This window comes from Cotesia glomerata, linkage group LG2 (assembly GCF_020080835.1).
Source record: "Cotesia glomerata isolate CgM1 linkage group LG2, MPM_Cglom_v2.3, whole genome shotgun sequence".
Taxonomy (NCBI): Eukaryota; Metazoa; Arthropoda; class Insecta; order Hymenoptera; family Braconidae; genus Cotesia; species Cotesia glomerata.
Window position 1 is genome coordinate 18543082 of NC_058159.1, and position 72089 is coordinate 18615170.

Consider the following 72089-nt stretch of genomic DNA (forward strand, 5'->3'; position numbering starts at 1 on the left):
ACGGAAAGTTAAAAATCAAAATAATCAATTTTAGCAGCAAGTTTTTCTGTCAGATACCATAAACGTCGCAAAAATGTTGATATAGTACCATTCGAAATTTTTTTATCTATCTATCTATATATATATAAGAGATTTCCACCTATATATTGACTCATCACGATATCTCTAAAACCATAAAGCGTAGAGACTTGAAATTTGGTAGGAATATTCCTTTCGCCGTGAAAAGGTCAGCTAAGAACGGATTTTACGAAATTCTACCTTCAAGGGGGGTTGCGGGGGCGTTGACAATGGAAAATTCCCATTTTTAAACTATAGCTCCTATTGACTCCAAATTTGGCAGGAATCTCCTATATGTGATGTAGAAATGATCTAAGAGCGGATTTTATGACAATCTACTCCCAATATGGATTGCGGGGGTGGGCGTTGACAATGAAAATTTAAAATTTCCGAGCTATAGCTCATAAAGAATCCGAATTTTGTATGAATTTTTTGTAAGTGATGTAAAAATAATTTATAAACGAATTTAACGATATCCTACTCCACAAGGGGTTGCGGGGGTGGGTGTTAATAATGAAAATTTTAAATTTCCGAGCTGTAGCTTCTATAGGCTCCAAATTTGGTAAGAATCTGCTCTATGTGATGTATAAATGATTCAAGAGTGGATTTAATGACAGCCTACTCCCAATACAGATTGTGGGGGTGGGTATAAACAATGACAATTTTTAATTTTCAAGCTATAGCTCCTACAGACTCCAATTAGGTAGGAATTTTCTCTAAGAGATGTAGAAATAATATACGAACGAATTTTAAGATACCTCACAGGAGTTTGCGGGGGTGGATGTTAACAATTAAAATTTTTAACTTCCAAGCTATAGCTCTTATAGACTTCAAATTTGGTAAAAATCTTCTATATGATGTAGAAATAATCTAAGAGCGGATTTTACGACGAATCACCCCCAATAAGGATTGCGGGGGTGGGTGTTGTCAAAAAAAAATCTTAATTTCCAAAATATAGCTTCTAAAAGGCGTAAATTTGGTAGGAATCTTTTATTTGTCATGTAGAGATCATCTCAAAACGGATTTCAATAAATTCTACTTCCGACAAGGATTGCGGGGGTGGGTGTTAGAATTTCAAATTTCCATTTCCAAACTGTAACTTCTACAAACTTGAAATTAGGTAGGAATCTTTCATTTGTCATGAGATCATCTCAAAACGGATCTCAAAAAATTTTACTTCCGATAGGGATTGCGGGGGTGGGTGTTAAAATCTAAAATTTTAATTTCCAAACTGTAACTCCTGCAGATTCTAAATTTGGTAGGAATCTTCGTGTACGATGTCAAGTTCAGCTAAGAATGGATTTTCTCGAATTCTAATCCCAAAAGGGATGGTGGGGGCGTTAACAATGAAAATTTCTCATTTCCAATCGATAGTTTTAATAGACTCGAAGTTTTGTTGAAATCTTTTATTTATAATGTAGAAATTATCTCGAATAGGATCTTACGAAATTCCTCCCCCACATAGAAGTGCGGGAGTAATAATTGTCAAAAAATTCATATTCTTTAAATACAGTTCCTACAAATATAAAATTTGATAGAATCTGAAGAGAAACAGGCAAATACCGGGATGGCCTCCAAGGTCAACGGATTTAAATATTCTTCTTTCTTAATAGTGATATTTTCTAACAACAATCGTCTCTTTGGCAGCGGCAAAAAAGTCGACTAAGAATTTTACATACATTTTTTTTTGCTGAAATGAATTAATATTCATTTTTGGAAGAAAGCCACGGAAATGTTATAGTGATTGCATATATTGATTGCACATTGAAAGTTACAATGAATTTTAGCTAGAATAATCATGTGGACAAAATATACAGACCAATTTGATGGAATTTGGAATCTGTGCAAGTCAAAACAATCTTCCAATTAAATTTCAAATCTAGATCTAAAAATACAATTCTATAAAGCGCCCAGCGGAGCGGGCGGGTAACAGCTAGTATATATATAAGAGATTTCCACGTCTATACTCACTCATCACGATATCTCTGGAACTATAAGACCTAAAGACTTGAAATTTGGTAGGAATATTACTTTTACTATGTAGAGGTCAGCTAAGAACGGATTTTAAGAAATTCCTCATCCAAAGGGGTTTGCGGGGGCGTTAACAATGAAAAATTCCCGTTTTTAAACTATAGCTCCTATCGACTCCAAATTTGGTAGGAATCTTCTGTAAGAGATGTAGAAATAATCTATGAACGAATTTTACGATATTTCACCCCTATAAATGGTTGCGGGGGTGGCTGTTAACAATGAAAATTTTTAATTTTCAAGCTATAGCTCCCATCGACTCCAAATTTGGTAGGAATTTTCTGTAAGTGATGTAAAAATAATTTATGAACGAATTCTACGATATCCCACCCCACAGGGGGTTGCGGGGGTGGGTATTAACAATAAAATTTTGAATTTCTAAGGTGTAGCTCCTGTATGCTCCAAATTTAGTAAGAATCTGCTATATGCGAGGTATCAATGATCTAAGAGCGGATTTTATGACAACCTATTCCCAATATGGATTTCGGGGGTGGGTGTTAACAATGAAAATTTTAAATTTCCAAGCTATAGGGCCTACATGCTCTAAATTTGGTACGAATCTTCTATATGTGATGTGGAAATAATTCATGAACGAATTTTACTATATCCCACCCTAAAAAAGATTATGAGGGCGTTTACAATAAAAAATTCCCGTTTGTAATACATACCTCTTATAGACTCCAAATTTGGTAGGAACCTTCTATATATGACATAGAAATAATCTACGAGCGGATTTTACGAGAAACCACCCCCAACAAGGACTGCGGGGATGAGTGTTAACAATAAAAAATCTTAAGTTCCAAAACATAGCTTCTAAAAGCTTTAAATTTAGTAGGAATCTTTTATTTGTCATGAGGAGATCATCTTAAAACGGATTTCAAAAAATTCTACTTTCGATAGGGATTGCGGGGGTGGATGTTAAAATCTAAAATTTTAATTTCCAAACTGTAATTTCTACAGACTCCAACTTTAGTAGGAATTTTCGTGTATAATGTCAAGTTCAGCTGAGAATGGAATTTATCGAATTCTAACCCCAAAAGGGATTGCGGGGGCGTGAACAATATAAATCTCTCATTTTCAAACAATAGTTTCTATGGACTCAACGTTTTGTTGGAACCGTTTATTTATAATGTAGAAATCATCTCAAATGGGATCTTACACAATTCCTCCCCAACATAGGAGTGCGGGAGTAATAGTTGTAAAAAAATTTACATTCTTCAAATACTGTTCCTACAGATATAAAATTTGATAGAATCATAGATAACAGCAAAATTCTTTGCACTTTAAGTTAGGCCGATTTCAACTTCACTTATGAGACCTGCGATCACTTTAACTGAAACTTTCAATGCTTATTTCAAATTTTTTTCTTTATGCTAATTATTATTCATTTTTGGAAGAAAGCCACGAGAATGTTATAGTGATTGCACATTGAAAGTTACAATCAGTATTAACTAGAATAATCACATGGATAAATGGTACGGGCCAATCCGATGGAATTTGGAATCTGTGCAAGTCAAAACAATATTCGAATTTAATTTCAAGTCTAGATCTAAAAATACAATTCTATTAAATTCTAAATACAATGCTCTAAGTGCCCAGTGGAGCGGGCGGGTAACTGCTAGTTAATCTATATGTATATATAGGAGCTGTTCTATAGATAGATTGACTCATCGCGATATCTCGACAACCATCGGACCTAGAAACTTGAAATTTTGTAGGAATATTACTTTTGCCATGTAGAGGTCAGCTAAGAACGGATTTTAAGAAATTCCACCCACAAAGGGATTTGCAGGGGCGTTAACAATGAAAAATTCCCGTTTTTAAACTATGGCTCCTATCGACTCCAAATTTGGTAGAAATTTTTTATAAGAGATGTAGAAATAATCTATGAATGAATTTTACAATATCTAACCCCTACAGGGGGTTGCGGGGGTGGGAATTAACAATGAAAATTTTTAATTTTCAAGATATAGCTCTTACAGACTCCAAATTTCGTAGGGATTTTCTATAAGTGAAGTAAAAATAATTTATGAACGAATTTCACGATATTCCACCATTCAGGGGGTTGCGGGGATAGGTATTAACAATGAAAACTTTCAATTTTCAAGCTATAGCTCCTATCGACTCCAAATTTGGTAGAAATCTTCTTTAAGTGATGTAAAAATAATTTATGAACAAATTTTACGATAGCTCACGCGGGGGTTGGTGTTAACAACGAAAATTTTAAATTTCTGAGGTGTAGCTCTTATATGCTCCAAATTTGGTAATAATCTGCTATATGTAAGGTAGAAATGATCTAAAAGTGGATTTTATGACAACCTATTCCCAATATGAATTGCGGAGGTGGGTGTTAACAATGAAAATTTTAAATTTCCAAGATATAGGTCCTACATGCTCTAAATGTGGTAGCTATCTTCTATATGTGATGTAGAAATAATTCATGAACGAATTTTACGATATCCCACCCCGAAAAAGATTGCGGGGGCGTTAATAATGAAAAATTCCCGATTTTAAACTATAGCTCTATAGGCTCCAAATTAGGTAGGAAATTTCTGAGAGAGATGTAAAAATAATATAAGAATGAATTTTACGATAGCTAACCTTACAGGGGTTTGCGGGGGTGGGTGTTAACTATTAAAATTTTTAATTTCTAAGCTATAGCTCCTATTGTCGCCAAATTTGGTAGGAGTTTTCTCTTTTCTATATGTGATACAGAAATGATCTAAGAGTGGATTTTACGACGAACCATCCCTAATAAGGATCGCGGCGGTGGGTTAACAATAAAAAATCTTAATTTCTGAAATATAGCTTCTAAAAGCTGTAAATTTGGTAGGAATTTTTTATTTTTTACGAGGAGATCATCTCAAAACGGATTTCAAAAAATTCTACTTCCTATAAGGATTGCGGGGGTAGGTGTGTTAAAATCTAAAATTTTAATTTCCAAACTGTAACTTCTACAGTCTCCAAATTTAGTAGGAATCTTTGTGGATAATGTGAAGTTCAGCTGAGAATAGACTTTCTTGAATTTTAACCCCAAAAGGGATTGCGGGGGCATTAACAATAAAAATCTCTCATTTTCGAACAATAGTTTCTATGGACTCGAAACAATAATAAAAATTATAATAATAATAATAATAATAATAATAATAATAATAAGCGGTGCTTGCTACGTGGCCTCCAAGCGGCGCATCGCGGGAAACGCAGACCATAACACCAGGTCTGTAGGCGAACGACGTAGCCGATGCAGTGGGCCAACTACCCACTGCATTGAAATACTGAGTTACAACAAGACGTAATCTCAGAAGTGCTCCCCACAACCGGTCCTTTTCGGATGAGGACCATTCATCAGGTGGGAGGAGCACGCCGGACCCGATGAACGATGACGACCCTGGCGCTTTAAGGACTTACTTTAAGTGGACGGAGGAACTACGAGTCGACCTCTTGGTGTGCTACCAACGTAGCGAGCCGGGGGTGAGCGGTTATATGGCCCGGATGCACACTCTTTGGAGTGATATGCATCCGGAGCTAGAGCATTTTACGCCTAAACACCTGCGTAATTATGCCGCTTATCTTCGGCGTAATAGAAGATCGCTTGTGCCGGATAGAAGGCAGTCTAATAGACTTTCCTTTCCGGCGCAATTACACCAAGAGCGACGCCGTTCCTCCTTGGATGACAACAATCCCTTTATAGGACGGCAAGTAAGTATATCTAAAAAGATAACTTACTCCCAACAACAGCTAGAAGCGGTAAATGAAGATCTCCGTGCAAACATCCTGGAGGATTCCACCCTGCTCACTGTGAGCCAGGTTGTGTATGGAGCAGCAGTTTCGGCTTTTCCGAGAGAGACATTGTCTCTCGATCGAGGCAAGGTTGAGACAGCGCATCTCACAACTTGGACTCAAAATTGACAGATCCCGGAAACAGGTCTCCCGCATTCAGTGTGTGATTGAGTTTGAAACAACTCAAAGAGCATACACGCCCCGAATTCGGCGCATTGCTGCTGAACTTCGGTGGCGTCATCACACACTGAATAAGAGTACTCTTCTTGTCATCAAGGAAGAGTCTCTCAATAAATTGCGGGCTCTAGTGACTGCCAAAAAGTCACTAGAGAAAAGGCTGAAGCGGTTGGTGGACAACTCGTTGTTTCGATCCAGCCCTTCACGCTTTCTGACACCAAAGACCGATGTTACCGGGAATTATCCAACACCTGAGCGGGTGGAAGCTTTTTGGACTGAGTTGTATGGAGATCAACCAAACGTGAACGCCAATACTCCAGCTCTGGACGACTTTAAAGCGTTCTGTCGGGAACACCGTAGACAGAATGCTGATGAAGAGAGCCCTGCAGTCAGTGTGAATGAAGTTCGTTCAGCTCTAAATGGCAGCAAAAATTGGGCTGCCCGGGACCAGATGGCATAAATGTCTTTTGGTGGAAGAAGTTTACTTCTACCCATCTCCATCTGGCCCGTATATTTACATCGTACATTAGAGCTGACGAACCGATTCCAGACTGGCTCGTGGAAGGGCGAACCGTACTGATACCAAAAAAAGGTGACTTGTCTGACCCAAAGAATTACAGGCCTATCACCTGCTTGAATGCGGTATATAAAATTTTTACAAAAATTTTAAACAACCGTATTTTGCAGGAGATAGAACCTGTATGGCAACAGATATATGAACAGCGTGGCAGCAAAAGAGGCCTGTCAGGTTGCAAAGAGAACTTGATAGTTGATCGATGTGTCACACATGATGCGATCTACTATCAACGCAACCTGTCAATGGCCTGGATCGACTATCGCAAGGCATTTGACTCAACTCCTCATGAGTTGATTTTATATCTCCTCAAATGCCTGGGGGTCAATCCTGAAATAGTGGAATGCATTCGGCGTACAATGCAGCTCTGGCGAACGCGTTTTCACATTGGAAGTGGAAACGCATTGCACATAACCGGAGTTGTAGAGTACAAACGAGGGGTCTTCCAAGGTGATTCCTTAAGCCCTCTGCTGTTTTGCATCTCACTGCTGCCTATATCTGTTGCTCTCCGTAAAACTCGTGGGTACTCTGTGGGGCCTCCGGGTGATCAAAAATACTCGATTACCCATCTGCTTTATATGGATGACCTGAAGCTGTATAGTGCTGATGAAGATCATCTACAGGCGGCTCTTAACATCGTAGCAGAGTACACGCGGGATGTCGGAATGTCTTTTGGGTTGGACAAGTGTGCGGTCGTACATTTGGCGAGGGGTAAGTGCTCTGTTACGGGTGATGATGTTGAGTTGGTAGATGGGAGCGTTTTAAGACAATTAGACGCCGGAGAGTTGTATAGATATCTAGGAATGGAAGAGCACCGCATGCATGCGGTCTCCGAAGTCCAAGCAACTCTCCGTAGCGAGTATGTTAGGAGACTCCGGAAAATTTGGTCCTCCGAACTTTCCGGTAAAAATAAAGTCTCCGCTACTAACACGCTCGCTGTCCCAGTCTTACTATACTCTTTCGGTGTCTTAAAATGGGCCCGAAAGGATCTGCGAGATCTCGACATCAGAACCCGTAAGACTATCAACATGAACCGGAGCATGCACCCCAATTCATCAGTCGCCAGATTATACCTCTCCCGGTCGATCGGTGGGAGAGGTTTGCAGAGCTTGGAGCGGCTTCACGATCGTTTAGTCCTGGGTTTAACACACGAAGTTGTCAATTTCACTGCAGATGAGGATGACTTTCTTATGCAAATTGTTCATAAACATGAGAATGCGCATAAGGGGTCGTTCTTATATAAGGCAGCAATATATGCGGCAAGAACCCTTGGTCTTGGAGAAATAAACGCTCTTATGGAACTCCGAAAGGAAGAATTTAAGAGCGTCATCAGGAACGCCGAGGAAAAACTACTCCTAGGCGAACTGATGGACAAGTCTATGCACAGCGTGTACTTCAAACACGTGCGTGATCATGGCTTGTCCACCCAGCTGACGTTTTCCTTCTTAAAGTCAGCTGGCCTGATGTCCGAGACTGAAGGGTTCATATTTGCCTGCCAAGATGGTGTCATTAACACTCTAGAATACCGTAGCAAGGTGCTCCAGGTGCAGCTCCCGGACACGACCTGCAGGATGTGTAAACAACACCCGGAGACGCTCATGCACATTTTGTCAGCATGTCCTGTGCTGGCGAGAGGTGCATACATCCAGCGTCACAATGCTGCCCTGAGAGTACTGTACTACTATCTTCGTCATTACTACGGTATTGATATGACACCAGTGCTGCCTTATCTGCCAGGAGATATTCCCCAGGTTGTTGAGAATGACAGTTGCAAAATTTATTGGAACATGCCGTTTGCAACAACTCGGCGGATAGATCACAACAAACCTGATATTGTGCTCTTCGACAAGGCTACTCGTGACATTTATGTCATTGAGTTCTCGGCCCCGGCTGAACACAACATCTCAGCCAAAGAAGAGCACAAAAGACAGATATATCAGGATCTCCTGTTTGAAATTGGCAAACTTTACCCAGGTTACCGTGTCAAGCTCGTCGTCCTGATTGTTGGCGTCCTCGGAGGGATGAAACAGTCTTTTGTATCCTCACTTGCCAGAGTTCCAGCTTGCTCATCAAAAGCTGAATTCTTGGCTGTCAGGATGCAGAAGGCTGTAATATTAGGTTCCCTCCGTCTACTTAGGGAAATGACTTTGGCCTGCTGTGATCACTAACCGCCTTGTTGTGCGGAGTGGTCCAGCAGTAATGGATGGAGCTCAGGCTGGGCCCTCGGAGAATCGGACTCCGGGGACAACCCCCCTGAGCATTTATTAACATAACAATAATAATAATAATAATTGTTACGTGGCCTCCACGTGGCGGGCTTGTTACGTGGCCTCCAAGTGGCGCACCGCGGGAGACGCAAACCAGAACACCAGGTCTGTAGGCAAACGACGTAACAGGTGCAGTGGGCCAACTACCCACTGCATTGAAACTCTGAGTTACAACAAGACATAATCTCAGAAGTGCTCCCCACAACCGGTCCTTTTCGGATGAGGACCATTTATCAGGTGGGAGGAGCACACCGGACCCGATAAATGATGATGACACTGGCGCTTTAAGGACTAACTTTAAGTGGACGGAGGAACTGCGAGTCGATCTCTTGGCGTGTTACCAGCGCAGCGAGCCGGGGATGATCGGTTACATAGCCCGGATGCACACTCTTTGGAGTGACATGCATCCAGAGCTAGCACATTTTACGCCGAAACACCTGCGTAACTATGCCGCTCATCTCCGGCGTAACAGACGATCGCTTGTGCCGGATAGAAGGCAGTCTAATAGACTTTCCTTTCCGGCGCAATTACACCAAGAGCGACGCCGTTCCTCCTTGGATAACAACAATCCCTTTATAGGACGGCAAGTAAGTATATCTAAAAAGATAACTTACTCCCAACAACAACTTGACACGGTCAATGAAGATCTCCTTACACAGATCCAGGAGGATTCCACTCTGCTCGCTGTGAACCAGGTTGTGTATGGTGCAGCAGTTTCGGTTTTTCCGAGAGAGAGACATCGTCTCTCAATCGAGGCAAGGTTGAGACAGCGCATCGCACAACTTGGCGACAAAATTGACAGATCCCGGAAACATGTCTCTCGCATCCAATGTGTGATTGAGCTCTAGTGACTGCCAAAAAGTCACTAGAGAAAAGGCTGAAACGGCTGGTCGACAATTCGTTGTTTCGATCTAGCCCTTCACGCTTTCTGACACCAAAGACTGTTGTTACCGGGAATTATCCAGCACCTGAGCGGGTGGAAGCCTTTTGGACAGAGTTGTATGGAAATCAACCAAACGTAAACGCCAACACTCCAGCTCTGCATGACTTCGAAGCATTTTGTCGGAAACACCGTCGACAGAATGCTGATGAAGAGAGCCCTGCAGTCAGTGTAAATGAAGTTCGTTTAGCTCTAGATGGCAGCAGAAATTGGGCTGCCCCGGGACCAGATGGCATTAATGTCTTCTGGTGGAAGAAGTTTCCATTTGGCCCGTATATTTACATCCTACATTAGAGCTGACGAACCGATTCCAGACTGGCTCGTAGAAGGGCGAACCGTACTGATACCCAAAAAAGGTGACTTGTCTGACCCAAAGAATTACAGGCCTATCACCTGCCTGAATGCGGTTTATAAAATTTTTACAAAAATTTTGAATAACCGTATCTTGCAGGAGATAGGACCTATATGGCAACAGATATATGAACAGCGTGGCAACAAAAGAGGCCTGTCAGGTTGCAAAGAGAACCTGATAGTTGATCGATGTGTCATACAAGATGCGATCTACTATCAACGCAACCTGTCAATGGCCTGGATTGACTATCGCAAGGCATTTGACTCAACTCCTCATGAGTTGATTTTATACCTCCTCAAATGCCTGGGGGTCAATCCCAAAACGGTGGAATGCATTCGGCGTACAATGCAGCTCTGGCGAACGCGTTTCCATATAGGAAATGGAAACGCATTGCACGTAACCGGAGTTGTAGAGTACAAACGAGGGGTCTTCCAAGGCGATTCCTTGAGCCCTCTGCTGTTTTGCATCTCACTGCTGCCTATATCTGTTGCTCTCCGTAAAACCCATGGGTACTCTGTGGGTCCTCCGGGTGATCGAAAATACTCGATCACCCATCTGCTCTACATGGATGATCTGAAGCTATATAGTGCTAATGAAGATCATCTACAGGCAGCCCTGAACATCGTAGCAGAGTACACACGAGATGTCGGAATGTCTTTTGGGTTGGACAAGTGTGCGGTCATACATCTGGCGAGGGGTAAGTGCTCTGATACGGGTGATGATGTCGAGTTAGTAGATGGGAGCATCTTAAGACAATTAGGCGCCGGAGAGTTGTATAGATACCTAGGAATGGAAGAGCACCGCATGCATGCGGTCTCTGAAGTCCGAGCAACTCTCCGTAGTGAGTATGTTAGGAGACTCCGGAAAATTTGGTCCTCCGAACTTTCCGGCAAAAATAAAGTCTCCGCCACTAACATGCTCGCTGTCCCAGTCTTACTATACTCTTTCGGTGTCCTGAAATGGGCCCGAAAGGATTTACGAGATCTCGACATCAAAACCCGTAAGGTTATCAATATGAATCGGAGCATGCACCCCAATTCGTCAGTCGCCAGATTATACTTCTCCCGGTCCATCGGTGGGAGAGGTCTGCAGAGTTTGGAGCGGCTGCATGATCGTTTGGTCCTGAGCTTAACATTCGAGGTTGTCAATTTCACTGCAGACGAGGATGACTTCCTTATGCAAATCGTACATAAACATGAAAATGCGCATAAGGGGTCATTCTTGTATAAGGCAGCTATATATGCAGCAAGAACCCTTGGTCTTGGAGAGATAAACGCTCTTATGGAACTCCGAAAGGAAGAATTTAAGAGCGTCATCAGGAACGCCGAGGAAAAACTACTCCTAGGCGAACTGATGGACAAGTCCATGCACAGCGTGTACTTCAAACACGTGCGTGATCATGGCTTGTCCACCCAGCTGACCTTTTCCTTCTTAAAGTCAGCTGGCCTGATGTCCGAGACTGAAGGGTTCATATTTGCCTGCCAAGATGGTGTCATTAACACTCTAGAATACCGTAGCAAGGTGCTCCAGGTGCAGCTTCTGGAAACGTCATGTAGGATGTGTAAACAACACCCGGAGACGCTCATACACCTTTTGTCGGCATGTCCTGTGCTGGCGAGAGGTGCATATATCCAGCGTCACAACGCTGCCCTGAGAGTACTGTACTACTATCTTCGTCATTACTACGGTATTGATATGACACCAGTGCTGCCTTATCTACCAGGAGATATTCCCCAGGTTGTTGAGAATGACAGTTGCAAAATTTACTGGAACATGCCATTTGCAACAACCCGGCGGATCGATCACAACAAACCCGATATTGTGCTCTTCGACAAGGCCACTCGTGACATTTATGTCATTGAGTTCTCGGCCCCGGCTGAACACAACATCTCAGCCAAAGAAGAGCACAAAAGAAAAATATATCAGGATCTCCTATTTGAAATTGGCAAACTTTACCCAGGTTACCGTGTCAAACTAGTCGTCCTAATCGTTGGCGTCCTTGGAGGGATGAAACAGTCTTTTGTATCCTCACTTGCCAAAGTTCCAGCTTGCACGTCAAAATCTGAGTTCTTGGCTGTCAGGATGCAGAAGGCTGTAATATTAGGTTCCCTCCGTCTACTTAGGGAAATGACTTTGGCCTGCTGTGGCCGCTAACCGCCTTGTTGTGCGGAGTGGTCCAGCAGTAATGGATGGAGCTCAGGCTGGGCCCTCGGAGAATCGGACTCCGGGGACAACCCCCCTGAGCATTTAATAACATAATAATAATAATAATAATAATAATAATATTTATAATTATAATTTCAGAAAAAAAAAAAATTACTCAGAATGAAAATAATTTTCATAAAAAAAAAAAAAAAAAATTTCCTCAACAAAATAAAAATCTGTTTAGCGTAGAACTTAAATATGTTCGAAACAATTTCGTTGGAACCTCTTATTTATAATGTAAAAATCATCTCGAATAGGATCTTACGAAATTCCTCCCTAACATAGGAGTGCGGTAGTGATAATTGTCAAAAAATTCATATTCTTCAAATACAGTTCCTACAGATATTTGATAGAATCTTAAGAGAAACGGGAAATTACAGGGAAGGCCTTCAGGTCAACCGATTTAAATATTTTTTTCTTCATGTCAATTATTATTCATTTTTGGATGATAGCCACGGGAATGTTGTAGTGATTTTACATTGAAAGTTACAATAAATATTAGCGAGAATAAGCACATGAATAAAAGGTACAGGCTAATCCGATAGAATTTGGAATCTGTGCAAGTCAAAAACATACTCCAATTAAATTTCGAGGCTAGATCTAAAAATACAATTCTAAATACAATTCTAAGTGCCCAGCGGAGCGGGTGGGTAACAGGTAATATACATATATAAAATATACATAAATATATGAAAAATTGATGAGCGTACTCAAATGAAAACTCTTGATGAGTGTAACATCAGGATGAGCTTATATCTTAAGAAACGTCATTAATTAAATAATGACCATGTATCTTGTGAACTATTGACATATTTTAAGATATAAGCTCATCCCGATGTTACACTCATCGATATCTTTCATTTGAGTACCCACATCAATTTTTCATATATTTATATATATTATTTATATGTATATATGAAAAATATATCAAAAATGCATGTGGGTACTCAAATGAAAGCTCTTGATGAGTGTAACATCGGGATGAGCTTATATCTTAAAAAATGTCAATAATTAAGAAATGACATTATATCTTGTGAAATATTAACATTTTTAAAGATATAAGCTTATCCCGATGTAACACTCATCGAGACCTTTCATTTAAATACCCACACGAATTTTTTTTATATTTTATATATATCACAAATATGAAAAATATCATATATATATATATATATATATATATATATATATATATATATATATATATATATATATATATATATAAAATCCTTTATTAAAAAGTTAAAAAGCTTCTATCGTTAAAAATATTATCAGTGGACAAAATACAACGTCATTTCCTAATTATTGAAATTTTTTAAGATATAAGCTCATCCTGACGTTACCCTCATTGAGACCTATCATTTGAGTACGCTTCTGACGAAATGTATATCATCGAAAATTTAATTAATCAATATTTTTACAAATTTTATTCATTATTATCTAACCGTTGCCATGGTAATTATTGCCAAAGTGGTTGCCATAGCAATGAAAAGCGACAACAATGAAAACGTTACATCAACTTTTTAATAAAGGATTGCCTGCCTCATGAAAATCATGTTACTGCCAGATGAAAATCATGTTGCTGTCACATGAAAATCATGTTGACATGTCATTTATGTTTTAGTTATAGGCCCCAAAAACTATTTTTTCGGTAAATGAAAATCGGTAGAGGTTACCGATTTGTCGGTAGAGGCTACCGATTAAAATCGGTAGCTGCTACCGAAAAACAATCGGTAACCTCTACCGATTACCAATCGGTAGCCTCTACCGATTATTTTTTTCAGTGATGTCACTACCCAGTAAACACGTTTACGTCAATGTGACGTCAAAATGACATTGGGCTATGTCAGGATTTACGTAAGATACAAGTCACGAATGAGTCATATATGACTCATTATTTCACACTTCTTGATGTAAGATTCTGACGTAAAAATATGACGTAGTCATGACGTCAGTATTATGTCTCAATGACATTTATGACGTCAATATGACATACCTGTGATGTCTATATCATGATAATGATGTCATTATGACGTAAAAGTGATGTAAGTGATGTAAGAATTGTACCTCAGAAAAAATATTAAAAAAAAAATTTCTTAAAAATAAAAAGATGGCAATTTTGAAATTAATTATAGTGTTGTGGACTTATTACAAAGTTTGAAACACTAGTTATATGTTGATACTTGATGAAAAAATCCTGAAATATGCTGGGCTCGAACTTGGGCCCTCGCGTATCGAAGTCTGGAATGCTGCTCACTTGTCCAAGTACCGGTTCATGTTACGAAGTAAATAACTTATGTGATAAGCTTTACATGACGAAAAATGCTTATTTCATAATTTGTTCTGAGATTAAATGGATTTTAAGAGCTGGAATTGTATAAAATTCAAGTCTAATAATTTATACAATTTTATAAAATTTCATTAAACTCATGAAATTTTATAAAGTTCTATAAAACTTTGTAAAAACTCTTATAAAAGGCTCTCTAGTGAAACTTGTGGTAATGAATAGGCAATTTATAAATTTTCATAAGAATTGATTGAATCTTACACTTTCAAAAATTTTCGTCTAAAAGCGGACACAGAGAACTTTAGACTCTCTGCGGACACAGAGAACTTTCACAGAGTGAAATTTTTTCAGAGTAAACAATGTATCCGTGTCATTTGAATATTTTTTAATACTTATTGATTTCTCAAGACTCGAATTTTTTTTTTTTAATTTTTTCCGAAAATTTAGTATTTTTCATTTGGATTTTTCTTCTTCAAAATTTCAATTTACAAAATTTAGATTTTTTTTTTTTAATTTCAACTCTTTTAAGTATACCATTTTTTTAATCTATATTTTTTAATTTCAATTTTTCGAAATTTGAATTTCTTTAATTTAACATACTAACAACATTATGAAATCTTGATGTACACAGTAAAAATTTTGCGTCATTGTGTCAAAATTTTGTGTTAAAATTTTATGTTAAATATTTAACATTTTTTATGTTGATTTAACACAATAAATGTTAAATTTACACTTAAAAAGTTAAATATTTAACACAAAAATTTTTAACACTAAAGTTTTTGACGCAATGACGCAAAATTTTTTACTGTGTAAAATACTATTAGTCTCGTCAATAACAATCATGGAACTGTTTGAATTATTTCAAATACAATGTTTCATAAGTAGCAGCACTAATGTCAGAAAATTATTTTTCAAGTAATAGTGCAATATTTAAATGACTGACATTTAATTTCTTGACGCGAAATCATAAGAAATTATATGTTTACTCGCTTGACGGTTTAAAAATTTAGAGTTCATGCCACATAAATTGAACTCGGTATTTTGTTATCAGTTTCACACCAAATCATTTATACTGAATGAAGTCGAAAATATTTTTACAATGGATAAAAGTACCTAAATTCATTGAAAAAATATAAGTAAGAAACATATGCAACGAAAAAAATGTATTTCTTGCACCAAGAAAATTTTGACGGAGGCCGAAGTTATATTGGAGCAAGAAGTGTTTTAGTGTCAAGAAATTTTGACTTCATTCACGAAATTTTCAGTCATCTCTAATATATTCTTAGTCCAAAGAAATTTACCTTTGAGTCAAGATTTTTTTTCTGCAGTGTATGGAAACATACAAGCAAAGATATAAAAAGTTTATATCCCACATGTATTTAATTTGTATGTTTTTTTCTTAAAAACGTAAATGAAAAATATTTTGTATGTTATTTGCTAATATGTTAGATATATTCATTAATATTATAAATTATAAATTTTTGTTATTAAGAGCGGACTTAAATTTGCAAGGTACCAGCTTAAATCAGCTGTTTACCTCTTCCTGATTCTTACTAAATTTTAAACCAATTTTCACTAATATTTAGCGATTAATTGTAAATTAGACATCTTGTTGAAGAAGTTTTATATTTGATAAATTTTGATCAATCGATAATATTAAAAAAATACATCCCCCAAATTTTATCAATATTATGGAAAATAATCGTTTGTCACTGATTTAGAAAATGACTTTCAAATTACGTCAGTATTATGTACAATTGTGACAAATTATTGATGTTAAATAATGACTCACAGATGGTATCGGTATTACGTAAGACCGTGACTTGTCACTGATGTAAACACATGATATTAATCTTACGTCAAGATTACGTACAACCGTGACTTGTCACCGATGTAAACGCATGATGTTAAACTTACGTCAAGATTACGTACAGCCGTGACTTGTCACTGATGTAAACGCATGATGTTAAACTTACGTCGTTATGACATACAATGATGGCATTAATGTTACGTAATATTGTAGTTTATATATTATGTCAGTTGTACGTAATATCTAAGTCATTTCCGTTACATCATAGAGAAGTAATAAACTTACATCAGTATGATGTCAAAAATATATCATATATTTTTACATCATAATTGGATTACGACAGGTCAATTTTACGTCATATTTACGTAAAATATTGTGACATTCCTATGACTTATAAATGACGTCATATTGAAGTCATGTGTTCACTGGGATATGTCTGTATATATTAGGGCGTTTCAAAAAAAAAAAAAATTTTTTTTTTCTCGGAACCAGGCTCAAAAGTTTTGTTTAGATGCCAAAGTAGCCCTCTGAAAATATGAGCCCTTAATATTAATATTAAGGTTGTCCGCCTCGCACTTTTCGATTTCCCATAAGCATAACACAGGAAAAAAATTTTTTTTTGTTCTGATTTTTGTAACTAATGAACTATGAATTGAACTAATGAACCATGAATTGCTCTGCAATTTCCATCAAATATTTTTGTAGAGAATTGAACGCTCTCCAAAAAAGTTCTGATATCATTTTTCGGAGAATCAACTCAATCAAAAGTTATTCGAGGTCAAAGTTTAATTCATTATCAATTTAGCAGTTTTTTTGAATGATTTGGCAAAAATATTGTTTTAATAGAAATAATGTTGCCCAAGTATTCCATAAAATACTAAGTAGACTTCTGAGGATTGTTTACAAATATTTTTTGCTACATAATAAAGATGGACGAAGTACTTGAAACAGTTTATCAATGACAGTTTGCTCTCTAGATTTGAAAATCTCTCGTTTTTGAAAATTTGCATCAATCGTTTCATTCAGATCAATTATTTTTAACTGATTTTTAATCGCGATAATTATCAAGAAATTTTAATCCTATGTTTAGTATTCCTCGATAGTTCTTATGAAAAATCATTTTCTTTTAAACGATCTGGTGCCATGCACCATGCGCGATGGATGCCTAAGGCTATTTACAGCTTAAAAATATTTTTATTTCGCGATCAGTTTAAATTTTCAGCTCAAGAAAAGAACAATTTACGCAGAATTTGTATTTTTGTGATTTTATTTTATATCAAAGTATGGTATAATTCAACTTCTGCTATCTAAGCGCCAAATAATGACTTAGAATTTATGAAGATTTTGATTCAATCTAAAAACATTGATCCGCCAGTGTTACAACGAGCTTGTCAGAAAATGATTGAACATGTGTGGTATTTAAATGAAGAATTGACCACAATCTCATTATTTGACGATAATGTATCAGTTGATGTGAAGAAAAAAATTGTTGTGGCAATTCAAAATCAGGAAAGTTCTACACCAATGCGTCAAAGGTATGATATTATGGAGCAAAATCTTGAATCGTTATTGCAAAAAGATTTGAGTGACTTTCTTTCCAAAAATTCGCTAGAACTATTCAAAAAATTCGATTTGCCATGCAATTTTTTGGAGGATGATGTTTCAACATGGTGTAGTAATCGTACAATTTTTCAACTAAAATGATAGAGCACATAGAGTTCAGTATTCTAGTTAATATAGGCCGATATTATACGAAACGTATCTTTTTATTCCATCCTTTTCATTTTTGAAATAACTATTCTTAATTGCCGCAATAGGTACATCATTCGTATAAATATTCAAATTTCTTTAAAGTTGACGAGGTTTTTAGTCATGTCCCCTTCCTTTTAAATGAAGTTTTATGAGATTTTACTGGGCCCTTTCCTCTGAATTTGGTGCTTACATTATTGATGGATGCCCCCATACTAACCCTTTGAACTCTAGTAAAACACTTGAACTTGATTTTGTCTTCATAGTTTGCATCAAAAATAAAAAAATTCTTTTTCGAGTATTTAACGTCCTGTAATATATTTAAAAAAATAATCGATATTTTTACATCTTTTCAAAGATTGAATTTGGATTTTTCAAAATTATTCTGGTCTATAAGTTAGGTCATAAAAAAAAATAATGTAAGATTTAGCATGACATTATACTATTCGTAAAGAGACCTATAGATAACTCTAGTTATAATACTAAAATATAACTAGTCATAATAATTTTTGTTAAATTTCTGCACAAAAGTGTTATAATTTTTTTAGTCTTCTTACAATGTCAAAGATAACAACGATTCAAAATATGAAAATCGAATATTATCTCTCTCTCTCTTTCTTTCTTTTTTTTTTTCTCTTTCTCTTTTTCTTATTTTTTACTCTCATTCTTTAATTATGTAGAACTATTCTACTTTCTGTATATTTTTATATGTAAAATTACATTTAATTTTTCTTTTCTTGGGTTTATATAAAATGACACTTTTATGTAGCTTGTAACAATAGAACTTTAAATATTCATCGGAATAGTACGTGTACATTACTTATACCTGTGCAAAGTTTTCCGAACTTGGTCGATTCGTCCTTAAAGGTAGATACAATGTATTTACATTTTACAGCTTTTAAATCACATCCAGATGTTCTGTTGGCTACTTAGTAATGCAGTATCTCACTTTTAGAATTACGTTCCCACGACAAAATTTCCATGATTCTTCATGAAAACTTCTGAAAATTTTAAAAAGATAATGCACCATAAAATTAAACAGGTACAGCAAAAAACACGTGCATTCTTTAACAGAAAATCAAATAAGCTACCTCTTTAAACTTTTAAATTAAAAAACATATAAAAGACGTATACAAATCGAGCTCAAGTTCGGATATATATAATTTACAAGTATAATATATACATGATTCCTTATTCTTCTTGGAAATGTCTAGCTATATATCTATCCGGAAAACTATCTTAAGATATAATTTCAAACTAGCAGTCCGTCCTGGCTTCGCACGGGTATTTAACAAAAATTTAAAAATTAATTATAATATAATATAGCCTATGTAACCGGAGGATAGTGTAGCTTCACAACAGTGAAAAATTTTTTCAAATCAGTTCAGTAGTTTCGGAGCCAATTCAATGCAAAAAAACAAACAAACAATCAAATCTTTCCTCTTTATAATATTATTAGTAGGGGAGGGGAGGGGGACAAAATGGGGTACTTAAGGAAATCTTAAGTTATTGGAGACTAAAATACAGTCGACGCTCTCTGTATTGGACCTCTCTGTATTTGACCGCTCTCTGTATTTGACCACATTCTTCCTCTGTATTTGACGATTTTACACAGCTCTTATGGACAAGGACGAGTCAAATACAGAGAATGGTCCTGTACGAGTGAGTCAAATACAGAGAGCGTTGACTGTACGCTGAATCTTATTTTTTTAAGTTGTTTTCTAAGTAAATAACAAAAATTTTTAGTTATCACCAAAAATTTTTTTTAATTTTTTGGAGGCATAATGAGGTACCTCCTGAAAAAGTGAAAAAAAAAATTTTAGTATTCGAAAATGAAATATCGTTAAAAAAATAACATTTTCTCATCTATAAGTCTACGAAAGAACCCAGAGAGATGAACAAATCACCCAAAAAAGAAACATTGTTAGTTGAAGCAATATACTCCTAACAAAAATTGAGGTAGCAAAAAAAATTTTAAAACTTTGTAGTAATTTTTGATGGGTTTCGCTTGAGTAAAAATAATATCAAGATAAAAAAAAACGACTTCTCTTGAGAAGATTCTAGTTTTTGGATCTCCCGGTAAAAAAATTTTTTAGACTCATAGTTCTCACGCAATTCCAAGCAATAACACGAAAAAAAAGATTCGGAATTTTTTTGCACTCTCTTTCTTGGTTTAGGGATTCAGGAAAATTTTTTCAAGTTGAATAATCTTGTAAGCCTGAAGATCTTAATTTTTAAATTAAATATCTCACAAGCGCACCAAATGATATTGAAGAAATTGGCGGCCTCTGACGCAGTTTTCTGAGCATTGATAGTTAAATTATGACATCAAAAATAATCCGAGAATAAATTTCAAAATTATTTGACAAAGACACTCTTTTAGAATGGTTAGTTTACGATTTCTCTTCTACATATCACCCGATTTTGATGCGGTTTGCAGCAGTCAACGTCGTTTTTTAAATTTAAGAGCTGATTAGATTTTGGAATTAATAGTTACATCTGTTTAAAAGTTGTTAAGAAAAAAAAAAAAAAAGTTTAGAGAATCCAAAAGTGCACGCCTCATAACGCTCAATCATTTTTTAAGAAAAAAATTAATTGTGCAATTGATTAAAAAAAAAAATTATAATTAAGTAATTTCTTACAGAGTATTTTTTATTTTTTTTTTTAAATATCGGCGCCCTTTTTTCTTGTCATATACGCACGCAGTCTAAAAAAATCTAGCTTGATCAAGTGGCGCCATAATTTTCACGTGACAGATAAGAAAAGTTCGTTTGGCTTTGTACGTTTGTATACGTGAATTTTAATAAAAATTCAATTTAAAAAAAAATACATAAGCTAGGCCACTGATATGAAATACGGACCCAGTTCATCGAATTCTTAAACTAATAAAAAAGGTCCGGTCTTGAAATATCAATTTGTTCGGGAGTAATCGTTGGTACATCCAAAATGGGGTGACATCCGGACGTCCACGTAAAATTTTTTTCAAAACGTTTTTTTTTTTCAAAATAGCAATATGAAATGATTTTAGAAAGTAAAAGATGGTTTAATTGAAGTGTTTTTCGGTGTACATCTACTTATATTATTGAATAAGTGTAATATGGTTGCGATAGAGGCATTTAAAGATCACAAAATTGCTTGATCTTGACGAGTCGAGTATAAAGCACAACCTCACGCGCTTTGCGCTATGAGGCGTGCAAAAAGTTATTTTAAATTTATGAGGAAGTCTAAGTTTCGCTGAACCCTATCGAATGACGTGAATATCGTTTATTTTAACACAAAATTTGTGTCATTTTAACACAAAGTGTTTTGAATTTTAACACTAATTTTGTGTTGACCGTATTTAACACAGAAATTGTGTTGACTTTACACAATATTTTCTACTCTGAATGTGAAGATCAGATTAGAACTTAATTTTCGAAAACTGGCATGGATCCAATGACTTCCCGATTTTTTTTTTTTTAATCATTCATTTGTGTCGTGAGAACTTAAAAATTTAGAAAAAGTAATCGTAGATGTGAAAAAAAATTTATTATGATGCACAATGACAATAAAAATTGCTGTAAAAAAATTAGGAAAACGGTTGACCCTGAAGGCCATCCCTGCAACTTCCCGCTAATTCCATTCCTATAGGCGCTTGAAGTTGCACTTATGACGTTTCTGGGCTCTTCGAGCTCAAAAATACAATTTGTGTGTTATTTTAGAGCTCTCCGAGCTCAAAGAAATAGCTTTTGTATGCTTTTGAGCTCTTCGAGCATAAAAGTCTGATAAAAGTTTGATAAAACACTATTTTAAATGATGGATAAATGAAAAAAAACAATTATAAACAATTAAAAAATTTTTTTAAGAAAAAATTTTTCTTTTAAAAATCATTATTTCACTAAGACAATAAAATGACAAAAAAAACTTTTCAAAAATATTCAACTTGTCTATTTGTTTATAAAAAATTTTTAAACAATTAACATTAAAAATTTAAGAAAAAAAATTTTTTTTATAACAGCCGGATATTTTAATTTTTGATAACTTTGAAAAATCATTATAAAAAAAAAAAAATTTTTATAAACTTTTCCAACGGAATCTTGTTCATTATTTATATAACAAGAGCTTCTCAGAGAAAAAAAAATTTATAGACTCATTTTTTAAACTTTTATAAAAGATTTTATGAAAACTTAAGTCTACGAAAAATTAGTTAATTAACAATTAAATAACTTAAACAAAAATCAAGCTAAAAAATTTTTTTTGCAGGGCTATATTCCTTCAAGTGTCTAGATGACACTATAATTTATTCAGATTTTTAAATTAATATTGAATGTTATAAAAAAATTATTTTGTTCCATACTTTGCTTGGCGGCGCCTAGGCCCCGAAACGGCCGCGGAGCCCAATTTTCAACGTTAAATTAAAATTGTAAATAATGGAGCCACAACTCCGGGAGTCGCGACTTATTTTACTAAAATTTTCTCCTTTTTTAGGATCTTTTTTCAAATTTCAGATATCTTTAATGTTTTTGAAGTTATAGCTACATAATGGAGACTCCCCTTTTTTTTCTTCGTTTTTTGTTTATAACAAATGAAATTTTTAATGGCGGATAAATTAAAAAATACCTCTTTCTCAGAATTAAATTCTGAATCCAATGCACCAATCGCCATATTTTTAAGACCATTGTAACGATTTTTCGCAGAAAACTCACTTCTCGACTAGACTACATGATCGTGTTTCTCATCAGTTTCAACAATATATAAAATTTTGAAAACAATTAGAAAGAATAAACTAAAAAAGTGGCTGATTTGGTCTGGAGTCCTCCTTGAATACTTCTCAATAATATGAGTAATTATTTAGTACAAAATTTAATAGAGATTTTTGTTAAAGGTATCAAAATATTAATTGTTGATCAAGAACAAAATTCTACAAGAAAGGATGACACACAAATTAAAAATCATTCTTCTCTCTCGGTGTGTATATTCTATTGTTAGCATGTAGAAAAACATAATGGAATGCGAATAAAACGTTATGTCATAATTTATAAGTGATCAACAAATAAATTTCGGAGATTTAAAATTAAACACGAAGAAACATAAGTTTTTTTTATTTATATAGAAGACAGAAGATAAAAAAAATCTAGCATGTGAAACTAATTATGGGGATTGATTTTTTTTAGAGAGCACAATAATTTTATTTTCATTATGTTTAATAACTATTTTAGGCTCTTTATTTTTGGTATTTTGTTGATACTATATAAATCAATTTTTACATCAAATTGAATGTGAATTTTAATTATTTTGTTAACGGCGTGATGTACATCCACCCTCCATCCTTCATTTCTTTGAAAAACTAAAAAATTACAATGATTACAAAATAGTACTCATAGGATACAGAATGATAATATATATTCCATATAATGACACGTGGAACTTACTTTAATCTCCCACAATAAATTAGATTCTTTGCGAAGTTTTGCTTCGTCCCGCTGTTTTTGTTCAATATAACATTTGGCTGCAGTCGCCTTATCCATGTCATTAATTTTCAAGCCAACGGTTACTTCTCTCCATACTTTGCGAGATTCGTTATCATTTTGCTCACAAATTGGCTTCACCATTTTTTTTACAACAGGAATTGTAGTCACATCAGCGAATAACTCGGTTTGCTAAAAAAAAATTTTAATTTGGATTATTTCAATAATGATGTTTCTAATGAACACCTTAAAGTAAAGCTTTGTTGACTTTATCATGAAAAAATAGACTGTTTAAGAATTTCAGATTGGATATAATAACTTTGGTGATTTAATGGATTGTATACAGTGAAATCTCTCCAACTTCGACTGAGGGGGATCCTAGATTCAAAGAATTGTTGGAGAATAAACAGCGGTAGACAAGCTCTTCCGGTATTCTTTAGTACAAAATGATAGGAAGTTGAAGTCAGAAAATTAAGAAGTTGAGGAGACCACTGTAGTGGAAAAAAATAATCAGAAAAACTACTGATCCTCTAACAAGGAAACTCTCTCCGGTGTCCCCCTCCGATTTTGATGAAACTGAGATATGTTATTCTCCGTCGAAATCTAAGAGACACGTATTTTTTTTTATCTGCGGAAAAACATTTCTAGGGGGTGAAACTACCCCTCAAAAGTTAGCCTCCAAAGGGGTGTTTTTCAAGTTTCGCATACTTGCAGTTTAAATAATCGAATGGGACCAATTGCATAATTTTCAGGGTGGAAAATCATGAAAAATGCTTTTGGTTTTATAATAAAACAATGGATAGAACAAAAGTTATGAGGGTTGAAAATCACAAAACTTTTATAAAAAAAAAACTATTCGATGGATTTCAACGAAACCAACGGCAATCGGAAGAGGAAAAAAAAGTAGAGAATACGTCTTTCGGGGTTTTTCCGAAAAATTAAGTTTAGGGGGTGAACATCCCTTAAGCATATCTACAGTGACCACCCAGAAAATATCGTTTTTATATTAATTTTGATATGAATTCATCAATAATAATTTTTTCGTACATTTCTAGCATTTAGAAAATAATAATAATATTATATCTTAATATTTTACTTACTTGTTTACTTCGCATCCCAAACTTTATTTTGTGTATCGGGACATCAAATATTACAAATGTCATTTAATGTGAATCTGCTTTGGAAAAAAAAAAAAAAAGAAAAAATGCTTATGATGATTTATTATAATCATAATAATCATTCATCGTTATCTCATACAAAAAAAGAGATAATTATATTTTTAGTATATATAAGTCAGTAATGTGAAAAACAACATAGTATAAATAAATGTATCATTTCGAGATTAGTTTAGTTACTGCGATGTACTTCATCTTTTATAATTCAATATTATAATCGTGTTTTTTTTTTTTTTTTTTTTAATAAGTGAATAATTTAAAATTGTACGAAAATCTTTATTTTAGTACATAGAGCAAAATGAAAGTCAATCCTATAAATGTTATAAGACTACTCTTAACAACATTTCAAGTCATGAACATTCCAGAATCGCCAGTAAATGACGAAGAAATACAAATCAAAGAAAGCTTTTGAAAATATTTTTACTCAATGCTATGAACGAATACTCCGGAGTCGAAATGGTCGAAGAAAGTTCTTTGCATTTCCAAGAACCGTATAAAGATTGGACGATGGAAGTCGTGGAAGATAAAGAGTGGGCAAATGCACTAGTTGATCAAGAAACACCTATCGACGAATGCACTAAGGATGTTGAAGATTTATCTTATGAATATAAATTGAAAGCCGTCGAGTACTGGCGTAGTGGTAAAAAAAGAAATTTAAGTTTAGACAGTGTTAGACAAAAATTTAGAAAGGTACAATCTGTGCGACAGTTACGAAGATGGGCTCATACTTTAAATCAGGGAGGGACTTATAAGGAAAAATTAGCAAGAATTTGTGAATATACATTACAAAATTTCAAAGCAGCTATAGATGCAGGTTTAATCGTACATGATTGTGACATAAAAAGATGGGCCTTACAAGCTCAAAAAGAAATTGGTGCGGAAGATTTCCGTTTTAAAGCATCAACAAAGTGGATCGCGTCATTTAAAAGAGCACATCGCATCGTATCAAGAAAAATAAATAAGTTTATCACGTCCAAAACCATTGAAGATAGTAAATCATTAAAACAGCAAGCTTAGGAATTCGTCAATAATGTAAAACAAAAAATTAAAATTTATGAATTAGCAAACGTATATAATTCAGATCAAAGTGGTTTTCAGTTGGAAATGCATTCCGGTCGAACTTTAGCTGTTGAAGGAGAGAAGCAAGTAGAATGTCTTGTACAATCTGTTACTTCTACTACTCATAGTTACACAGTTCAACCAACTGTATCCGCTGATGGAAAGCTTTTATCCCCACTTTTTTTGGTTCTAAAAAAACCAAGTGGTAAATTTGAACCAATAGTTGAAACAACACTTTTTAGACCTCATAATGTATACATAGAAGCATCAAAATCAGGAAAACTTACATCAGGTACGAATTATTCTTTATTTTTTTTTCTGGTTTGCGCATAAGTTATTGTTGATACAAATAGTTCATATTTTTTATTTTTCAGATCATTTCAAAATTTGGTTGGAGAGGGTGTTTTTGCCAAATGTGGGCCCAAAATCTTTATTACTAATTGACTCATGGACTGGGCATTGTCCTCAAGTTGTACAAAGCGTTAAACCAACAAATAAAGATACTGAAGTAATGATCTTACCAAAAGGTACAACTGGGAAAATTCAACCGCTTGATGTTTTTGGATTCCGAGTATGGAAAAATTTTGTTCGATATTTTTCGGATCGTACAGTTTTGATGAATTTGGACATAAACTTGCATTTACGAAATAACATTATAAAATTACAATCACTTACACATATCCAATTGTCATCTCCTCGGTACATAAATTTATTCAAGTACTCGTGGTACAAAAGTGGCTACACAGAAGTAAAACCAGATGAGTTCGAAAATCCTGTGGATTTTGCATTTCACGGATCATGCAATTCTCATTGTGAGGTTCCTGGTTGTCAAAATATAGCAATTATCCGCTGTTCATGGTGCAAAAAGTCGTTGTGTTTTCAACATTTTTTTCATGAACATCACGATTGCAAAACATATATTGAATAGATCTGCATATGACAAAATGATGAATTTAAGTATTAAATTTCATAAACATCAGAAATATTAAATATTTTTGTCAAAAATCATTTGTAAATTATTTTTAAATTTAATTTGATTATAGTAAAGCATATATTGTAAGCATTTTTCTTTTTTCTTTTTTTTCCAAAACAGATTCACATTACATGACATTTATAATATTTGATGTCCCGATACACAAAATAAAGTTTGGGATGAGAAGTAAACAAGTAAGTAAAATATTAAGATATAATATTATTATTATTTTCTAAATGCTAGAAATGTACGAACAAATTATTATTGATGAATTCATATCGAAATTAATATAATGAACGATATTTGATTGGTGGTCAATGTAGATATGCTTAAGGACTGTTCACCCCTAAACTTAATTTTTCGGAAAACCCCGAAAGACGTATTCTCTACTTTTTTTTCCTCTTCCGATTGCCGTTGGTTTCATTGAAATCCATCGAATAGTTTTTTTTTTATAAAAGTTTTGTGATTTTCAACCCTCATAACTTTTGTTCTATCCATTGTTTTATTATAAAACCAAAAGCATTTTTCATGATTTTCCACCCTGAAAATTATGCAATTGGTCCCATTCGATTATTTAAACTGCAAGTATGCGAAACTTGAAAAACACCCCTTTGGAGGCTAAACTTTGAGGGGTAGTTTCACCCCCTAGAAATGTTTTTCCGCAGATAAAAAAAAATACGTGTCTCTTAGATTTCGACGGAGAATAACATATCTCAGTTTCATCAAAATCGGAGGGGGACACCGGAGAGAGTTTCCGTGTAAGTCATGCCTAGAAACTCTTTTGCTATTTTAAACTAGCTTCTTTCTTCTTATTTAATCCTTTAGCGCCTGGAAGTTTTAAGCCGCTCCCGTGTTTGACTAGTGAGGAGATCGCCAATTACAACGCACCTCGAGCTTGTGTGAGTAAAAGGTACGAACGGTAATAATCCCGTGAGTACACGTCCACTGATTTTGACCCTGCTTGACGGATATTGATAGTGCCGTAGTTGAAAAATTTGTTTATACCGAATTTCTGTGAATTCTTATATTTTTGATAATTCTACCCGCACTTGCGACGGTAAAGAGTGGGATTTCAAGGCCAAGCTCTGAAGGGTTGATAGTTAACGTGTATGTTTAAAAACAAAAGTTCAAAATAAAGAAAAAAGGAAAAAAAGTTGACTTTGCAGGCCATGCCTGGAACTTTCACAATATTCGAAACGCTCGAAAATTTTTCATCAAGAAATTTTTTTTTTCGAGCTCAAGAAAACAAGAATACAACTTTTATTTATTTTCAAGCTTTTTGAACTCAAAAATCTAATGGTTGTTGGAGACACTTTTTTGAAAATTTTAAATCGTGATAGCTCCCAAACGAATCAACCGTTTTTATGCGTTTTGCATCATGGGGTGAAACCAATAACTTCCCAATTTTTGAAAATAATTCATTTTCTTATCAAGCAGTTAAAAAGAAACGTGCATACAATAACAATTATTTATAGCTGATGTAAAGTGACTGTCACTAATTATGGTGTCTATAAAAATAAAGCTTTACTTTTGAAAATGCAACATATCCACTCTTATAATTTAGATGAAAAATATGAAAATATACACAATAAGACAAACTATTCGTAACGTGATTGGTCAAATATATCATAAGTATGAAAATATAGATAATTCCATACTAAATTCACACGCGCGCTTGCGCGCGCAACGTATACTAGTTTATATCAAAATTTAAATAAAATAAACCCTTACACCATCGCTATATTTAGCTTCCATGATACCGCTCCAATCTCCATTTATCACTAAAAATGGTTTTTTCTCGCTTGGTTGAGTCACTTGACAAACAATGCGGTTTCGTTTTCCACCATAAAAAGGTTTTGTCAGAAAATCTATTGTCGCTTGATAACCAGTTTGAGCACATGTTATAGTTGTAGTACCTCCCAATTCGATCCAAGGTACAGTCAATATAGATCTTCCATAACCATTTGGAAAAGTCAAAACATACTCCTCACCATACTCTAGTAAGTTAATCCACCCTTTTCCGATATTATGTACTCCTATACTTAGTCCTAAGAACTTACTTTTTGTCCATACATGAGCATTAAAACATATTTTTTTATCACGATGCTCAGCATAAAATGCACTTACTGTAAAAAAAATCGAATAGTTTATATTTGAAACCACAACGTTCATTCAGTTAAAAGTATGGATAATGCTTACCAGGTGGATGATGTGAAACTTGTTCAGCAATAAAACAAAGCTGATCGTTTTGACACCAAGGTACCGGACCATCACTAGCAGCATTAACCGATGTTCTTGTTGTTTCGTTTCGATGACTGTTATTAGATTTCCCAGCATCCCAGTAGCAACGGAATATCTCTCCTAATATTGGATTGTAAGGTTTTTTTGCAACACCAGATTTACGACCAGCATGAAAACTGCATAAGTACCATCGTACCACTTGAACCATTCTTTCTTTTGGAGTTGATAAATCGGCAATGCTGATAATCGATTAATACGAGTTATTATTTATCTACGAATAATCTCAATAACTTGTGATAATATTCTATACGTAAAATGTAAAAATTTATTCGAATAAATACCGTAAAAAATGCTCTGGATGTGCAAAATAATCTGCATACATTTCTAAGAGTGATCTTCGTTCAAGAATAAATGTAGGTAAAGCAACTTTTGTTAAATCCATCCCAATTTTTACTTGCGATAAGAGATGAGATACGACTGATCCATGACTTTCCATCGAATCCACTACGATGAAAAAAATGTATTTAAGATATTTCTTTTAATTTTATAAATTCAATCATTTGCAAATGATTGATAAAAATTATAAATAGTTACTTTCTGGTTCACTTTCTTCTTCGTATAGCGCTGAAATAAATAAAAGCAAGAATTACTCTAACTTAGAGAATACTGCAGTTATTCATATTTTATTATCATATATTATCATAAACAATGAAAATGACAATGAAAATTGTTTATTTTCTTCTTTTATTTACTAATTAAATTCAATTGAGAGAACTTTGAATTTAATTGAGAGAACTTTGAATTTAATTGAGAGAATACTAATTTTGAATTTTTATAATATTAATTTTGAACATACCATCATAATCCAAGGATCCGTCTGCTGTAGTTGGGGGATTTCCATGGGGCTTACGAAATTCGTCATGATTAGGTACTTCCCCAACTGTTGAAAGACTAGTCTTAGCACTATGATCACTGTTAAAAAATTGAAAATTTTCAACAAGTTAATATTTTGAAAAAAAAGAAATGAATAAATAATTATTTCATCAATTTAAAAGATAATCAAAAAGTTTAAAGATTAAAGTAAATTTTATGCCTTCGGTAATGATTTTGTGACGATGACATTGTAGAGATATCCTCTGTCGCGTCGTAATAATCTTCATCTTCATCTGATGAAGAATATGAAAAATCCGGAACCAATAGATTTCGAGCTACACATAAGAACAATTTTTAATTAAAAAGTGTAACCTATTGATCTTTATATATATATATATATATATATATATATATATATATATATATATATATATATATATATATATATATATATATATAGATAAATACATAAATATTAGTACTACAATGATGTATGATTGTCGGATAAATATTATTCTTTATTATGATTTTAATTAATTCACCTTTTTATTTAATTTTGGTAGTTTATATAGTTAAAATATAGTAAGTGAGTTATTTTTTTTCATAAAAAAAAAATTAGGAAAACGGTTGACCCTAAAGGCCATCCCTGCAACTTCCCGCTAATTCCGTTAATACCTGGCCGCTTTTTTGAGCTCTTCGAGCTCAAAAGTACAATCTGTGTGTTGTTTTAAGCTCCCCGAGCTCAAAAAGATACCTTTTCTATGCTTTTGAGCTCTTTGAGCTCAAAAGTCTGATAGAAGTTTCATAGAACACCATTTTTTGAATGTTCATACCGCAATAACTTTTGAATAAATGAACCGATTTTTACGCGGTTGGCGGCATTCTACGTAGTTTTTTAAGCCTTATGAATAATTTTTAAGTTTCAATTGGTCAAACTAGAAATTTCGGAGTAACTCTGAAAAAACACTTTTTTCGGTTTTCTTTCGTTCACGATATCTCTCGAACGAATCAACCGATTTTGACCGGATTGGCGGCGATCGACGTGGTTTTTCGAGGTTGAGAGCTGATTAGTTTTTGGAATCGATCGGTTGAACCGTTTAAAAGTTATCCCAAAAAAACCACTTCAGAAAAAAATTTTTTTCCTACTTTTTTTTAGATTTCTCCAAATTTCTCAAAATCTATCGGTCCGAATCAGTTCAAATTAACAGGAAATCTAAGTTTGGCGAAGCCTTTTCAAATGGCACCAACCCCGATAAAATCGGTTCAACCGTTCAAAAGTTATAAGAGGTTTACACACACACACACACAAACACACACAAACAGACCCGCACACACACACACACACCTCTCGGGGCAGAAGAGATACTGCTACCGGGCGCGTCTCCCCGAGCGGATGGGAGAACGCTCGCTGTCCTTGGATGACACTTAATCTCTTAGTTGATGAGGTACAGCGGGTAGGAGCCAAGCAAAATAACCAAACAAAATAAGCTCCCGTGGACAAAACTCCCTTTTAATGGGTTGGTCACACTAACTGACCTAGCAAGACGATTGGTTCCTGCTGTAACTCACTGGGAGTGTCCGGAACCTGTATCGTAGTTTCCGACGATGCAGGCCACGGCTGATGTGAGCTTGCTCTGCCGAGGTGAAGGTTGCAGCAGTGGATCAGGAGCCAGCCACTTCGGGCCTTGATCAGGAAGTACGCAGTGAGTGCTAGAGATCGGAATCTTCACCGCTCCGAGCGAGTCTAGTCCGTCCGTGTATTCCGGGACTGGCTAAGTGTCGGCTAGGCCTCAGGGAACTGGGGTAGGAGTACTATCTCCGAGGGTACACCCGTTCCTAGTTATGGCAACCCGCTCCACTCCGTACGATGCGCTGGTAAATCAAAAAAGTATGAGTAAAGATATGGAAACAAACAAGAGTCAAAACGGGGCTCACGCCCAGCAAGCAGCTATCGTAGCAAGCGCTGAGATGAAGAGGGCACAAGCACTGGAACACCTTGATAAGCTTACTAGAGAGCTGCATGAGTTTGTTAAGTCTAAAGTCAACATCCACAAAGAGATCAAGACGAAGACAACCGGCGTAGTCAACGCCCTTCAAAGGTTCAGAACACTTGATGACGGATGGCAGGCACAACAACGGCAAACTCCCAATGTCACACCGAAGAAGAGCAGACAACCTGCTGCAGACACCGTCGAAGAGATGGACACCGGTGCCGAAGGCGATAGTGAATCTGTAACAGAAGACAGAAGCGACACTGGTGTCAGGTCTGGGAAGAGGAAAGACCGTAACTCCCCTGACCCAACGGTCAACCAAGTAATGAAGAAAAAGGACACAAAACCAAGTCCTCCGAAAGAAGTGGCGGCACGGAGTGCCAAAAATAAGGAGGTCGACGCGTGGCAAAAAGTAGAATCGAAGAAGAGAAGGCCGGAGCAGGATCACCTCCCAAAGCAATTGCCGAAGGAGCCACGACCGGAACCTAAGCGGAAAAAATCGCGCAAATGGATCAGACCTGACGCGCTGATAATCCGCCCTGCCGAAAAAGAGAAGTATTCCGAGATATTGCGCCGCATAAAGCGTGATGTCCCAGCAGACCAGGTTCGAAATACTGTCGAGAAGATCCGCAGGACAATGACCGGAGATATGCTGATCACGTTGTCAAGGAAAAGTGCTGACAAAGGCCAAGCCTTGCAGAGGACCATCACAGGAATTCTTCAAGACGATGCTAAGGTAGTCTGTAAAGGTCCACAGGAGACCATTGAGATTCGAGACATCGACGAAGAAACGACGAAGGAAGAGATCCAGGCCGCCCTGAAAGAGGAAGTTGGAAAAGATCATGAGATACTTCTGGAAGGAATAAAAATCCGTAAGGCTTTCAGAGGTACGCAGACGGCTGCAGTCACTTTCCCTATGACCATCGCGCGAAAATTAGTGGAAGGAACCGGCAAGATCCATGTCGGGTGGGTTAACTGCCGAATCAAAGCGACGACGAGACCTATCCAATGCTTTAAATGCTGGCATTTTGGACATGTTGGGCCCCAATGTAAAAGCCAAGTAGACCGATCTAAACTCTGCATCAGATGTGGACAAGAAGGGCATCGTATCGCGGACTGTAAAAATTCTGCCAAGTGTGCAATATGTGCTGACCAGCAAGGAGCAAAGGACGTGGCTCACCATGCCGGCACCTACAGATGCCCGGTATATCAGGAGGCGCTCCAGAAGTTGACGAACAAACAAGCATGAGGATATTGCAGCTCAACCTCAATCATTGTGAAGCAGCGCATGACCTGCTCATGCAATCTGTGCGAGAATTAGAGCTGGACTTGGTACTGATAGCAGAGCCATATAAACACCTGAGTACCCAACCCTGGGAATCTGACAGCACATCCAAAGCTGTCATCTGGTCATGTGGCAAGCTTTCTTTCCAAAATGCAGTCGACAACAGCAATGCCGGCTTTGTAGCAGTATCAGTAGAAGGCATCCGCTTCTATAGCTGCTACGCACCACCTAGCCTCTCCATTGTTGACTTCACTGATTTCCTGGATCGACTAACCGAAGATGCGAAGCAATACCATCCAGTAGCGATAGCCGGAGACTTCAACTCCTGGGCAGTTGACTGGGGCAGCAAACATACAAACGCACGAGGGAAAGCACTACTGGAGGCCTTTACTACACTAGATGTGGTTTTGCTCAACAGTGGTGATACGCTGACCTACACCAAAGGTGATGCAAGCTCAATTGTAGACCTCACTTTTGTCAGTAATAGCCTTGCCAGAGGCGACTGCAACTGGAAAGTGTTGGACATCTACACTGCCAGCGACCATCATGCGATATTCTGGGAAATATCAAGCGACCAGAACCCCAAGAGACCAGTCAAGCAGTCTAACATCGTTGGTTGGAAGGTAAAATCTTTTGACCCAGAAGCATTACTAATAGCCCTCGATGGTGATCCGATCAACACTGGATGTGCAGAAGAACAGACTAAGGACCTGATGAGGAGAGTAACACATGCTTGTGATGCCAGTATGCCTCGTAAACGTGGCATAAATTCGAGACCTTCGGTGCATTGGTGGAACGACCACATCAGCGTCCTCCGTAAAGAGTGTCATAAGAAAAGAAGAATCTCTCAGCACGGCTATCAACGGCCCAACTCAGTGGAGCTGATCGCAGAGTACAAAAAGGCGCGTCGTGAACTGAATAAAGCCATCAAAGAGAGCAAAAGAAGATGCTGGAAAGAGCTTATATACGAGGTGGATAAAGACGTGTGGGGTAGGCCTTATAAGGTGGTTATGACCCACCTGAAAAAACAACAAATGCCATCACCTACGTGTCCTCAACTTCTTCAGAAAATCGTCACTGCACTGTTTCCACAGCAACGCAACTACGATTACCAGTTGGCGCCAGGCAAATTGGACGACATCCCACCTGTCACTGAAGAAGAACTGCTGGAGGCTTGTAACCGTGTAGGAAATAATAAAGCGCCGGGATTGGACGGAATCCCTAATTTAGCCTTGAAAACCATCATAAAAGCAGCTCCAACATTATTCCTAGACGCTTATAATGCATGCCTCAAGGAGGGGACTTTTCCTCGTAAGTGGAAACAGCAACGATTGGTACTGTTACCTAAAGGGAAGAAACCACCAGAAGAACCGTCATCTTACCGACCACTTTGCATGCTAGATACGGCGGGTAAGATACTTGAGCGCATAATTCATCAACGAATAGATGCAGTAGTCGACCCACTCCTGGCAGACAACCAGTATGGATTTCGGAAAGGACGATCAACCCTGGACGCGATCAATCTGGTTGTTAGCACGGCTAAAGAAGCGATCGCAGGAACCAGATGGAAGGGTGGCACAAAGAAGTATTGCCTGGTGGCGGCATTAGACATTAAAAACGCCTTCAATTCCGCCAACTGGAACTGCATCATGCAAGCTCTTCGAGAGAAAAACGTTCCAGAATACCTGTGTAGAATAGTGGCCAGCTATTTCACCGATAGAGTTCTTAAATACGACACGAAGAATGGTCTAAAAAAGTACGATATTACAGGAGGTGTACCCCAGGGCTCTGTACTTGGTCCACTGCTGTGGAATGTGTGTGTGTGTGTGTGTGTGTGTGTTTTTTTTTTTTTTTTTTTTTTTTATCTTAGGGAGGGGGGAATCCTTTTTACGGATTCCAGGCATAGCTGTTCGGCCTGGATATGTGGCGACTCGACGCAGCGTCATACTAACTCAACGCTAACGCCCCTACCCACTAAACCCTAAACCCCTTTTCCTTCTTTCCTCTAATCCCTCATGGAAACCGCCGTCAGGCATTACTTCGTGAAGGGAGGATCTAGCTACTGCTCTTCCTTCTGGTGGCTAAGGTGTTAACTATCTTCCTTCTATCTTCTGCTATTTGCTCTTTTTCTTTCGGTGGAACGCAAGTCTTTAAGGACTTCTGTTGCAAACGTGTTGGTAGCGTTCCAGGCAGCTTCTGATGACAACATTGCTTCTACTAGTGAATCTGGTTGCATTCTCTGGTTCAGGATCCTCTCCAGTTCTTCACGCTGTGGATCGAAACGAGGACATACAAAGAAGACGTGCTCCGCGTCTTCAGCAGCTCCTGGGCAGGACGGGCACTCCGACGAGTCATCGTGCTTAAAGCGGTGTAGATACTCTCGAAAACACCCATGTCCCGACAACATCTGCGTAAGATAGTAATTGACCTCACCGTGATTCCGGTTAAGCCAAATGTCGATCCGAGGTATGAGACGGTGCGTCCACCTACCCTTCTCTGCAGCATCCCATTGTAGTTGCCATCGGCCTATGCTCTTCTGCCGTTCTTCAATTCTAAGTTCTTCCGGGCTCAGTGCAGTTGACCTTTTTCGTAAAGGGCCCGTCTTTCCTCTGCTAGAACTCTAAGAGGTAGGGTTCCAGCAATGACGCACACTGCTTCTTCTGATATAGTGCGGAAGGCACTAGCTACTCGTAGGGCACTCAGTCGGTATATTGGTCCAGCTTTTCTCCATGATTCTTGGGTTTCCAGTGCATCAGCCCAAATGGATATTCCGTAAGTGAGCACTGATGTGACTACTGATGACAATAGTAGCCTCCTGCTCTGCATTGGGCCTCCGATGTTAGGCATCAGCCGTGCGAGACTAGCCCTCACTACTGACGCTTTGGCACTGATATGTTCCACCTGCTGTTTGAAGTTGAGTCGTGCATCCAGCATCACTCCCAGATAACGAATAAATGGTTGTGATGTGATTTCTTGTTCTCCGACTCTCAACTTGATGGTTTCTACCGTTTTTCTGCTGGTGATGAGCACTGCCTCGGTTTTATGCTTGGCTAGTTGCAAGTTCATCATGTCCATCCACAAATTGACTCGTCTGAATGTAATATCAAATGCCATTTCTATCTCTTCGAGGTGATTTGCGACGATCACGACAGCTACGTCATCCGCATATGCTACAAGTTTGACTTCCGTAGGCAATGCTATTCTCAGGAGGCCATCATACATGATGTTCCATAGCAGAGGACCTAAGACTGATCCCTGTGGCACTCCTCCGGAGATTTCGTACACTTCCGTACCATTCGTCGCGTCATATTTCAGGAGCCTGTTCGTGAAGTAGCTCGCTACTATTCTGCGAAGGTATCCTAGTATGTTTTTTTCTTCTAGAGCCCGCATAACGCAGTCCCAGTTAGCGGAGTTGAAGGCATTCTTGATGTCCAAAGCAGCCACCAAGCAGTATTTCTTCTTTCCACCTTTCCATCTCGTTCCGGCGATTGCATCCTTGGCTATATCAACAACCAATTTGATAGCATCCAGAGTTGACCGTCCTTTTCGGAAACCAAACTGGTTCTCTGCTAGGAGTGGATCGACTAAAGCCTCTATTCTCTGATGAATTATGCGCTCGAATATCTTGCCGGCCATGTCTAACATGCAGAGTGGTCGGTAGGATGACGGTTCTTCCGGCGGCTTTTTCCCCTTCGGAAGTAACACTAGCCGTTGCTGTTTCCACTTCTGGGGAAAAGTCCCTTCCTTCAGGCATGTATCGTAAACGTCCAGGAATAATGTTGGTGCTGCCCTAAGGATTGATTTCAGGGCAATATTAGGAATTCCGTCCAATCCCGGCGCCTTATTATTCCCTACTCGATTTCCTGCCTCTATCAACTCGTCCAACGTGATAGTTGGGATGTCTTCAGAATTGAGCTGCTCCAACTTGCAGGTGAATACCAGCTGTTGGGGAAACAACGTAGTAACAATCTTCTCTAGGAGTTGTGGACACGTAGGTGATGGCATTGGTTGGCATTTCAAGTGGGTCATAACCACCTTATACGGTCTGCCCCATGGATCTTTCTCGACTTCTGCGACCAGTTCCTTCCAGCAACGTCTTTTGCTTTCTTTGATGGCTCTGTTCAGTTCTCGACGGGCCTTTTTATACTCTGCCAACAGCTCTGCCCCGTAGTGTGTGTGTGTGTGTGTGTGTGTGTGTGTGTGTGTGTGTGTGTGTGTGTGTGTGTGTGTGTGTGTGTGTGTGTGTGTGCGTGTGCGTGTGCGCGCGTGTGCGTGTGTGTGTGCGCGCGCGCGCGCGCGTGTGTGTGTGTGTGTGTGTGTGTGTGTGTGTGTGTGTGTGTGTGTGTGTGTGTGTGTGTGTGTGTGTGTGAAAGTATGTGAACCGTTTATAATTTTTGAACGGCTTGACCGATTTCATCGCGGTTGATGCCATTCGAAAGAGCTTGACCAAACTTAGATTTTGAAAACTATTTGGACCGATTCAGATCAATAGATTTTGATAAATCTTAAAAAAACTGAAAAAAAAATTTTTTTCAAATGTGGTTTTTTTGGAATAACTTTTAAACGGCTTAAAGGTTCAATTCCAAAAACTAATCAGCTCTTAACCTCAAAAAACCACGTCGATCGCCACTAGTCCGGTCAAAATCGGTTGATTCATTCGAGAGATATCGTGAACGAAAGAAAACCAAAAAAAGTGTTTTTTCGGAATAACTGCAAAATTCCTAGCGCGATCAATTCAAAATTTGAGATTCTTTGTGAGGCTTGAAAAACTGCGTCGAATGCTTCTAACCGCGTAAAAATCGGTTTATTCATTCAAAAGTTATTGTGGTTTAAAAATTAAAAAAATAGTGTCTTATCAAATCTCTATCAGACTTTTGAGCTCGAAGAGCTTTAAAGGATAGGAAAGCAATCTCTTTGAGCTCGGAGAGCTCAAAATAACCCATAAATTGTATTTTTGAGCTCAAAGAGCTCAAAAACGTCATTGGTGCAATTTTAAGCGCCTAAGTATGGAATTAGCGGGAAGTTGCAGGGATGGCCTTCAGGGTCAACCGTTTTCCTAATTTTTTTTTTGTCGTTTTGACGCTACAAATTTTTGATTTTTAAACCTAAATTAGCCCGGTAAATCTTCTCACCTTCTCTACTTTGGCTATAAGAAAAAATCTCACATTTAACTAACATACGATATAAACAAATACAGCGACTGAGCGTCTAATGAAAACACTTGAATTACGTCGTACAGAACTGAACAGTGCAATTTTTCTATCCTTTAATATTCTGGCAATCAGATACCGCCAAGATAAAAATATTTTTTTTATCTCATAAATAGAAAAGAAACGTTTTTATCGTACAGTCGAGAAAAAATATAAAATTTCAGGACGATAAAAAAAATTTCAAGTTACTTTTCTATTTTAATTTCAAAAAATATTTAAGATCGAAGAAGAGCGTGCGAAATTCTCATAGCTGAAGTATTAAAAAGTTGAAAAACTTCATAAATTAACTTATGCGGAGCATAGGTGATATCGATAGCTCCTACTATATATATATATATATATATATATATATATATATATATATATATATATATATATATATATATATATATATATATATATATATATATATATATATATATATATATATATATATATATTAGGGTGGCCCAAAAACACCGACTATTTTTTTTTCAAGTCTCGTGTGAAAAAATGTTAGTTTTTGATGTTTTAAGTTCCCTCTCCAAAAGACAGCTCAAAAAAAACTTTTTAAGAGGTCACTCCAAATTTTTTAAAATTTCAAAAATCGTCAAAAATCGAATTTTTCTTTTTTTTAATCTTTTTTCTCGTTACGGTATAATTTTATAGACTAAAAAAGAAAATGAGATTCTGAAAATTTCAGTTCAAAATTTAAATTTTGAAAGGTCGCTCATAATTTTTTTATTTTTCTTTAATTAGTCATATCGCCGACTTTAACTGTTGGCAGTGGTACGGTGGGGTCTTTTTGGTTTGTAAAAATCTTAACCTACGCGGCAAGGGTCAAATCTGAACCAAGCTGGTTTCTAAGACCAGCTAGGAATTCAAACCCACGCTTGGCAGTTGATTAAATAAAATTATTAAATTAAAAAAAATTATTTTTTCTATATTGTGCTTGATTTTTAGTTCATCTCGTGATGTATTTTTATCGATTATTGTACTACATAAAAAAAAAAAAAAAAAAAATGCATGGAATTTTAATTTGACTAGAAAAAGGTCGCTCGAAAAAATCTAAACTAATACCCTAGTAAATTGAAAAAAATTATGGGCAACCTTTTAAAATTTAAATTTTGAACTGAAATTTTCAGAATCTCATTTTTTTTAGTCTATAAAATCATACCGTAACGAGAAAAAAAATTAAGAAAATAAAAAAATTCGATTTTTGACGATTTTTGAAATTTTAAAAAATTTGGAGTGACCTCTTAAAAAATTTTTTTTAAGCTGTCTTTTGGAGAGGGCTCTTAAAACATCAAAAACTAACATTTTTTCACTCGAGACTAGAAAAAAAAAAATAGTCGGTTTTTTTGGGCCACCCTAATATCTAATATATAAAATTCTCGTGTCACAATGTTCGTTCCCATACTCCTCCGAAACGGCTTGACCGATTCTCGTGAAATTTTTAATGCATATTCAGTAAGCCTGAGAATCGGCTAATATCTATTTTTCTAACCTCTAAGTGATAAGGGGTGTTCACCCTAAAAATTTTTTTTTTATTTTTTTATTATGTGGCATCAAAAAATACATACAACTCTAAATTTGCACTTTTTTATCACCAACCCTTGCTTTTTAATAGTCATTTTCATAATTTTATCATTTTCTATCCCGCTCGATAACATCAATTATTATCACTTGGTAAGTTATCCCCTCCATGTGTCTACCGGTGTCACTTCTCACCCTGTAAACAGCACGGAGTAGGGATTTTACCTCTACAGTTTTCGGCTATTATTAGTGTTTATGCTTCAAGCGTAGTAGTTAAACATTTTTACTATCTCAGTGTAACTCTCATATCAAATATATTCTCGAGTAACTTTATTATTTATTTATTAATAACTAATATTATTGAATATAATTAATTATTAATAACTAATAAAATTATTAATTTTGAATGTAAATCGCACGATCAGTTAATTAAGTGACTTACATAACCTCTAAAATACTCATCACGTGTCACGAGTTCTCGCAAACAACGGCTATTGAGTTGTAAGTATAAATTATTTTTTACGTTTATTATAAAATCAAAAATTATTCTTTCTTATTTATAACGAAAATATGGTTGGGAATGGTGAAAAACGAATTCGGTGAAAATTAGATTTTTATTACAATTGGGAAATTTTTTTTTGTGTTTACTTATAACAGCTCTAACTTCGACAGAATTTTTTTTTTCACTATTTCTAACAATATGTATTTTCGATATAATTAAGAAACATAAAATTTTTCGCTTTCGTGAAACTATCTAATTTTTACATGTATATTTAATGTAATCAAAGATAAAATAAATGATTAATATAATAATTAAATATAATAATTCAATAATTCAATCAGTTCTATTCATGTGTGTTTTGTATTGTACAGTGAACAATGTCAACAAAACGCAAAGGGGCCAATTTGAGCCGTGATACAAATAAATCTAGAAGCATTCGAAATAGAAGAGCCCAAAGAACCGAAGAACAAGTTCAGGAAGAAAATACTGGAGCGCGTGTGAGAATGGCGCAATTGCGTCAAGAACAATCAGACGATACACGAGCTGAACGCAATGAAGTCATGAGATTAGAGCAACGACAATCACACCGTTTTACTGTCAATAGACGCAGAGCGAATAAATGTTAAGACGTTGTTGATGAGTGATCGAGAGTGATCAATGAGTGATCGATGAGTGATCAAGTTTGTTTGTATTAGCTAAAGACGGGCTAACAAAAAATATTGTTCACGCTGCAGCATTAAGAGATTAATATTATGTAATTAATTAATTATATAAATAATTTTTACTTTTAATAAATTAAAACAATTAATGTTTGGTGTTTTGTTATTTTTAAACAACATTCCCTCATCGTTCACAGCGCTCCAGGCCTTTTTCACTCATATTCCACATCCTTATACACTTCCAATAAGTTAGTAATTTTTTTTCTACACTAGAAATTCTCTAGAAATTATTCACATGGCAAAACGACGTTTGCCGGGTCAGCTAGTATATATATATATATATATATATATATATATATATGAGATTCCCACCTATATATTGACTCATCACGATATCTCTGGAACCATAAGGCGTAGCGACTTGAAATTTGGTAGTAATATTCCTTTCGCCGAGTAGAGGTCAGCTAAGAACGGATTTTACGAAATTCCACCCACAAGGGGGGTTACGGGGGCGTTAACAATAGAAAATTCCCATTTTTAACCTATAGCTCCTATCGACTTCAAATTTGGTAGGAATCTCCTATATGTGATGTAGAAATGATCTAAGAGCGGATTTTACGACAATCTACTCCCAATATGGATTGCGGGGGTGGACGTTAACAATGAAAATTAAAAATTTCCGACTTCTAGCTCCTACAGACTCCTAATTTTGTATGAATTTTGTGTAAGTGATGTAAAAATAATTTATGAACGAATTTTACGATATTCCACTCCACAGAGGAATGCGGGGGTGGGTCTTAACAATGAAAATTTCAAATTTTTTAGCTGTAGCTCCTAAAGGCTCAAAATTTGATAAGTATCTGCTATATGCGAGGTAGAAATGATCTAAGAGTGGATTTTATGACAATCTACTCCCAATATGGATTGCGGGGGTGGGCGTTAACAATGAAAATTTTAAATTTCCGAGCTACAGCTCCGACAGACTCATAATTTTGTATGAATTTTCTGTAAGTAATGTAAAAATAATTTATGAACGAATTTTACGATATCCATCCCCACAGGGGGGTGCGGGGGTGGGTTTTAACAATTAAAATTTTAAATTTTCGAGCTGTAGCTCCTATAAGCTCCAAATTTGAAAAGAATCTGCTATATGCGATAAACTGAAACTAAGGAAACGACCCAAAGTCGAAGAAAGTATTTACTAGCGTTATAGATTGAAATATAGATTAACTATCAAGTTGAAATACTAAAATAAAACAATAAATTATAAAATTAGTGTAAGAAAAGTAGATTTAAGCGAAAGATGTATCAGAGTTTGTTAGACAAGCTGGAACCATAAGGCGTAGAGATTTGAAATTTTGTAGGAATATTCCTTTCGCCGAGTAGAGGTCAGCTAAGAACGGATTTTACGAAATTCCACCCACAAGGGGGGTTGCGGGGACATTGATAATGGAAAATTCCCATTTTTAAACTATAGCTCCTATCTACTCCAAATTTAGTAGGAATCTCCTATATGTGATATAGAAATTATCTATGAGCGGATTTTATGATCTCATCCCCAATAAAGATTGCGGGGTAGAGGTTAACAATGAAAATAAAAAATTTCTAAACTATAGCTCCTATAGGTTTCAAATTTGATAGGAATCATTTATATGTGATCCAGAAATGATCTAATAGTGGATTTTATAACAACCTCCTCCAAATATGGATTGCGGGGGTGGGTGCTAACAATGAAAATTTTAAATTTCTAAGCTAAAGCTCCCATAGGCTCTAAATTTGGTAAGAATCTGCTATATTTGAGGTAGAAATGATCTAAGAGCGTATTTAATGATAACCTACTCCAAATATGGATTTCGGGGGTGGGTGTTAACAATTACAATTTTAAATTTCCGAGCTATAGCTCCTACAGACTCCAAATTCGGTGAGAGTCTTCTATGTGTGATGTAGAAGTGATCTAAATTAGGATTTCAATAAATTCTAACTTCAATAGCGATTGCGGGGGTGAGTGTTAGAATTTTCAATTTCAATTTCCAAACTGTAACTTTTATAGACTCTAAATTTGGTAGAAATCTTCCGGTATAATTTTCCTGTCAAGTTCAGATAAGAATGGATTTTATTAAATTCCTCCCCCAAAGGGGTTTGCGACGGCGTTAACAATGAAAAATTCCCGTTCTTAAACTATAGTTTCTATCGACTCCAAATTTGGTAGGAATCTTCTGTAAGAGATATAGAAATAATCTATAAACGAATTTTACGATATCTCACCCCATAGGGGTTGCGGGGATGGGTATAAACAATGAAAATTTTGAATTTTAAAGTTGTAGCTCTTACAGACTCCAAATTTTGTAGGAACTTTCTGTAAGTGATGGAAAAATAATTTATGAACGAATTCTACGATATTCTACCTCAAAGAGAATTGCGGGGGCGTTAACAATAAAAAATTCCCGTTTGTAAACTACAGCTCCCATATATTCCAAATTGGGTAAGAATTTTCTGTAAGAGATGTAGAAATAATATACGAACGAATTTCACGATGGTTCACCTCACAGGGGTTTGTGGGGGTAGTTGTTAACAAATAAAATTTTTATTTTTCAAGCTATAGCTCCTACAGACCCCAAATTAAGTAAGAGTCTTCTACATATAATATAGAAATTATTTAAGAATGGACTTTACAACGAATTACCTCCAATAAGGATCGCAGGGGTGGGTGTTAACAATAAAAAATCTTAATTTCCAAAATATAGCTTCTAAAAACTCTAAATTTGGTCAAAATCTTTTATTTCTCATGTAGAGATCATCTCACAATGAACTTCAATAAAGACTATTTCCGATAGGAATTGCGGGGATGGGTGCTAAAATCTAAAATTTTAATTTCCAAACTGTAACTTCTACAGACTCTAAATTTGGTGAGAATCTTTGTGTATGATGTCAAGTTCAGCTAAGAATGGATTTTCTCGAATTCTAACCCTACAAGGGATTGCGGGGGTGTTAACAATGAAAATCTCTCATTTCAAAACAAAAGTTTCTATGGACTTGAAGTTTTGTTGAAACCTTTTGTTTATAATGTAGAAATTTTCTCGAATAGGATCTTATGAAATTCCTCTCCCATATAAGAGTGTGGGAGTGATAATTGTCAAAAAATTCATATTCTTTAAATACAGTTCCTACAAATATAAAATTTGATAGAATCTCAAGAGAAACAGGAACTTACGGGAATGGCCTCCAAGGCCAACGGATTTAAATATTTTCCTTTTTTAATAATTATATTTTCTCACAACAATCGTCTCTTTGGCAGCGGCAAAAAAAGTCATTGTAAGGTTTCCAAAATTTAACTTAAAATGTAGCTATTCACTCAACGGACTAAGAATTTTACATACATTTTATTTTTGCTGATCACATAACTCATGAATTGTTCTTATTACCGGATCGCGGGAACGTAACAGATTGAAATGAATGCATTTTCTAAGCACTTGAGATGTGAAAAAGGAATTTGGCTATTTATTCTAAGAGAATTCGTTAAAAACATTTACAAATAAGTTTCTATGAAAAATTGATGTCACGGAGGAAATTTAAATTAACGGCAAAATTCGTCACGCTTTAAGCTAGCCAAATTTCAATTTCACTTATGAGACGCTCAATTACTTTAACTGAAACTTTCAATGATCATTTCAAATTTTTTTCTTCGTTTCAGTCATTATTCATTTTTGGAAAAAAACCACTGGAATGTCATAGTGATTGCACATTAAAATTTACAATGAATATTAGCTAGAATAATCACAGGGATAAAAGGTACGGGCCAATCTGATGAAATTTGAAATCTGTACAAATCTAAACATTACTCCCATTAAATTTCGTCTAGATCTCTAAAAATACAATTCTATGAAGTGCCCAGCGGAGCGGGCGGGTAACAGCTAGTATATATATATATATATATATATATATATATATATATAGCATATATATATATATATATATATATATATATATATATATATATATATATATATATATATATATATATATATATATACATATAAGCGAAATACCACTGACTCATCACCAGATCTCCGAAACTATTGGACCGATTCATTTGAAATTTGGCATAGGTACTCCTTTTTCACCGTAGACGAGAGATAAGAAGGGATTTTGCGCAATTCCTAGCCAAAATCGATTTTTCGTCAACCATCACGTATGCTACCCCCTCCCCTCCCTCTCATTCTTCCCCTCCCCTCCCGTGCCTTCTTCCTCCTTCCCTATCTCGCTCTCTTTTTTTTTGGGGGGAAAAATATCATTTTGATTCTCCAATCTAAGAAACCATCAGTGGCAACTATCAATTATAGAACTCAACCCCACTGTATCCTCCCCCACAACCGTTGCCATGGTAATCGTTGCAATGATTAGCGTTGCTATGGTAACCGTTGCCATGATAACCGTGGCCATGGTAACCGTTGCCATGGTAACCGTTGCCATGGTTACCGTTGCCATAGTTACCGTTGCAATGGCTACCGTTGCCATGGTTATCGTTGTCATGGTTATCTTTGTCATGGTTATCGTTGCCATGGTTATCGTTGCCATGGTTGCCGTTGCCATAGTTACCGTTACCATGGTGAGTGTTGCCATGGTTACCGTTACCGTGGTTACCGTTGCCGTGGTTACCGTTGCTATGGTTATCGTTGCTATAATAACTGTCAAAATAAATAAATTGTAATAACAAATTCAGTTGTCAACTAAATTCAGAGAAATCATTAGAAAAAAAGTAGAAAGTTACTAAATACTAATATTCTATATAATTATTCAATAGTATTATTCTGTACAATGTTAGGCAAATACATATTGATTTCAAATTTTATTGATTGATTGTTGGGACAGTAGGAATTTATAATTATACACTTTTTAAGAAATAATAGCTAAATCATTAATAACTGAAATAGCTCATATGTATTGGAATGATCATGAAGGATGAACTAACTCCATTATATCATAACACAGCTAAATATAACATAAATATTATTAAGTTGATTTTGTTAAATGATTATACTGATTTTAATGATTAAAATTGAAATGGTAAATTGTGTCTGATGTATCTTATCTAAAATTTCACGACGATATAGTTGAATTATCATAAAGCAACGGTCGATTTGAGTTAATCTATATATATACAGGAGATCCCATTTTTGAACTCACTTATCACGAAATCTCAGAAACTATTAGGTCGATTGAATTGAAATTTGGTAGGGATATTCTTTTTACCGAGAAGAAGTCAGCTAAGAACGGATTTAACGAAATTCCACCCACAATGGGGGTTGCGGGGGCGTTAACAATCAAAAATTCCCATTTTTAAACTATAGCTCCTATCGACTCCAAATTTAGTAAGAATCTTCGGTAAGAGATCTAAAAATAATCTATGAACGAACTTTACGATATTACATCCCACAGAGGGTTGCGGGGGTGGGTAATAACAATGAAAATTTTTAATTTTCAAGCTATAGCTCTTACAGATTCCAAATTTCATAGGAAATTTCTGTACGTAATATAAAAATAATTTATGAACGAATTTTACGATATCCTACCCCAAAGAGGATTGTGGGGGCGTTAACAATACAAAATCCGTTTTCAAACTATAGCTCCAATAGACTCCAAACTGGGTAGGAATTTTCTGTAAGAGATGTAGAAATAATATAGGAACGAATTTTACGATAGCTCACCCCACAGGGGTTTGCGAAGGTGGGTATTTACAATTAAAATTTTTAATTTCAAAGCTATAGCTCCTATAGACTTCAAATTTGATAGGAGTCTTCTATATGAGATATAGAAATAAAAAATGTTCATTTCTAAAATATAGCTTCTGAAAACTCTAAATTTGGTAGAAATCTTTTATTTCTCTTGTAGAGATCATCTCAAAATGTATTTCAATAAAGTTTACTTCCGATAGGAATCGCGGGGGTGGGTGTTGAAATCTAAAATTTTAATTTCCAAACTGTAACTTTGACAGATTTCAAATTTGGTGGGAGTCTTCATGTATCATGTCAAGTTCAGCTAAGAATGAATTTTATCAAATTCCAACCCCAAAGGGACTGCGGAGGCGTTAACAATAAAAATCTTTCTTTTCAAAACAATAGTTTCTATGTACTCGAAGTTTTGTTGGAATATTTTATTTTTGATGTAAAAATCATTTCGAATAGGATCTTACAAAATTTATCTCTCACATAAGAGTGCGGGAGTGATAGTTGTCAAAAAATTCATATTCTTCAAATATATTTCCTAGAGATATAAAATTTGATAGAATCTTAAGAGAAACAGGTAATTACAGGGATGGCCTCCAAGGTCAATGGATTAAAATATTTTCCTTTTTTAATAATTATATTTTCTTACCACAATCGTCTCTTTGGCAGCGGCGAAAAAGTCATTGTAAGGTTTCTAAAATTTAACTTTACATGTAGCTATATAGTCAGCGGACTAAGTATTTTGCATACATTTTATTTTTGCTGATCACATAACCAATGAATTGTTCTTATAACGGGATTGCGGGAATGTAACAGATCAAAATGAAAACATTTTTTAAACACTTGAGATGTGGAAAAGAAATTTGGCTATTCATTTTAAGAGATTTCATAAAATCAAAAATTAAAATCGTAAATCCAAAAATGATTATTTATTTTTGGAGAAAGCCAAGGGAATGTTACAGTGATTTCACATTGAAACTTACAATGGATATTCGCTAGAATTATGATATGGATAAAAGGTACAGGCCAATCCGATAGAATTTCGAATCTGTGCAAGTCAGAGCAATACTCCAATTGAATTTCAAGTCTAGATCTCAATATACAATTCTATAAAGTGCCCAGCGGAGTGGGCGGGTAACAGCTAGTATATATATATATATATATATATACGATATAAGATATAAGATATTCAATTATAAGTTTAATCAGTCATGTAGTTTTCAAAGTAGAAGATTTTGAAATTTTAAAAATCCTAAAAATACACTTTTTTACAGTTTATCGAATAACTTTTGAATGCGACATTGTATTGAATTTATGAAAAATACACCTGAAAGCTCTTCAAATAAGCTTCAATTTTCATAATTTGTTGAATATGTCAAATAAAAATTACATTCAAAATTACAAAATCTAATATCGTTTTATGAAATTTGTTGTTGCTTTGGTTTTTTTTCTCGAAATTACTGAAATTTTAAAACTTTCAATCGATAAAACGCCTTTAAGCTTATTATTTTTGTTGAAGTATGAAATCTACTTCCATTTCGGTTGCCGAATGGCCTTTTTTAACAGAAGTATTTATTTTATTTTCCTAATATAAAATTGTAAAAATATAAAGATATACGTACCATTCGGAACGTTAGATCTAGGTTCAAGACATTCCGAACCTAACTCAATACCTGTTTGCACAGCAGATTCTGGCTCCCTTTCTGAATCTCATAACAAAATAATTTGTATTAAAACATCAAAACTATATACGATAGCTTTAGTTGTATTACATATAGAAAAAATACCATGTGTAGAGGTTGTAAGTACGCATCGATCATTAGGATTAGTAGGTCCATTGTAAATACCATTCACAGGAATGGCAGTATTCTGAAACAGATCTCATTGATATTACGGGTGTTAAAAAGTTTATAACTTAATAATGATTTGATAATATTTTAATTCTAATGAAATATAAAGTGAAATAATAGATTGCCGCTATGAAATACTTTCTATGTTAATTTAATGATCAAAAGAAGTAAAACTTGAAAGATATTTATAAGCGACAAAAAAAAAAAAAGATTTACCTTTGCTATTTGTAATTGAACGATTGTATGTTTGATGGAATTAAGCACAGAGTTAGCGTGGACTAAAATAACACCATACTTTTCTTGTTTATTATTATCCTTTTCTGTTTCATTACTCGGCTGGCCTTCTATTAATACTATTTGATCAATAAGCAATTGTAAAAACGCATCGGCTTCGGATACTTTTCGGTCAAAATCATGCTTGGATAATGAACTTTTTGGATCCCAACGCTAATAAAAATTATAAATATTTATTACTTATTCATTAAAATAACGTTAACAGCCAATAGTTCTAATGCATAAATTTTCTCTTTTTTACTAACGATCAAGTATTTTTAATAGAAAATTCTAGGTTATTGTTATGAAGCTTTTTGAACTCAAAAAGGATCAATTGAAAATATAAAACGGCTCTGCTCACGTACATTTGTACGTGAGCAGCCGTTTTATAATTTCAATTATCAACCACTGAACCGCTTAAAAATTTTATATTATCAATTAGTAAAAGTGACAAAATCAATATATATGTCTCAAATATTTGATATTATTTATTTACTGCATAATAAGTATTTACAAATAATATTGATTAGAAACTATTAAAAAGTATTAAAAAGTACTTGGCTTATGAAATACCAAAAATATCAAAAAAGTAACCTAGTATACATTTTTGGTCTCAGCAGTGAAGTTTGATGTACACTTATTGCACATTTTTTGTGAATATTATACTACTATTGACTGACACTAAATATTTTTAATTAAGTTGTAAATAAAAACAATATTTCTATAATAAGGTTTTTTTTTACAAAAGCTTAGATAGTCCTCATAGTTTTTTATAGTCAGTCCCAGTCCTTGAAACCGCTATTCATTGATTTCTATGAATTTTACTGATAAAATAGGAAGTAGTTCCGAATTTAACGAATATAAGAATCTCTATATTCGAATTACAAATTCGTTATCGCATAAAGGATAAAATATTACTTGCTACTACCGTATGCGAATGACGTAAAATAGTATCTTCGAGAGCTCGAACCCAACGTTCTCGTTCATCACTATTACGAGTTTGGAAATGGAAAGTTTTTGGATCATCTTTCGATGAAGAAGTTGTGATAGTAAATGTACTGTCATCTTCATCATCTATTCCAATTACAGCACCTCGTAATCGGACACAACCACGGCGGGCACCTCGCATCATTTTTTCTTTACTCTATTGATAGAATTTAATAAATTTTACTAAAGAAAAATTAAAGAAAATTATAAATTAGTAAAAAAATATCTTACAGTATAATATGATAATAGACCAGCATTGTCATCAAGAACAAACCAACGATATTGCCATCCATTAACAACATTGGTCCATTTACTAAGTGATCCTTCCATTCTTGATATTATGTATATAGACTTTTTCAAATTAATAAAACTTAAAAATGATATCCTGTCATTTTGTAAGACCCTGTTAATGACATCTATAAATTTAAGATATCAACAGTAATCCAATTATTTATAATTATTCATAAAAAGCAATTATTTAGTATACACATAAGACGTCTACACTAGCACAAGATAAATATGATTTGTTATTCATTTACTATTTACTAATGACAAATTGTTGCTATGATAGAGGACACTGAAAACTCGCAGCTATGGAAGCCCGGTAGTGACATGTTATACGAATGATAGTAGCACTGACTTTTTCGTCTCCGTTGACACACTTAGTATGTCTATCTCACTAATCTAAAGGTGGCGCTAAATGTTTCTTCTTATAAATAATAATGATAATATATGATGTGTATGTTTTGTTATGATCTGATCCGATGTTTAGTAAGTTTTTACTGCTGTAGATGTCTCAATATTATAGTTAGATTCGGCTCAGATCGGCGGGCTCTTTAAAATTCGCTAAAGAATACGAAAGTATTCCTGTTACGGACTTTCGTGAATAATAATTAATATTATTATTAATTTATACTAGTTAGGATGAGGATTTGGCATTCGGTATTATGAATGATGAGATTTTATATGCAAGTTATATGGGATATATTGTAAGATGTTTCATATATAGGAGTTACTTGCTTACCGCTATATCTTAATTTTCCTAAGTTTTACATCGAGTCAATAACTTATTTTAGAGGGGAGATTTTAACTTTAGGGTTGGATTTATTATAAGAATGATTTCTAATTGCTCGATTTCTTCAAGAGTGGGACTCAAAAGTAAAAGTGACGCCTTCGCTTAATTTTCTCTCGGAAAAGTGAAACTAACCATGTGTTTAACACATGGCGTCGTAGTCGTTGCCTGGTTAGAAGAAAAGCCATAAAAAGGGAATATTTAGTTTAGCCTAGGATAATAAAGTCCTTTATTCAAAGTCGTAAATTGTAGTATTTTGCTAGAGTCTCTAAAGGTGTAACCTCATGCTGACGCTTGACGCTGGTTATGAGCGTCAAATTGGGTCACGTGGTTAATTTAGGCCGTGCTGCCACCTGGAAAAAACTTAGTAGCGTCAAATCGTAAAAAGCTAAACTCGGTTTAGCTTTTTATGCTGAGGGTGGAGCGTCAATTTACAAATAATATAATCGAACTCGAAAATAATCGATTTTGACAAAGTTTAAGAAGCCAAATTATTTATTTCTGTGTTAAATAAATGTCTGTTTGAATATTGAATAAATATAGAATAATATTAATTTTAGAAGGCAAATGCAATGGCACTGTTTGAAGATTTCGTCGATGTAAGTAATACATTATTTAAAATGGAAACAATAAATGTGGGAAAAATGTTTGGATAAAATTTGGTTAAATTATTTTTTATATGAAAAAAGTAATCAATTATTGATATTTTCGGGCCAACTAGATATAAGAGCTGCTCAAATTGTACAGCTGTCATTCGAATATAATTTTCAATTTTTTCAGAGTATGAAGAAAGAGTTGGGAAGACGGCTTCGAAAAATCCATGCTCTCGTCGTAATTTAAATAAAGGATGGATCCAAAATTTCTTTTGGTGTATATTTTTTTTTAGATCTCTGGATAACTATTTCATTGCATAATAAAGCACATATGATCCTTTTACGTCGAATTTTTTTTTTATTTGCGCTTGACGAATTATTTTTTGACACTGATAAATCCACAATTGATAATCATATTCATCTGCCATTGAAATTTCGATAAGTCACTTAAATTTGATGTAATTATTTCATTAATGTTTAACATTTATTGTTGTCATAAGTTATTTTACTATTACCATGTGTTTTTATAAAAATTAGGTTAAGAACTAGCTTCTAGGTATATCTCGAGATATCGACTTTCGATATTCATACATTTTTTTCGCCGCTGATTTTTTTAATTTGACGCTGGCATTTGACGCTGGATATGTCTTTATTTATTTCAGCTAGGTGGAGCTATAGTTTGACGCTCAAAGCTAGCGTCAAGCGTCATCATGAGGTTACAACTTAAGAAACAAAGATGTATTTGTTATTTAAGATTTTAGTTTCTCCTTCGTATAGCTTTTCTCGAGATATTATATTTTATTTTCCTCTCGAGTGACCATTCTATATTTAAGTATTCCATATGTTTTATTTTCTTTGTTACGATGTTCTTAATATTATTCTTATTATTTTTCTACAAATAATTATTCTTATAATTATATTATTAATCAATTATTTGTCTGATTTGAATTTAAATAAACCGCTAATTTATATCCTATGTAGATGGCGGCATGTGCTGCTACATCACAGTTTTTAAGTGGATTTACCTACGCTGTAGTTACATGTAGTTGATCCAGATTCTATCGAAGAGAGGTCTCGTCGACGATTATTGAGACGTAAATACTCTGTTCCTGGACCTAATTTCCTTTGGCACATTGATGGCTACGATAAATTGAAACCCTTTGGGTTCGCTATTCACGGATGTCTTGATGGATTTTCTATAAAAATTATCGGTAAGGCTATTCGGACACTATCGTGACTACAGCGGTAATTTAGCGTGACTGGCACTTAAGATAAATTATCTGAAGAATTAGCGTTAGTATTAAATTATCTGAGCTTTTAGCGTGAACAGAAGCTTTTACATTATTTTAAGCATAGAATATGTCTTTAACCATAGATAAATATCAAACTTTTTAATTAAAAAAAGAAACAGTCAATTCATCCTAGGTTATGTTGATTGTTGTTGCATGACCTACATGACATTTAATATCTGTTATGTCCAGCGAGGTCACTAGATTGCTCGTAACGCCTCTTCTGGACTGAAGTGTGAGTTGTAGTCACGCGGGATCAATTTAAATTTGTTGTTGTTTATTAATTCAGTTTTTGATAATGGGATTTGTTAGATTAAATTAAGAAAAGGGGGAAACTTTAGTTAGGGGGACTGTTTTAAATGATAAATAAATAATTATCAGAGAGCTTGATTTTATTCAGTGGTTTCATCTACAGCAAGTGCTCGGTTACGGCTCTCAGGGAGAAGTGTTATTACAAGGAGTCTCGGTTTTAGGTCCGAGTTTTCCAGTTTCACTTCCTCCCTCTCTGGTTCACACCAATACACTTAACATATACATGTCTTCATCTAACGTTTACAGAACGCATACAATAACATATATTCGAATACACACTAATACTTATAACTTTTATATGTAGGTTTACTGTATACTAACTAGGTACCCACACACAGACATATGTGAGGGCTGTCATGCTATCCTATATTATTCTTATACTTTAGATTCTTATATTTGTTAGTTACAATAGTTATTACTTTTGGTGTTTAACTAATTATTTCTACCCTTATTATTTATTATAATATTATTCTTAGTCAGTATTTTACTATTATTATTATAGTATTATAATTGCATGTATTATTGCTTATTAAATATTAACAAAGTTAGATTATAATATTTCTTTATATATATTTTAGTGTTGCGGCTGTGGTCCGACTTGTGCCTTTTGTATCGCATTTGCCCTGTTCCTCACCTTTCTTTAGGCTCTAAAGACAGTGACATGGGGAAACCACAGGAAAAACCCATGTCGATACAAATATATACATCATATTAATATTAATATGAATCTATCATTATTTGGTTATTAATCCATATAAAAACTATCCTTTAGTTAAACTAAAACATTAATATTATTTAATAATTATAAGATATTCTAAAAGTATTTGTTTATTTATCTAACAAATGGTCCTAGTGTTGGTTGTTTTAAGGCTTTATGCTTTCTATTTCGTATTTATTATATCTCATAATTTGTGACCTCTTGAGAATATTTAGCTAAAATGATTTTAGTTAGAAAAACCCTTAATAAAATGTTTAACACGTGTTTTCCTTTTTATGAGTTTTCACAAAGGTCTAGTTGTTAAGTAACACGTGTGCATTTTATTCAAGTACTTTTATAGTTCTGAGAAATGTTGACAAAGTTAGTTGGTTGATTGTTTATTTAAGGAGATTACTATACTTTAACTTATGTGCTACAACAATTTTGTATATAAACAAAATGCATTATTTGTAATATATAATTTATTATAAATTAAGTTAAATAATTCAAATTATAGTGAATTTGCCGCGTAATGCATCAATTCGACATCTACTATATCATCGGATATAACACCTTCCCCGTAAATTAAAATTCGACATACATGTTATGTCGAATTTTCTTCAACTATAACTGTAATTGAAAGCCAAATGAAACTGCTGGGTAATGAATTAGTAATTTAGTATGAAAAGAATAACGAGAGTTTCTCCAAAATTGTTTTCACACATTTAAATTGCTTATACGTTACATCCACTCGGTGCTTCGATTTTAATGTTAAATTTTATTTGAATATTTTTTTTATTATTATTATTATTATTATTATTATTAATTTTTTTTTTTTTTTATTATTAGTCAATAGGTATTGTTACAGACAGGACAGAGTGTTTACTTATTTCTAGGTACATGATTGTATATAGACATACACATACAACAATTTTACACATACATCCATGTAAACATATAACTTAAAGATATAATATATTTTAATACATGAAACATTGTACTATTTTATATTTACTAATCATAGATATGCCAGCTTTAATTTGTTAGTGTGAACTACTTTGGTTCGGGAAGGAGTTAATTGATTGTTACGTTCCCATTGTTGAAAACCTCTGTAATTTTATACGGGCCGGTATAATTGGGGTCTAGTTTATTTGTCTTCGAATCGTTTACTAAAAATGCCCAGTCTCCTTCGGTAAATTCTTTAGGGTTGACTCTACGATCATAATACTCTTTGGATTTTAATTTTGCTCTTTCTAAATTTGCAGCAGCTTTTGATTGTGTTTCTCTTAATTTTATTACTAGATCTCCTAAATAATCGATGTAAGTTTTATCGTTACCTCGCGAATAAAGCTTGATGGAAATTTGGCAATCCCCCAAATATTAATTCATGTGGGGTAAATCCTGTACCTTCATGGATGGAGGTATTATAAGAAAACATTGCATACTTTAACCAGGTATCCCAATCCCGATTTTGGTCAATAAATGTCGAAGATATTCAACCAATACTAAATGACTTCTGTTCTAAAGAACCATTTGTTTGTGGATGAAAAGCAGTGGTCTGGAATTTCCTGATTTTAAATAATTTTGCTAAATGTTTCATAACTAGTCCTGTAAAATTTTTACCTTGAGCCGTGAGAATAGGTTCAGTGCAACCGAATATGCAAAGGAAGTTTGCAGCAAGGACTTTAGCAATATTTTCAGCGGTAGCTTCTGCTAAAGGAATGGCTAATGAATATTTAGTTAAATTATCTTGAATGGTTAGTACATATTTATTACCAGAGTTGGTTATCGGTAGTGGCCCCACGATATCGAGAGCAATCTTTTCAAATGCAACTTGTGGTGTGTCAGTTATTATCATGGGTTGCCTTGTCTTAACACGTACTAATTTATTTCTTTTGACACAAAATACATTGTCTAATAAAATTTTGAACCTCAGTCTTCAGGTTTTCCCAATAATATTGTTGCCTTATACGACCGTAGGTTTTTATGACACCCTTATGACCCCCTACTGCTGATTCATGTGTTTCTCGTATAATTTCTGGTCTGCGCTCGACCGGAGGAACTTCGATTTGGTTTAAACAAAGTGTTATGTAGTACCCTTCTGGAAATGTTTTAGTTAAATGTGATTTTATGTTACCCCATGGTAATTTATCTAATCCATCCCCGTTCTTGCTATTCTAACTGTTTTTACATCAAAATATTCTATTGCTTCTTTTCATATAGTTATACCCGTAAGAACGTCATTTAACTGGGACCTCTCTTCTATTTTTTATTTAACTATTACTGTAAAATGTGAAGGTTTCTCTTTTAGAAATTATTACTTGACCTATTTCTACCTGGTCAGGAAATTCCGCTACGTTAATAAAATTTTTATTTATAAGTTCTTGAGTTATTTGGGTTTTTGATTTAAAATCGGCTGACCAAAAATGAGCAATATTATCTTTTTTCATAAATATACCATCTCTAGTTTCGGAGAACACGTCGGGTAATGTTACCCTTTTTAAACGCTTTGGAGGTTGGGTGGCGTTTTCGGGGATTTTATCAATTTCTTCGTCAGAGGAGTAAAGATCATCATCAGAAACGGGTTCGGGAAAAGAATCGTCACTGTCGGAATCATCTGTCTCACTAGCTGCAGCAGGATACAAAGAAACCTGACGCTCACAACTATCTACACTTGTTGTTTCTTTAACTTCAACTCCATTTGACTCTATCTCACTTCTTTTAGATGACTCAAATGTTAGTACTTCAGCATGCACATTCAATATTTCTCTTACATCAGACATATCGAGGGGGGAGGACGTCCTCACTGGCATCTCTTGCATGGGGAGCTCACAACCCCATGCTAACTTTGAGCTTGGTATAACTATTACGGGTGCGTTATGCATCCATGCCAGGGCTCTTTGCGACCTTTCTGAAGGGTATGCTCGTTTTGGATCCAACAACCGGTCTCCCTGAGCCCAGAGTACTGGCTCCGTTCGGGGCACAACTTCGTCTTTGACGTCAGGTCGACAGGTCGTCGGGAAAGCATCACTCTCCTTCTGAATTTTTTCTGGCTTTAACTTTAACTTTGATGCCTTAAACAATCTTTGGGGTAAATCATTCTTCTCAACAGTCTTTAAATCATTTGACTGCTTAAACTTGCTGAGCTCATCTTCAAGAAGTGGTTCATTAAATTTTGTACTTTTAGTCAATAAAATATTAACTAAATTTATATTAGCAGGATTTCTAGAGAGAGCATCAGCATTCGCATTTAATCGGCCTGGCTTATAAATGATATCGTACTGATACTCTCGTAATTTCAATAGCCAGTGTAGAAGTCGTGAGGTAGGGTCCTTAATTCTATGAGCCCAAACTAAAGGTCTATGATCAGTGACTAAATAGAACTTTTTACCATACAAGTAAGGTCGATAGTGTTTTACCGCAAAACAATTGCAAATAACTCTTTTTCGATAACGGAATAGTTTAACTCTGCTCCTTTTAGGAGTTTTGAGGCATAGGCAACGGGAAGATCTTTTCCGATCTCACCTTGACTTAGAACAGCACCGAGAGCATAGAAAGATGCGTCGGTAGTTACAATAAAAGGTTTTGTGAAATCGGGAAACTTTAGAATGGGTTCTTGACATAACAAATCTCGGAGATTTTCAAAGGCCTTTTGTCTTTCGTCAGACCAACGAAAAGGTTGCCCTTTCTTCAATAGTTGAGTAAAGGGGCGAGATATTGATGCAAAATTAGGTATGAACCGGCGATAATAGCCTGTTAAGCCCAAAAACTCTCTTATTTTCTTTTGCATTAGTAGGGACAGGGAAGTTTTTGACTGAACTTATTTTTGCCAGGATCGGGACCTCAACCCATCCTGACTAATTATGTGACCTAGGTAAGTGACGCTTGTTTGAAGAAACCGACATTTATCCGTTTGTAACAATAGCCTAGCCGTCTGTAGCCTTCCCAACAACTTAATTACTTTTCTTTCATGCTCTTCTAATGAACTAGCGTAAACAACGATATCATCAAGGTAAACAAATAGTTCAATACCTTGTAACCCTGACAATATATTGTCCATTAATCGTTGGAATGTACTAGGGGAGTTCTTCAGCCCAAAAGGCATTCTTTGAAATGATAATGACCGTTGGGGGTAGAGAAAGCAGTTTTAATTTTTGTCTGCTTCATCCATGAGGATCTGATGAAATCCGGAGGCTAAGTCAAATACTGAGAAATATTTAGCACCACCAAGTTGATCTAAAATCTCTACAATATTTGGCAGGGGATACGCATCTCCGACGGTTTTTTCATTAAGGTGACGAAAATCAATGACAACTCGCCATCTTTTTCGCCAGATGAACTTGGTTTTTTGCTGACTATCCATACTGGTGAATTATACGGAGAGTTACTTGTTTCTATTATCCCTCCTTCTAACATTTCTTTTACCTGCCTTTGAATTTCCTCTTTATGCACTTGTGGATACCTGTACTGTCTTGTATTAATTGGTATATCGTCAGTTGTTATAATTTTATGTTTCACGTCATTAGTTCCTATTAATTTATCCCCAGGCAAATAAAATTGATATGGAAATTTGACAACTATTCTTACTATGCTGTTTCTTTCTTCTGTATTTAGTTCGTCAAGATGTAGTGTTTGTATTAGTTTTTGGACTCTTTCCCGTGTCAAGTCATCTCGAGTTTTATCACTTATATTTTCTTCCCTTTTTTCTATTCTTGTTTAGACCTTCAGTTTCAATTTCCTCCAGCGTCACAGATGGTAGTTCTATCTTCCTTTCCTCTTCATTACAATTTACTACAAAAATCCAGGCGATCCCGTTTCTATTTCTAACTAAGGCACTTCCAGCATATATATATTTTTGCTCCAAATTAAGTTTTTGTATTACTCCTTCTTGTACCTCTCGGTTTGTTATTCTAACTGCAACCTGCATCCTACATCTTGCTGGGATTTTGACATAATGTTTTTCCAACGGTATACTGATATGTTTACGATTTATTTTCAAAGCATTGTCCTCGAAACAGATGGTGGCCTTGAAAGTTTGAAGAAAATCTAAGCCCAAAATTCCGTCTTGTTTTAGGGGTATATCCGGTCCAATAACTTGAAATTTACAACAAATAGAATTAAAATTAATAGAAACTTGCCTCGAGGGTGATGGCTGATCCAGACGTTATTCCTGAAAGTTTATATTTAACACTTTTGTCGATTTTTAAGCTCGGTGATAAACAAGATATTTTTATCAAATTAACGTCTGCGCCTGAGTCTATTAGTAGTCAGTACTTTTGCATTTTTAATAGTTCATCACTGGTAATAGTGATGCAGGGTGGCGTAACATGGTTTGATTCGGCAAGTTGTATAGACGCTTCAATTTGGGATGTTGACCGTTCCGTTTTCGACTTTATTACTTTGATTTGTACCGTTATTTTGATCGCTGCCATCAGTAATAGCGGCTTGGTTTGGGTTAGAATTATTTGTTACACCCATAGTATGTTTTCGTCTACAAACAGAAGCTACGTGATTCCTTCTACCGCAAGCTGTACAAAACAAATTTGAAGCTCTACATTCCGACTTAATGTGTCCTTGACCTCCACATCGGTAGCAAATCTTAGATTTCCGGTTAAATTTATGAAAATTTTCGTCATTGTATGTCTGAGCCACGTGTACGGCAGCAACTGCAGGATGATTTTTAAAACTTGAGCCTTGACCTGGCTTGTGATGATTATTATTTCTCTTTCCTCCTTGGTAACCGCCCGTGAAATTAATGTAACCTGATGTATCATTAGTTCCCATATTATGAGCCCGAGTATTGAAAAGTGAATCCCTCTTGTTCCAGTTCCTTTTCTAATTCTAAAGCTAAATCGATCGCTTGTAATAAAGTTAAAGGTTTTTGACTCGCTACCCAAAGCCCTAACTGTCCTCTTAAACCGCGTACAAAACTGTCCCGCGCTCCTTCTCGTGTGCTCGCTAATAACCCGGTTCTTATTTCTCCCGAATGTTTGTCAATAATTACTTCAGAAGTACCTTGGACGATTTCTTTGATTCTAGTTGCAAAATCTACAATAGATTCGCCTTCATTTTGATGGATATTAGAAAGAAGTGATTGCCACTGAGACAATGTGCGCCTTGGCGCTAAAAGCAATTTTGAGGTTGTTCAGAACTTCTTCAAAAGTTAATTCTGATTCACTCGAAACATATCTACTAGCTTTGCCTTGAATGCGGGACTTTATTAATTGAGTCAAATACACTTTACCAGATGGGTTTATCAAATTTACCGTTTGTTTGCAAAGTTCAATGACACTATTTACCGGCATATTTTCTCCATTGAAAATAGGAATTAAAACTCACTGCATCTTTGATATTCATATAAGCGAGGGTGAAAAGATCGTTTGATCTTTTGAAGATTATTTGTAGCATAACTGTGTTCATTATTTTTACTAGGTAAAACAGGTGTATTGAGCAGTGTAAGATTATTGAAAGTATTAGTAATTGGGATAGAATTATCAAAAGTTGCCGAGGAAAGGCCAGACGTACTTTCAGTATTATTGTTACTAATAGGAATACTTTCGACTACTTCTTCTGGTACTGTGAGAGGGGTTTCTTCTATAGCAATGATTTTTGTGGAAGGGGTTGAAGTTGACATTTTGGTGCCGTTCATTGAGATGTAAAACCTAAATATTTCTTACTAAATTATTTAAGTTAACTAGAAATTTTATAAATTGAAATAAAATATGGATCCAATTATCCTCGGATAAAATGATAATAATTCAAATTTGTCGTTAAATGATATTGAGATTGACAGGTGTTTTGACAGCTTTTAGTATAATTTATCTTTTATAAAATTTTAATAAAATTTAAGAGCAATTTTACTTATGCAGTAACAAAACTATGATCGCAAATTTTTAAAATAATTTTCAGTATCAACAGTTAGTCAATTTTATCAAATAGTCCCGAAATTTATCAAGCTTCTGTCGATCTCGATGTCATAATAATTGCTACTTTACCAAAATCTTTAACTGACGTTATATAAGATTATTATTTTAAAATCAATAGATTTCATCGCTAGCATATCATATGACTTACAATTATAACTTACAGTTTGCAGATGTGATACAGGCAGAATACTTATAACTATTAAAATTCACTGTCACTCACAAATTGCCCTTTTAAACACTAATTTTGCACTACCGCTAAATTCACTACACAGATGGCTGTATCTCAGGTAGCAGTTCCTTAGTAGATGACCCTCGATGGTTGGATTGGCTCGTTCAATTTCCACTTGGTTTCCTGGATCGTTGACCTCGTAGATTATTTCAGTGGTCCTTGATTCTCGATTTCCTCGATGATTTCGATGACCCCTGATTTTTGGTTTCGTAGATGTGTCCAATGGAAATCGAATTTGTCACCGAAATTTTGCGTTTTTAAATTTGAATGGGGTGAATTAATTAATTCACCTGAATCCCGACTACTGTGACTATCCCACCGCTGTCACCAGTTGTTATGTCCAGCGAGGTCACTAGATTGCTCGTAACGCCTCTTCTGGACTGAAGTGTGAGTTGTAGTCACGCGGGATCAATTTAAATTTGTTGTTGTTTATTAATTCAGTTTTTGATAATGGGATTTGTTAGATTAAATTAAGAAAAGGGGGAAACTTTAGTTAGGGGGACTGTTTTAAATGATAAATAAATAATTATCAGAGAGCTTGATTTTATTCAGTGGTTTCATCTACAGCAAGTGCTCGGTTACGGCTCTCAGGGAGAAGTGTTATTACAAGGAGTCTCGGTTTTAGGTCCGAGTTTTCCAGTTTCACTTCCTCCCTCTCTGGTTCACACCAATACACTTAACATATACATGTCTTCATCTAACGTTTACAGAACGCATACAATAACATATATTCGAATACACACTAATACTTATAACTTTTATATGTAGGTTTACTGTATACTAACTAGGTACCCACACACAGACATATGTGAGGGCTGTCATGCTATCCTATATTATTCTTATACTTTAGATTCTTATATTTGTTAGTTACAATAGTTATTACTTTTGGTGTTTAACTAATTATTTCTACCCTTATTATTTATTATAATATTATTCTTAGTCAGTATTTTTCTATTATTATTATAGTATTATAATTGCATGTATTATTGCTTATTAAATATTAACAAAGTTAGATTATAATATTTCTTTATATATTTTTAGTGTTGCGGCTGTGGTCCGACTTGTGCCTTTTGTATCGCATTTGCCCTGTTCCTCACCTTTCTTTAGGCTCTAAAGACAGTGACATGGGGAAACCACAGGAAAAACCCATGTCGATACAAATATATACATCATATTAATATTAATATGAATCTATCATTATTTGGTTATTAATCCATATAAAAACTATCCTTTAGTTAAACTAAAACATTAATATTATTTAATAATTATAAGATATTCTAAAAAGTATTTGTTTATTTATCTAACAAATGGTCCTAGTGTTGGTTGTTTTAAGGCTTTATGCTTTCTATTTCGTATTTATTATATCTCATAATTTGTGACCTCTTGAGAATATTTAGCTAAAATGATTTTAGTTAGAAAAACCCTTAATAAAATGTTTAACACGTGTTTTCCTTTTTATGAGTTTTCACAAAGGTCTAGTTGTTAAGTAACACGTGTGCATTTTATTCAAGTACTTTTATAGTTCTGAGAAATGTTGACAAAGTTAGTTGGTTGATTGTTTATTTAAGGAGATTACTATACTTTAACTTATGTGCTACAACAATTTTGTATATAAACAAAATGCATTATTTGTAATATATAATTTATTATAAATTAAGTTAAATAATTCAAATTATAGTGAATTTGCCGCGTAATGCATCAATTCGACATCTACTATATCATCGGATATAACATATCCACCTATAGTGTGTTTAAATTTCAAATCACTTTTTCCCCCAGAATGTACCGCCATTTTTTTCATCCGGGAAAATTCAAATAGAAAGTTCATTTTAATAAATATTAGAATTCATATTAAGATGGGTCAAACATTAGAGCATAAATAAAATTGATTTGAAGGTAGTAACACAGCTGTCCTCCAGATTACTCTGCGACTTCCTGTACTCTACTAAAATAATTTAACTTAAAAAAAAACTTTAATCATTTTAATCAACGTTGTTCACTCAGTACCAAGTGTACTCGATGATATCTCGACTCAATGATATATTTAATTAGAAGTGATGGTGCGCTTTTAAAAATCTCTATTCAATATTTTTTTATTTAATATTTTATTCGGCAAAAACAAAACCTGTACTTGAAATTTCTCGGCTGTGTGCCATCTGTACTCCAATAAAATAATTTAATAAATTAAAAAAAAATTTTTATTTATTATTTATTATTTACAAATTATGTTTAATTGAGTAAAGTGACATCGAATAATGTTTGTAAAACAATATAGTTTTATTGTTTAAAAATGAAATTATTGATTTAAAGTTTTTTTTCTAATTTAAGTACCTGAGTTCAAAATAAACATATTATTAATTAAAAAAATATTGAATAGAGATTCTTAAAAGCCCGCTATCACTTCTAATATATTATTGAGTCGAGATATCATCGAGTACACTTGATACTAAGTGAACTTAACGTTGAATAAAGTTAGTATCGAGTAGTGAAAAAAGTTTGTAAAGTTTTTTTTTTTTAAGTTATTAAATTATTTTGGTGGAGTACAGGATGTCACAGAGTTGAGTAATCTGGATGACAGCTGTATTACTGCCGATTTGAAGATTCAAATCTGAATTTTTAATGCGTTATTAATTGTAAATGACTGACCCCGTTTGCCCACTTTTTTACAGTAAAAATTCAAATTACGAAAATTACGAAATCAACAAAAACATAGAATAATTTTTTTGCTTTCTCAAAATAATAATAATACCTTAAATTTTGTAAAATAACTTTTTGTTTACTTTTATTATGAATTTTCTTAGCCACCCGCACTGATAGAAGGATTTATTTGTATTAAAAAATATTTGTTAATGGTTAACAAATCATTTATTATAGAGCACTTTTTAGTATTAAACAAATATTTCTTACTATTTAAACTGATTATTTTGTGTTTAATAAATCCATAATATTCATTTATTAAGCATTAATAAATCTTTTTAAATACTAACAAATATTTGTTAAGGAGTAAAAAAGTGGTCTCTAATAAATGATTTGTTAAATATTAACAAATATTTTTAACTATAAACAAATTCTTCTATCAGTGCGTATTCCGTAAGCTAGGTTTTTTAATATGAAATGCTCTCTGATGTTGGGTGTCATAAGTCATATAGTGATAATTTTTATTTATAATTCGACCATCGATTTATGTAGTGAAAATATATCCAGATTATTTTTATAGCATTGTATAGGACCTAAAACTTACAAAATACAATAATTAGTAATTATTTAAAATAAAAATGTTGATATTAACAGGTGGATAATAAATAATGCACCACATATGAAGCTATATTAATGTTGAATTGTCTATATCATCAATAACATGAGTTATTTATAATTTGATAAATTTTTTTTAAAATAAACATTGTCACATTAATAACTACTTCAATAATAATAATAATATTATAATAGTAATATAACGCGTTTCAGATGCCATAAAGGTATATACCGGCAAAAGGTACCAGTGAAAAGCCATATGTGCGTATAATAAAAATTCTGTTTTTTTCTTTAAGTCCAAAAAAAATTTTTAGTTTAGAAAAAAAATTTTTTTTGTATTTTTGCACATTGCATAAAAAAATACGTTGGTTACCAAAAAAAAATTTTTTCATACGCCCTTATGGCATCCGAAGTGGGTCCTGGGAACCATAAGGGCGTATAAAAAAAAATTTTTTTTTTTCAGAAATCAACATATTTTTTAATATAACGTGCAGAATTGCAAAAAAAAAATTTTCTCCGAACAACAAATTTTTTTTGGAGCTAGAGAAAAAAACAGATTTTTTTTTATTATACAGGGTGATTCAGAATTACCTTTACAGCGAAAATATTCCGATAGAAGAGACAATTTTGAGCAGAAAACACCTGAGTCGTGATTGAAAATTTTGAGTGGTTTCGGAGTTATTAAAAATTTTAGTTGACCAATCAGATGCGAGATTTAGCATTTAAAAAAAAAGCAAAAGAATAAATAATAAATTTGGCTGCGTTGTGACTTCCAACTTCAAGCTTTACTTTTGTTTTTTTACTTTTTTAAATAATTCTAATTTTAAAAAATTTAAACGAATGTAACCTTCAAAATAAAATTAATTTTTTAGTTACAAAGATAATTTTAAAATTCTAGAAAGTAATTAAATAAATTGACAATGGAGAAAATAAATTGATTTGATGTTTACTATTGAGCGGACAAATTTCAGACTGCTCATCAGGTTAACAATAGGAACTTTTATCAGGTGAAGCACCAGGACAAACTCCAGGCTGCTTATCAGGATAATAATAAGGATTTTTATTAAAAAATTAAAAAAGGACAAAATTCAGGTTGCTCATCAGGATAATAATAAGGACTTTTATCAGGTGGAGCACCAGGACAAACTCCAAGCTGCTTATCAGGATAATAATAAGGACTTCTATCAGGTGGAGCACCAGGACCAATTCCAGGCTGCTTATCAGGATAATAATTAGGACTTTTATCAGATAAAGCACCAGGGTAAACTCCAGGCTGCTTGTCAGGATAATAATGACTTTTATCAGGTGAAGCACCAGTGCAAATTCCAGGATACTTATCAGGATAATAATAAGGACTTTTATTAAAAAAATAAAAAGGACGTACTCCACGCTGCTCATCAGGATAATAATAGGGACTTTTATCAAATGGAGCACCAGGACAAACTCCAGGCTGCTTATCAGCATAATAATGAGGACTTTTATAAAAAAAATAAAAACGATGAACTTTAGGCTGCTATCTTGGATAATAATAAGAATGTCTCTAAATGAAGTCTTATAGTTTGTCTTGTCAGTAAGTCCTTCGTATGATTCTAAAGATCAGTCGGAAAGTCGTCCTCGTATTCCATCAGATGAAAGTACTGAGTTTGTCCCGGTGCTCCACTTGATAAAAGCCCTTATGATTATCCTGATGAGTAACCTGAAGTTTGTCCTTTTTAATTTTTTAATAAAAATCCTCATTATTATCCTCATAAGCAGCCTGAGTTTGTCCTGGTGCTTCACCTGATAAAAGTCCTTATTATTATCTTGAACAGCAGCCTAGAGTTCATTCTTTTTATTTTTCCGATAAAAGTCCTTATTATTATCCTAATGAGCAGTCTGGAATTTGTCCGCTCAATCGTAAACATCAAATCAATTTATTTTCTCCATTGTCAATTTATTTAATTACTTATTTCTAGAATTTTAAAATTATTTTTGTAACTAAAAAATTACTTCTATTTTGAAGGTTACATTTGTTTAAATTCTTTGAAATTAGAATTATTTAAAAAAGTAAAAAAAACAAAAGTAAAGCTTGAAGTTGGAAGTCACAACGCAGCCAAATTTATTATTTATTCTTTTGCTTTTTTTTTAAATGCTAAATCTCGCATCTGATTGGTTAACTAAAATTTTTAATAACTCCGAAACCACTCAAAATTTTCAATCACGACTCAGGATTTTTCTGCTCAAAATTGTCTCCTCTATCGGAATATTTTCGCTGTAAAGGTAATTCTGAATCACCCTGTATGCCCTTATGGTTCCCGGGTGCCATAAGGATATATAATTTTTATACCCCCTTATGAAATTTTTAACGCGATAAAATTTTACTGTGGTGTACATTTTTAACAGTTATCTATTTATGTGAGAAAAATTTGTTTTAGAAAAAATTTATTATGGAAGTAATAACTGATGTTATGGTAGTGATATAAAAGACAACATTCTTATAGTTTCACTCATGTAGCACTGGACCAATAGATAAATTGATAATTTAATGTCGATATATTATTCAACATTAAATTAAATTTATTCAAGTTGCGATTCACCTGTAGATTAATCGAATCTTAATATTAATGAAACTAAAATTAACAATTATTAGAAATTTTTTAATAAATTTATACCAATAAAATTATTATGAAAAAAATTTAATAAAAAAATTTCACATGTAAAAATTAACAAAAAATTATTAGTGAAAATTTTTAGAAGCATTTTTTTAGTGTGATTTATTTGTTATAAAAATTGCAAAAATTGTTAACTAACTTCAGCATCATTGATATTAGCTTCAAAGTAACTATAATAACTAATGATTTGCCTACTACGCGCAGGACTGATGGATATTCATGATATTTTTATCTTAATTATTAACGTCCAAAGTGATAAATATAATTTTCATTTAACAATTTTATTTGTTATTATTATTATCATCATTATTATTATCTAAGTCTGGTTGAACATCCGGGGCTCTGGCGTGAACCGCGTAAATCTCCGTAGCTCTAGCTTTAGCCGCGTGAATCTGCGTGGCTCTAGCGTTAGCCGCGTGAATCTGCGTAGCTCTAGCGTTAGCCGCGTGAATCGGCGGGGCTCTGGCGTGAACCGCGTGAATCTATTTAGCTCTAGCGTGAGCCGCACAACTCCAGCGTGAATAAAGTATTTACAGCAGCAAGCGAATAAATAATTTAATTGAATACCATTTATCAACAATGGTAAGTTCCATGAGTGAGTATTTTTTTAAAAAACAAATATTTAATAGTTATGACGAGTTGAACACACTTGTGATGCGTTATGAAAAATATGAAAAACAAAAACTTTTCAATCGAAATCGTATACCATTACGTGAAGACGACGAAAACAGTGAAGAAAAAAGAAACAGGTTAATTTATAAAACAATAAGATATGAATGCAAATTCGGTAAAAATTATCACGGAAGTGAAGCTGAAGTTCGTCAAACTAAGTATGTTCAGTTAAGTTAATATTTTAAAATTATCGATTGAAAAGAATTGAAAAGCTGTCGCTCTATGCATACTGTATATCTATAGATACAAACAAAAGAATTGAAATTTTTGAAAACAATTCGAATTTTATGATTTTTAATCCTTTTCAATCAATATTTATGAACAGTTATCTGTTTTTCACGATGATTTATAAGACCAAATTAATAACTGTTTGTTTTTTTAGCTATTTCAAGCGTAACTGTCCATTTTTTATTCAAATTAATAAACCTCTGAATGCGCAGGTACTTCGGATTAGCACTTTAAATCTTGCACATAATCATCCACATGTCATCAGAAAAAAATTATGATTCGTTTAAATAAAAAATCATTGACCATTATTCAACAGAATAAAAACTAAAAGAATATAAGTAACTTGAAAAAGTTCTTAGAGCCAATATTTAATTTTTCATTCAAAAAATATGAAACAACTTTTATTCTGATTCATATATAGTTTTTAGTTTTTACTAATTAACTTTGCTTCAAGTTAAAAACTAAATTTTTAAATATACCTACCGTAAAATAAACCATTTAACAAAATTTCTTAACACTTGAAAATATAAACCAATAATAACTTATTATCCTGAAAAATTCAAATAAAAATATTCCTGTTAATAAAAATAAGGAGATTTCACATTAAGAAATATAGAATATAGAAACAATTTAGACACAACAAGCTGAATTTTTAGTGTGTTATTAATCGAAATTAATTCTGTATGAAATAACAAACATAAAATTTTTTTTTTGACAAAGGTTTTGAAAAATTACTTTTAAAAAATAGGACTCTCAACGTGTAATAAATAGTTAATATTAGCCGAATATATTTATTTTTTATAATCTCATCTAACACACGAAATATAAGGAAACGAAAAACTTTCATCTGTATAAATCATTTCTCACAGATTATTTTAAGATAAAAAAAAAAAAAGATTCAAAGTCCGGTTTTCAATAATTAATTGCTCAAAATTTTTTTTTCGATTTTTTTTTCACATGCCCAAGCGGCACAAATTTTTTTTTTTTTACTTACTCCTTACTTTTAATATTAATTTTGAATTTGAATTTTCCCGGGTAAAAGAAAAAGATGGCGGTTGCGTCCGAGAGTGATCGCTTGATGTGACATACTGTTGTGTCACTTCATTATTTACACCGAGCAAACGACGTTATATATTTTTTGTCTGGTGTAACATAACAAAAAATCATGCAATATTATTATAAGGTTATTTGTAGTGAAAATTAAAAATATATGTTACGGTGGATTTTATAATTATTATGTACAATTACATATACAATTACGTCCTCAATAAAATTTATGCAAATAATTGTAAAAAACAAATCATATTGATTATTAAAAGAAAATTTCCAGCTGAAATCCAAATAAAAGCTTCCATTCACGCTAAAGTCCATCAGATAAAAGCTCACAGTTCAGATAATATTATATTCACGCTAAATGTCTACTCCAAATTATCTTAGATTATAACTCACGCTAAGTACCCGCTAAATACACGCTAGTGTCCGATTGTCCTCAGCCAAAAATGATATGGTTGGATGTCGCTACATCAAATAATAAACCGGAAATTGTTGCACATTATTTTTTAAAAGCGGTACAAAAATTAAAGTTACTCCCAACTTTAACTCGATCAGATTGTGGTACAGAAAATTGTATTGTTGAAGCTCTTCAGCAAAGTCTACGTTTTCATCATGATGATAATTTAGCTGGTTGGAAAAGTTTTATTAAAGGCAAAAGTACGTCTAATCAGCGTATAGAAAGTTATTGGTCTCAACTTAGACGTCATGGTTTGGATTTTTGGATCGATTAATTTAAAGATTTACGCGAGAGAGGTCTTTATAATGATTCATCAATATTACATGTTGAATGTTTACGCTTCTGTTTTGGGCATTTAATTAGAGCTGAATTGAAAATGATTCGTCATGAGTGGAATCGGCATCGTATAAGAAAACAAAAAAGTCGTCATATAGCTCCAGAAAAACCAAATTGTTTGTATTATCTTCCTGAAGTAATTGGGGCAAGTGATTACAAGAAACCAATTGATGAAAATGCTGTTAATATTCTCAAATCTGATTATACTCTGGAACCTAAATTGTACAATGAATTGTTTTGTCAATTGGTAGGTGTATTGATACCTGACATACAATTACCTCTGAATGGCGAAGAAAGTCTTAAACTTTATTTTAGAATCTTAAGTTTGTTAAAAATTTATACATAGTTTCAAACAAAATATCAAGATATTTAAAAAAAAATCGAAAACAAAAACAATCTATCTTTTAATTATTCTTGGAATACTGTTTTATGTCTTAAAACAATTTGATTAAGTTATAGGTCAACGTGATTTCAGAGTGTTTCTTACACGTAATCCTGGCTCTAAAAATTTTGTTGTTTTTTTGAAATATTCTTTCTAGCGCGTATGCGATTATATTGATTGAAAAACAAAAATTTGAATTAAAATTATGACAAAAATTAAAATCATAAAAAAATTAGTCTACATATATAGTAAACTTGGATAGATCCTGAAAATCGTGAGTAGTGATTGTCGTCTTGCTACAGTCTTTACTACAGTCTACAGATGTGGGCCGTTGATTGATTTGTTTCGTGGTCCTCATCAGACACACGGATGAGCAATTTTATAGCTTAGAATCCTGGTGTTGTGATTGAAGTAGTTGATGAACGCTTTTATTTATTTAAATATTTATTATCTTTATTATCAATAATTTATAAATTAATTTTAATTCTATTTTTGAGTACGGGTATCGGAGTCTTCGGATCTCTAACGTCAAAAAATTTTTTTTTCAGTAATTCTATTTTATTTATTTTTTTTTTTAATTAATTAATTAAAAATTTTTTACACAAAACGTGTACGTGATTAATCATTAAAAAAGACTTTGATTATAATAATCTGCATGCGTCCTGCTTCAATGTTTTCTCCTTCTTTCTAAATTGTACCAGATAGATTAATTATAATTATTAGTGTTATTATTATTATTATCATAAATATTATTAGAATGACAATTCTATGCAAATAAATAAAATAAAAACAATATCATTTCACGGAATATCATAATTGATTATATTTTGTGGTATTGCAGGTATGCGCGGGGTATTGTCCCCAGGTGCGATGCATCCAGCATTCGCGACTCGAATGGGATTCCCTGGTGGACCAATGCTAACGCCGATGATGCATCCACGCTTCAGATGATCACCTCAAGCTAACGGGCCTAATCTATCACTGCACTTTGTGCTTTGGGCCCAGCCCTGACTTGGTCTCAAGTGAAAAATTTACTGACTCAAATCAATAATATAATTATATGTAATATAATTACTATGCAAGAGCCGTTGGTTTAAATTTTCAAAAAACCGAAAAACGACTTTCATGTGCAAAGTCAAAATATCAACGCTACTGATTCTCAGTTAACACGAAGTTAGCAAAAGCCTTTTCTTTTTTTTGTTTTTAATTAATTAATTATCGAATTAAATATTGTTACACTAAACAGCATCTGGAAGTAACAATCTGTCATTAATAAGCGTAAAAAGTAATTCCAAATATCGAAATATTTTTTTTTTATATTTTTTCTTTGATAACAAATCGATCATTTTATTAAATAAAACGGAATAAATTCTGTTAAATTATCGTTACTATTACGTTCAAATCTAATAATTAAATTGAAAATATTAATATTTATGTGCTGTAAACAAGTGTACGTACAAAAACTACGCATTGTTAAAATTATTTAATTTTACAAATTGTCTTTTTGAATAACAAAGAATTAAAATTTTTAATTCATCTTATTTTCAAATTAAATAACAATAAATTTAAACGATTCAGTAAGACAATCTGAATTATAAAAAAAAAAAATAAGTTATGGATATTCAGTGAGTGTCGCCGACAATATTTATCTTTTTTAAATTTTTTTAAAAATAATAAGTCTGTGGAAAATTTTGATGGAATTAGGCACAGTCTGACGTTTGAAGAAAACTCAAATGAATTAGATATATAATTACAATATAAATAAAAATAATATAACGTTTTAAATATCTTAAGAAGTAGTTAAATTAACGGGTGGGGAGTATCTCTTCAGAGGATTTCTCTACATTTTATAATCCCTCAGCAGAAATCTTTATTTTAAAAAACTCTCAGTATAAAACTCTACAATGAAAACAAATCAATTTGAAAAATCCTTCATTTGAAAATCTCTCAG

At 34.1% G+C, this 72089-nt stretch overlaps 2 protein-coding genes and 2 long non-coding RNA genes across 10 annotated transcripts; 3 read left to right on the top strand and 1 right to left on the bottom strand.

Moving 5' to 3' along the window:
* Nucleotides 1-23156: 23156 nt before the first annotated feature.
* On the bottom strand, nucleotides 23157-50627 carry LOC123258674 (oxysterol-binding protein-related protein 9). 5 transcript variants are annotated; one of them, XM_044718830.1, is made up of 14 exons: nucleotides 50529-50627; nucleotides 50221-50405; nucleotides 49931-50146; nucleotides 48946-49176; nucleotides 48667-48748; nucleotides 48502-48588; nucleotides 30215-30329; nucleotides 29978-30096; nucleotides 29716-29745; nucleotides 29463-29625; nucleotides 29080-29360; nucleotides 28612-29006; nucleotides 23638-23865; nucleotides 23157-23552 (listed from the first exon to the last, which is right to left on the bottom strand). In XM_044718830.1, exons 2-14 carry the CDS (start codon nucleotides 50317-50319, stop codon nucleotides 23496-23498), a joined length of 2103 nt encoding a protein of 700 aa, XP_044574765.1. In that variant the 5' UTR covers nucleotides 50320-50405; nucleotides 50529-50627; the 3' UTR covers nucleotides 23157-23495. The 5 variants fall into 5 exon arrangements, with proteins under 5 accessions (XP_044574765.1, XP_044574767.1, XP_044574764.1 ...); XM_044718832.1 differs by having other exon boundaries at nucleotides 48502-48582; nucleotides 50221-50615; XM_044718829.1 differs by having other exon boundaries at nucleotides 50221-50614.
* On the top strand, nucleotides 32041-33248 carry LOC123258676. The gene is made up of 2 exons (XM_044718835.1): nucleotides 32041-32121; nucleotides 32180-33248. The coding sequence occupies exons 1-2, from the start codon at nucleotides 32115-32117 to the stop codon at nucleotides 33232-33234; spliced, it is 1062 nt and encodes a 353-aa protein (XP_044574770.1). The 5' UTR covers nucleotides 32041-32114; the 3' UTR covers nucleotides 33235-33248.
* Nucleotides 50628-51334: 707 nt separating the features above from the next.
* LOC123258555 lies at nucleotides 51335-52350 on the top strand. Of its 3 annotated transcripts, XR_006508090.1 has the most exons (4): nucleotides 51373-51660; nucleotides 51842-52112; nucleotides 52192-52210; nucleotides 52317-52350. It is a non-coding gene; the product is annotated as an uncharacterized LOC123258555 (long non-coding RNA). The 3 variants fall into 3 exon arrangements; XR_006508091.1 differs by lacking the exon at nucleotides 52192-52210 and having other exon boundaries at nucleotides 51375-51660; nucleotides 52317-52331; XR_006508089.1 differs by lacking the exons at nucleotides 52192-52210; nucleotides 52317-52350 and having other exon boundaries at nucleotides 51335-51660; nucleotides 51842-52106.
* Nucleotides 52351-68875: 16525 nt separating this feature from the next.
* LOC123258556 lies at nucleotides 68876-71803 on the top strand. The gene is made up of 2 exons (XR_006508092.1): nucleotides 68876-70003; nucleotides 70980-71803. It is a non-coding gene; the product is annotated as an uncharacterized LOC123258556 (long non-coding RNA).
* Nucleotides 71804-72089: the final 286 nt, after the last annotated feature.

Excerpts from the sequence above, each read along its gene's own strand:
- LOC123258674 (XM_044718830.1), bottom strand. The coding sequence starts at position 50,319 with ATGGAAGGATCACTTAGTAAATGGACCAATGTTGTTAATGGATGGCAA. Across the intron at positions 29,361-29,462 it reads CATCCAGAGCATTTTTTACG|CATTGCCGATTTATCAACTC; the intron begins GTATTTATTCGA and ends ATCGATTATCAG. Across the intron at positions 23,553-23,637 it reads ATTTATTGTGGGAGATTAAA|TTTTTCAAAGAAATGAAGGA; the intron begins GTAAGTTCCACG and ends GTAATTTTTTAG.